Source organism: Ipomoea nil, unplaced genomic scaffold (genome assembly GCF_001879475.1).
Source record: "Ipomoea nil cultivar Tokyo-kokei standard unplaced genomic scaffold, Asagao_1.1 scaffold3238, whole genome shotgun sequence".
NCBI lineage: Eukaryota > Viridiplantae > Streptophyta > Magnoliopsida > Solanales > Convolvulaceae > Ipomoea > Ipomoea nil.
This window is the reverse complement of record NW_017619666.1, coordinates 945,145-1,017,233: the sequence shown is the minus strand read 5'-3', so window position 1 is coordinate 1,017,233 and position 72,089 is coordinate 945,145. Positions and strand designations below refer to the sequence as shown.

The 72,089-nt window shown below is 36.2% G+C and overlaps 3 protein-coding genes and 1 long non-coding RNA gene across 12 annotated transcripts; all 4 read right to left on the bottom strand.

Moving 5' to 3' along the window:
- Positions 1–2,409: 2,409 nt before the first annotated feature.
- On the bottom strand, positions 2,410–3,026 carry LOC109168963. Its single transcript, XR_002052145.1, has 3 exons — positions 2,997–3,026; positions 2,684–2,827; positions 2,410–2,585 (listed from the first exon to the last, which is right to left on the bottom strand). It is a non-coding gene; the product is annotated as an uncharacterized LOC109168963 (long non-coding RNA).
- A 12,011-nt stretch (positions 3,027–15,037) lies between these two features.
- Positions 15,038–15,844, bottom strand: LOC109168976 (BAG family molecular chaperone regulator 5, mitochondrial-like). The gene is made up of 2 exons (XM_019317856.1): positions 15,377–15,844; positions 15,038–15,319 (listed from the first exon to the last, which is right to left on the bottom strand). The coding sequence occupies exons 1-2, from the start codon at positions 15,842–15,844 to the stop codon at positions 15,038–15,040; spliced, it is 750 nt and encodes a 249-aa protein (XP_019173401.1).
- A 17,606-nt stretch (positions 15,845–33,450) lies between these two features.
- Positions 33,451–41,252, bottom strand: LOC109168956 (nuclear transcription factor Y subunit A-8-like). 9 transcript variants are annotated; one of them, XM_019317826.1, is made up of 6 exons: positions 41,092–41,252; positions 40,408–40,514; positions 40,163–40,240; positions 38,736–38,897; positions 37,921–38,093; positions 33,451–33,723 (listed from the first exon to the last, which is right to left on the bottom strand). In XM_019317826.1, exons 2-5 carry the CDS (start codon positions 40,471–40,473, stop codon positions 37,938–37,940), a joined length of 462 nt encoding a protein of 153 aa, XP_019173371.1. In that variant the 5' UTR covers positions 40,474–40,514; positions 41,092–41,252; the 3' UTR covers positions 33,451–33,723; positions 37,921–37,937. The 9 variants fall into 9 exon arrangements, with proteins under 9 accessions (XP_019173371.1, XP_019173369.1, XP_019173377.1 ...); XM_019317824.1 differs by having other exon boundaries at positions 40,408–40,492; XM_019317832.1 differs by having other exon boundaries at positions 40,169–40,240; positions 40,408–40,492.
- Positions 41,253–59,836: 18,584 nt separating this feature from the next.
- Positions 59,837–64,369, bottom strand: LOC109168993 ((-)-germacrene D synthase-like). Its single transcript, XM_019317871.1, has 7 exons — positions 64,116–64,369; positions 63,597–63,876; positions 62,710–63,088; positions 61,873–62,091; positions 61,611–61,749; positions 61,258–61,509; positions 59,837–60,302 (listed from the first exon to the last, which is right to left on the bottom strand). Exons 1-7 carry the CDS (start codon positions 64,251–64,253, stop codon positions 60,291–60,293), a joined length of 1,419 nt encoding a protein of 472 aa, XP_019173416.1. The 5' UTR covers positions 64,254–64,369; the 3' UTR covers positions 59,837–60,290.
- Between the last annotated feature and the right edge of the window lie 7,720 nt (positions 64,370–72,089).

The window sequence follows — 72,089 nt, the reverse complement described above, 5'->3', positions numbered from 1 at the left end:
GCATATTGGCGAGAACTCAAAGAAGCACATTAAAGGGTTAAGAAATCAAAAAGATTTCCTAGATATATTCAATTGCTTGTTGAAGTATACGGATACAGAGGCGGAGTTTGAATTTTACTGGACGAGGTACGTGTCTGATGTATGCTTCGTTATTTTGTTTTTTTTTTTGTTTGTTTTTATTATTAGTTTACACATGGATTATCATTGAATGAATAGTTGTAGATTATATTATACAGAATACAGAATTATTTTTCTGGATCAAGTTTATGTGTATCTGTTTGATAGTTTATGTGTATTCATGTATAAGATTATGTACATTAGTCTGTTCTGTATGTTATATACTGACATGCTTGTAGGTTTACTTTAATATATCTATGGCATGTTATTTCAGGATGGTTACAACATATAAATGTCACAATAATCACTGGATTGAAAAGTTGTATGGGTGTAGAGAAAAATGGTGTCCTGCTTTTAATAAAGAATATTTTTCGGGTGGGATTTTATCTTCTCAAAGGAGTGAGACCACCAATCACTCTATTTATAGAAGGTTGTCCAAGACATCTGGTTTGTGTGATTTTTATAACTCTTTTGTTGGGGTCATATCAGAGTGGAGAAGTAGAGAGAATGGGGAAGATGTTCGGTGTTCACAAGGTGTACCCACAATGGTGATGGATAATGTTAAGATTCTGTTGCATGCTAGGGAAATTTATACAATTGAGATATACTATTTGTTTGAAGAACAATTTTTGAAAGGTGGATCATGCTATCAAGAGTGTGTGATGTTGGAAGATGGTGTGTATAAGTATCATGTCTGGAGGCCTGATGTTGATATTATTAGGCATGAAGTGGTGTTTAACAGTAGACAAATGGACATTGGATGTAGTTGCAAGTTGTTTACTGAATTGGGGATTTTGTGTTGTCATTGTTTACGCATTCTAAATGTGCATTGTGTTTCTGAAGTCCCCGAGAAGTATATTTTGAAGAGGTGGACTAAAAAAGTTGTTGAAGTTGATAATGTTGATATAATGTCTAGAGTTGATAGTGGTAATGGTGCATCTTCTGTTTGGTTATTAGAAATCATTAGGAAATTTCAGAGGCTTGCTGTTTATAGTCAGGAAAATATCGAAGGACGGAAGATTTGTGAAGAAGCAATTGCAGATGCAAAGAGAAGACTTGAAGCTGAATGTGGTGGCAGTTTATTTGAAGATTGTGACATAGGATTGACAAGTGGTGTTATAAAGGATCCATCTACTAGGCGGATGAAAGGGTTGCGGAATAGGAGGGTGAGCAGTGTTATTTCAAAGAAATATAATAAAGCAAGGGGACGGAAGCATCTTGCAAATATGGTTGCTTCCAAAATAAAATCTGCTGTTCAGTCTCAAGTTGAGGGTGATATTTTAAATATTGCAGGCGATGGATATCTTGTGCACCCAAGTTCCGGAGGTTCTAGTTTTTGTCACGTTAGCACAATGTCAAGCATGGATGATAATTAAAGCACATGTTAGTGTTAATCATCGTAGTAATATGTATCACGTACAGAACGATGTTAAATCACATAACTCAGCAGTAATAAAATAGACTTTTATTATGATATGTGCTGTTTTAAAAGTTTATGTGTATTAATTATATACTTTATGTGTATTCCTTATATACTTTATGTGTATTACTTCATATGATTATGTACATTTTTATTTGTGTTAATTACTTTTATTTATTCATGTACATTTCTTTTTTAGATTTGCAGTTATCAGTATAGGGAAATGATATGCTTGGTCATATGTGTATTATGTACATGTTTACATTCAGTAGGATGTTTGATTATATATATTAGCAGAAACAAAATATTTGTTAGACTTTTTTTAGTAGTATGTGCACTGTTTGAAAGTTTATGTGTATTCATTATATGGGTTATGTGTATTACTTCATATGATTATGTATAATTTTTGATAGTTCACAGTTTTTGTAGTATATGCATTGATTATGCACAAAACCATATTGGGGAATATGAAAAATATAGAATACAAGTAAACATTAGATTGGATTACCAAAATGAGCATATACAAATTTTTGATAATTGTTTATCAACTGAAACTTCTAGAAATTGAACCAAAAATACAAGTAACCATGTGTTTGGATTAGCAGAACTGATTTTTACAGATTGTGGTTAGTAGTTTCACTTCTCTTTCTTGTAGTTGTCCCTTGCTGATTGCATGACTGTTTCCATGTATTCGTTTTTCTTCCACATGATGATGTTTGCTGCATATTTTGCTCTAAGCGATGTAATGAAAGCAGCCTACAGTAAACAAAAGATACATGTTAAAATTAGAAGAAACAAGAGATAACATGTGTAATGTAGAACAAAGTTGATTATTACTTACATCACTATCACCCCCTACGAAACCTGTTTCCCATTTGTCTACTGCAGTCCCTTTGTAAGTTTCCATGTGGCGCATGCAATACACACCACAATCTGTTGTGTTCTCTTCATCTTGCCATGGCATGTGAATGCACTCAGCTTCGATATTCTTCACTTTTCTTGCAAGGGTGTTTTTCTTCGATTGGAGGTATTTGTAGAAAGCTGTTTTCTGCACATTATAGTAATTGCAGTGTTTAATTAATTTAAGTAATGTAAATATTAAACTATAGTGTATAGATATTTAATAGGAGTATTAGTTTATCTTACCAACTTAGCCGGGCAGTTCTCATATCTGTTCGTATTTGGTATTCCCTTGGGCATTAGCTTGTTATCAATGATCTGAAGTTTTGACTTGGGGATGTTAAAGCACATCAAGTAGTAGTGATTGTGCCTCAAGATTGTAAAGAAAACCTGAAATGAATAATTAAAAGGTATTTAACAAATTGTGTCAAATACATACATAAATTCAATAATCTTAGAATTCATATATATATATATATATATATATATATATATATATATATATATATATATATATATATATATATATTTTTTTTTTTTTTTTTTTTTTTTTACTTACAAGACTTGCATCTGTGATATCAATTGCAGTTCCCCTCAACTGGTACTCAATATTTGCACAGAAGTCACCTATATCCATATTCCTTGCTTTTATTTCAACATTTTCAAGCGTCATCTGCAAAGAAGAGGTTGTGTGTCATATAGTACATTGTTTTAAAAAATGCGTTAGTTGTAGATGTGTACTTACGTAAGCAGCTTCCGAGAAGAAGATCCTTTTTGGTTGATCAATTGATCTTTTCATATCAAGCACCGTCAATCTGTGTGCCCAGATTTGCAGGATATTTGTAGCTAGTTGTCCATTTGCCAATGTTGCAATGTCCTCCCTCGTTGCAAACAGATCATGGGCAGAAAACAACATTTCACTGGAAACAAACGAAAACAAGTTGATATTACAAAATAAACATTTCATAATTTAAAGTAATATAATGTCATGAAGTAATACACGTAACATATAACCAGGACACCAATGTACATAATATCATGAATGAATACACATAACATATACCATGAATACACATAACATATATCAGGAATACACATAATGTGGTATATCAACTGAGAACACCAATGTACATAATATCATGAATGAATACACACAACATATACCATGAATACACATAACATATATCAGGAATACACATAATGTGGTATATCAATTGAGAACACCAATGTACATAATATTATGAATGAATACACATAACATATATCATGAATACACATAACAAATATCATGAATACACATAATGTGGTATATCAACTGAAAGCATCTGTTATAACAAGTTATAAATGAAATACATACTAATACGGGTACTCAGTTTCATCTGATGGCAGGAATGCATAGTCTGAGATCAGTTTTTCCCTGGCGGAAACATTCTTGAGCTTTGAAATGTTGCTTGTCCAGTACGGGGATCGACAAGCCAGAGGGAGGTTTTTGAACTTTCGCTGTGGCCTCTTCCGGACATTGACATCTTCAACATCATCTTCAGATTCAGCAATGATGCTTTGTAGAGACAGAAAAGTAATTAGGAACATGTTTTAATGTGTTAAGCAGTAGGCATAACAACATGATTAAATAATTAACAAGGATAAATGCACATAAGGATACTGTTAAGTGATATGTGAGTTTTACCTATCAAATTCAATTTGTTCTGAAGTTTTCTGTTCAGTTGATGGTAGTGATTGGGGTGAACCATCAGCTATGTCATCAATGATATTCTCCAAGAGTGTTGCAATTGAGGTAAGTGCTGCTGCTGCTGTGTTTCCTTTGGTTGTTTGTGGTGGTGGTGTGGTGGGTGATGCTGATAGAGTTGCTGCTCGGGGTTCAGATGTGGGTTTGGGCGGAGGTGGTGTTGTTTCAGGTGGAGTTGCATTTCTTGGGGCCTCTTTGGGAGTAGCGTCATGGCTAGTTGGCGTCAGGAGATTAAAAGTTGGTGCGGGTATGTCAGTAGTTGTCATGTTCTTCAATGTTGCCAGGAATGCCGCTTCAAGTTCAGCAACCGCATCCAAGAAACTAGGTTGGTTGTAGATATCATCATCTCGCAGTAAGTTTTCCGGTGGGGTTGGATTCGGGCTTGGGGTGAGGTTGGCAGTGGCGGATAAGTTGCTGAACACATTTTTTATAATCTCAACAACAGAGGTGTTTGCCCCAACATCTGCCATGACCTCACCGAACTCCATAATGCTCGTGGTCATCTTTTTCAATGCGGTGGTGACCTTTTCAACTTCCTGACCTTGTGGCAGTTCACGGGGTGGTGGCAGTTGAGGAGGTGGTGGCTGATGTGCATCTGGGATATATTCAACGACTTTGCCCTTTCCAAAGCCGCCTATGTCTCTTTCAACCTTGACCCTTGCCCTCAAATCATTTGAAGTCCATGAAGTGATGGTGGGAATTCTCTTTCTGACTATTTCTCCTCTAACCTGCACTTTGTCTAGGTATGCCAACTTCAAATAGAGAAACAAAAAGAAGAAGATAAACCATTCAAAATCAGTATCAGTTTATGTTTAGGTTGGTAGAGTAGGATACACATAAAGTTATTAAAAGATGTACATAATTATAGTCTACAGTGTACATAATGTATATCATGAATACACATAAGGTTATAGGTCAATATACAGAGTGCATACCATCAGGAAAGTTGCAGGACCAGTGAAGGCTGCATCACGTTTGCCCCTCCATGTTGTGGTGGTGTCAACAAGAGATCGTATCGTGTAAGCACACCAGTTGAAGTCTTGGATCTTGCTGACATCTTGCAGTGAATACAGGAGCCTGTAGTTGCAGAACATGTTCTTGAAGCCTCTTATCAATGTGGAAACAACATAGATTATGAAGTCACGTTTGAACATGTCTCCATGATCACGCCTCTCAATAATGCCATTCAGCATCTGGCTTGTAGTTGGTGTGCCTGTCTTCACTCCCCACCGCTGTCTCCAAAGTGCAACCAAGCCAGTGAACTGTGGGTCTTTGCTTGTTATTTCAGCCTCCACAACAGTCTGTTGGCCTCTGGGGATGCCAAGTGTTTTCTGTACATCATCATCTCCTAGAAGGAGCTCCTCCTCTTCCAGATGTATTGAGCATCTACCAACATCAAAGCGCTCAAGAAGGTATCTCAGAAGTTCACAATCATACAAGGACAGTGTTGCATTTAAAAGTGATCCAAATCCCATATCTCGAACAGCTTGGTGCTGTTCTGGGCTCAGACTACTGATGAGTGCACAGAGCTGCTTTGGGGAGGTCCGTACAGATAAATAATCATTGTTTCTTGGTTTTCTCCTCTTCTGTTTTTCATTACTTCTTATGCTCTTTGGGGCTTCGGCAGGTTCAGCAGCTGCACTGGCATGGGTTTTCTTTTGTTTTTTGGCAGGTTCAGCAGCTGCACTGGCATGGGTTTTCTTTTGTTTTTTGGCAGCAGGCTGTTTGGGGGCATCACCGGCATTTGTACTGGTTTCAACATTTGGTGATTCAGAACATGTTTCAGCACCCTTTGACGAAGCAGCGGTATTTTTCTTTCGTTTACCCTCTCTGGCAATTTGTAGTAGTGTAGGATCAGACGTGGTTGTAGGTGTTGATGTAGGTGCAACATTCTTTTTTCTGGGAGATCTCCGGGGATTAGTGGGTGTAGGGGTTGACATATCTGTAACAACACAATACACATAAATACAAATATAAGGAATACGTAACACTAATATTAACACCAAATAGGCAGTAGATTGGGATTGAGAATTTTACAGGGGTGCAAATATACAATGTACATAATCTAATGAATGAATACACATAATATATAACTAGGATACACATAATGTTGAATATAAGAAAAATGGTTATCTATGATGAGGTATAGGAACTGAGAACATTAATGTACTTAATATTATATCAGAATAAACACAAGTATAAGTAATATGTAACCCTAGTTGACATAATAACATAATACACATAATAACAGTTTTACGTATTAGGTAACACTAATATTAACACCAGACAGACAATATACTGGGATTGAGAAGTTTGCAGGGATGCAAATGTGTAATGTACATAATGCTATGAAGAAATACACATAACATATAACCAGGATACACATAATTTTGGAATAGAAGAATAATGACTATCTATGATGAGGTATAGCAACTGAGAACACTAATGTACATAATATAATGAATGATACACATAACATATACCATGAATACACATAACATATATCAGGAATACACATAATGTGGAGTATAAAAATAGCGGTTATCAATGATAAGGCATAGGACCTGAAAACAGTAATGTACATAATCTTATACCAGAATATACACAAGTCCAAGTAATATGTAACCCTTGGTATCGTTGCTGTATTAACACAATGAAGTAATAGCATGAATGTTTGGAATGAGAAGTAATAGTAGTTATGCTTACTTGTATCTTTGCGATGTTGTATGCCCTTTTGCTGAAGAATGTGGTGAAGTTTTTGCGGTTTTTGGCGTAGTTCGCGAAAAAAAATGTGATCGTTTTTGAATTGCAGGGAGTGGTAATTGAAGGCTTCGTGAAGAAGAAAGGTTTGATATATATATATATATATATATATATATATATATATATATATATATATATATATATATATATATATATATATATATTTAAATGTGATTGGACGGACGGAGAGGCGCCTGTCCCGTCAAATATCCACTAACGGAGTAATATTAAAACGCCACCGTTTTGCACGTAGGCGCATAGACCTACGTGCAACGTGGTGTATGGTATAACGATTGACCACTTAATAAGCCTAGTCAACTTGCACCACTTAATTAAGACCCTAATATATAATATATAATATATATTATTGGAATAAGGGTCAAATTGGCCACTGAACTGCACACCAAAGTGCAATTAGACCATCGAACTCAAAAACAATGCAATTGGGTCCCTGAACTACACAAAATCATGCAATTAGGTTCAAAATGACTTGTTTACCTGAAATGCAGGTTACCAATTTTAAAAATAATTTATAAATATATTTTAAAATAAAATAATTAATTAAAATTATATAATTAAAAAAAAAAAAAACTAAAACTGCCGGAGACGATTCGTCTCCGGCAGTCTTTCGTCTCCATGGCCGGAGACGAAAGCTTCGTCTCCGGCCATGGAGACGAAGGTTCGTCTCCCTGGCCATGGACCATGGCCGGAGACGAAGAGCTTCGTCTCCGGCCATGGAGACGAAGCCTGCCGGAGATGATAAGTCTCCGGCAGTTCTAGTTTTTTTTTTTTTTAAAATTTAATTAATTATTTTATTTAAAATTATATTAAAAATTTATTTTTAAAATTGGTAACCGCCACGTCAGCACAATTTCAGGTCAACAGGTCATTTTAGACCTAATTGCATGATTTTGTGTAGTTTATGGACCCAATTGTATTATTTTTGAGTTTGATGGCCTAATTGCACTTTGGTGTGCAGTTCAGTGGCCTATTTGACCCTTATTCCTATATTATTAGGGAAAATCTTACATTCTCCCACTTGGTGCAAGTACTAGCACAACCTTCATCAAAGAACAAAACACACGAATCATAGTGATATGTCCTCTATTTAATCAGAGTAGTATCCATTATGGTCACATGCATTTTAATTCTCCAACTTAGGTCCTTAATGAACAAACCCTATGTTTATTCTCGGTACCTTAAGGGATGTTTCTCGAAATACATTATGTGCACAACTGAAGGAGAAAACGCATCCAAATTGTACAAAAGAGTACACTGTATGATCTCTAAAACTTTATAAGCATGCCTTAAGTAGAGATCTCTTAATGTTAGCATAATGCTAACTATATTCCATGACTTCTTTATAAGTTAACTTTAAGTACTATCTCTAACGCCTAAGAGCTTGGAGTTGACACGTCTGTCACTCCCACTCATAAAAAAAAAGCCAAAAGATAGTCAAGTCACAGAAACATTCCAATAACTTAGACAATAAACCAAAGGTCTAAGTCCATAAATTTGGAATCTTAATCATACACCATAACTTCCCAAATAACTTCAATGTCCACTTTAAATGAACTGAACATAATGAGTCTTACTTACATGTCTCACAAAATTGTTTTGAGCCTTACAAACTAAAATGGCCCAGGATCAATTTTGAAGAAACTAAAGACTCTATTAATCACTGAAGAATTTATTAAATGACAGTGCCCCACAAGTTAAATGCTTTTGTTCTAATAAATTCCTTAATATTGTTGCAACATTTTCATAAATATGTTGCACAACCAAATGTTCAATAATTTGAACTTATGAATTTATATGAACAAATACAAGATTAATACTTGTGGAATCTTTTGGACTTATTGTTTGACATACAATCAAATTTAGGACGTATGAAGCCATTTAAATCCATAAACTTTAGTGGAGTATCTTAATGATCTTTTTTTTTTTTCTAAATGATCACTCCCACTGATTAAAATATTCTTCAGCTAAATTAATAAAATAAACTTAATAATATACATACTCATAATTGATTTATTGACCAACTAACAAATGAAGACATAATTTCCCACCATTAGTTGGACATACTAAATAATCAATTTTTGGTTCCAATTAAAGTCCAACTAAATAATGAAGATATAATTCCCCACCATAGTTGGACATACTAAAATAAAAATACACCTTCCAAAACCAAGTTAGAATTTGGATCAAAAGATACATTAATTTTTATTAATATTGGAATCCAAAAGATGTATGTCAAATCACGTAACTTACTACAGTTAGTCCGAAGAACAGAGCAAGATTCGTGGAGCAATTAATAGAAGTGGCTAAATTTTGAGAAGTGACTGAAAAACATGTTTTGCCAATGCAAACCATGAAACTTAGAATTATAATTGAACTAAATTTATAAATTCTAAGAATTGTGATAAAATTATTATCTAATGGGTTGAGGGATTTATTGACATAAAACTTGCCTGTGGGCTAAAGTTTTAATTCTATTAAATCCAATTAAGAAACCCTTATGATAATATTTTTCACAATTGCTAAAGAGCCAGAAGAATCTAGTGACATAAAACTTGTCTGTGGGCTAAAGTTTTACTCAATTAGATCCAACTGAAAAATTTTATTTATGATGAAACAATTTATCAAATGAGTTGAAAAATCAAATGATATAAAACTTGCCTGTAGGCTAAAGTTTTATTCAATAAGATTCATTGCTATCATTATGATAAAAAACTTAAGAAATCATGTTCCTTTTCTTAATCCCTGTGGACAAATTAAGAAATATGATCTAAAATTTACATCATAAAATTAAACTTCATGATAGAATTGAAAATTATTTATTTCTATCATATAAAACTACTAAACTACATTTTGATACATAATTGCCTGTGGGCTAAATTTCATCATATTACATACAATTAATCACAAATGATATGTCCAAAACTTTATGTGATCAAAATAAACCGCTTAATATATAATTTTAACAGATTAAGGATGCTGTGGCTACTCCCAAACCAAATTAAAATTATAAGATCACTAGACAATTATCAAATTCTTGCCTAAACTTTATGTGATTAAAACTTAATAATCTTAGGTAGCTGAATATGCTGTAGCATTTCCTTAATTAACCAAGATTGAAAACTCAAGATATTTCAGTAAATTAAAGATGCTTTGGTTATTCTTTAATGAACCAAAATAAAATCACATTGGCAAAGAGTACTTAAAATTTTGACAAACATATTATACCAGATTGTGATGGGAAAAACTGAATATACTCCGAGGAAAGGTGGTTAGAGACTAAGTCTCACTGAAAATCAATTCCTTAAATAGAGTATCAATTTAAGGAGACTAGTGGCACAAGATGTTCTTAAGTCATGGCCATTAAAACTAATATGTCTCCCCGATTCATATATACTTAATGTATAACTGTTTGGGGGTACGAACCTAAAACTGTAGGGTATATACCAGAAAACTGTAGGGTTCACCTATGATTAAAGATTAAATGGTGAACTAAAAATAGCGGACTAAACGTGCTTAAATTCAGGCACTACCGCGACTAAAGTTTATGCATAAGTCCAACTTAATAAGGAACTACTATAATTCCATCCCAAAGTATGCATTATTAAAGGCATAATACAATTGCATAATTTAAAAAACAGAATATTATGCATAGGACAAATATGCATAAATTAAACATTTAAACTCATATATTCCAAATAAACTGCATAACTTAAAGAAATATACAATATGAGATTTTAAAGTATAAACTTAATATTCAAACACCAATGAGTCCAAACGAAAAGAGACCCAACATTTTGAATAATAATGTACTGAATATATACTTTAAAATTTTGTTAAACTGTAAGCCCATGGAAAAATGTTTTAATGCATAAAGATCAAATTTATGAGAAATAACTGAATTTACAAATTCAAACAATATCAAACCAAAAGGATATGCTATCATTTGTAAATTAAAATCTCATAAACCCTAATTGCATAATTAAACTTAATATTATGCACTTAATGTGATCGAATGCATAAAACAATCTAATGAGTATGAACCAACTAAAGAATATGAATTGACACTAAATATTCATCTATTCATACTTAACCAAATATGGGCAATCATAATTCAAAGAACTAAATGAATTATGGAATTAATGGCAAAAGTCAATTGCCTGGAAAATATGTTTGTCCAAAAATACTAAATTGATTCAAAATCACTCTCCATAACCCAGTTGATAATATTATTATTATTAATGACAAAATTGCAAACAATCAAAATAGCAATAAATAGCCATAATAATATTATCACATTAAGTAGGAGACTAAATATGGAAAAACAATGGTTAAAACCGCTGACATTTATAACTGTTTTTGGATAAAATTTTGAAAACTTAATAAAATTTGAAGTCCGAAAAGTATTAATGTCCAGAAAATTATTTTCTGAACTGGAGTATTGTCACATAAATTTATTTGGAAACAGTTCAAGGTACACATCTGAATACCATAAAAATACTAATATCATCATTAATCATTAATTATTAATAGTAATAAGTAACATTATAATCACTATTAATATCAATAATAACGACAAATCAAAGTATGGTGATGCACCTTTTAAATGTTTCCATTTTTCTAAAGATAAAATATGTGACTAGTCCAAATTAGCGGTTAACTGTAACTGTAGCACTAATTATCAATAACAACCATAAAAGATAATTAATGGCTAGCCTTAATGATGCAAACCGCATCTGCCCATTGCGCTAACAACGATGACGATCCACAAGAGAAGAAAAGACTCCAGAGTTCTCCCAATCTTCACTATCGGTGTCAATAAACTCGATGCAGCATCTAATGGTACATTTAAAAAATTCATTGGTAGGACTTAATTACCAACATTAATAGTCATGTAAAACGAAGTGGTAATCATACCAATGTACCAAATATAGTAGATTACCATGAAATAATAATTATTATGAAGAGGTAATAAACGGGATTAGCCCCTAAACTTAATAACAGTAATTAATAATGCCGAATTTAACTTAATAAGTGGCAAAACTGTAATTAAGGGATGACAAATACTAATCTCAATTTTACCACATAATAATTAATCATGACTATTATTATACTTAGGGAGACTGAAGTTAGGTAATAACCAAATTACCATTATTCGGACAATATACCAACTATATTGCTTTTGCCATAAATTAAAGACTTAATATTATTATTAAGGCCCTGCAAACTATTGATAGATTAAAAATTTAATCAACTTAAACAATAGTTATAGTTCTTAATGGCCAAAATAACAATTAAATCCTTAATGTCTCTAAACAGGCCAAGACAATAATTATAGCACTTAATCACTCAAATTAGGCTCATAAACCTCAATGGCCCAAATGGATTATAACATGAATGAAAAATGGTCTAATACTGAAACAGACCCAAAACTTATATATTATTACTAACGATGAATACCAAAACATCGTAGTTAGTAATAATTAAAACTGAATAAACATATTATAATCAAAAGGAGCTATAATTATTATTTAAATATCAATCAAAATGGTGGGATCCATACTTTAACAGTTTAATGACCCAAGATAGGTCCCAAATAGCTTGTTTAAAAAAATAGATTCTAAAGTCCCAAAGACACATAAAACTAGAATGTGCTCAAAATTAAGGGGAAACCAAACAAGCTCCTTTAGTAGGTCATAATACCTAAAATTGACCTAAGAGCATCCACATTAGTTGGGAAGAATATGGGGATAATGTAAGAGTGATTAGGAGAGAGAATGTGGGGAAGAGAGAAAAAAAAAAAACCAAAATTAAAAAACAAACGAAAAAAAAAAAAAAAACCTGTCAGGCGCGCCGTTCGGTGCGCCTGACGCGCCCGTGTGGGCGGGCTGCTGTGCGCGAAACGCGCACAGCAGCCCTTTTTTCTTTTCTTTCTCTTTCTTCTTTTTCTGCCATTCTCCCTTCATTTGCAGTATGAATATCTCCACCCCACCCCACATTTGTTATTATCCCCATTGAGAAGAATTAATACTGAAATCTCCCCATAATATGCACAAGTGTGGATGCTCTAAGGATCCAAAATTGAATGATATTTAAAAAAGAATTTATGAGTTAATAATATGCTAAATCCAACCTTAATGCATGCTATTATGAATGTATAACAATAACAATAATTTATGAATATACGTAGCATGCTTAAATTTGCATATTAATATATTATTAACCCATATATCTTAAATATAAATTGCAATACTTAAAGCAATTTAACATAAACCTCAACATTAAATTAAAATTCAAGTAGCAAATTAAAAACTTAATATTTGCCCAAAATTGAATGATAATTTAATAATAAATTAATGAGGAATTAAATTGAACAATTAAGCTAGAAGAAGTCTAAATATGATGATGGATCAACTAAAGCCAGCCCAAAACCAAAAACAGGCCCAAGGTTTTTTTGTTTTTTAATATTATTGGACCGGTCTGCCCCAATGGGCCTGACCCGGCCCAACCTTCATAATCCATCATCATCTTCTTCCTCTTTATGCCTAGCAGCCTGAACTACCTTAGCTGCCGTGAGAGACTGAAGCGACGACAGAGAACAGCAACATTCCGGAGCCGGTGCCGCCGCCGCCTGTAGAAGGGAGCAACGATGGCCGAAGCTGGCATCGCCTGAAGGGAGGGGGACAATAGCGGCGAGCCGGTAACTCAGCCAACCTCCACCGTCTCTCCTTGTCACGACACCAACGCCGGCGTCGTCTCTCCTGGTTGCAACGTCAGAACGCCGCCGTCATATCCTCCACCAACGCTGTCCACCGCCGTTAACAGAATCCGGCGACGCGTCAACAACAACCAAAAAGCACCGGCGACTCAATCCGATGATTTTTCCGGCAAACAAATAGCAAGGCAGTAGCCAGTGGGTTTATGCTTTATATTCGAAATTATCTCCTTAATATTTCGAAAAACACATATATGTATACATATATGAAACCGAATATATATATATACATATATGAAACCGAATATATATGTACATACAGACTGTAAAACGAAAGCACAAATATATGTATGCCTTTAATAGAATATTATATTCAGGTTGCATACATATTCAAATTAACCAAAAGCATTCATAATTCTGGCATAATCAGTAATTATTTCACCCCAAAACATACACGATAAATTACATAATTATATCTGTACTGAATAGATATATTTTTACGTGTATAGTTTAAAGAATTAAAATATATACGAAAGCTCAATGTATATGAAAAACCTAATGTTGATTCTAGGCAATACAATCAACCAGGCAGAGATTATAATGGCTCTGATACCAAATGTTAGATATACAATAGTCTAACTATATGAACCATAGTATACGAGAAACCTAACCTCGTATGATAGCGGAAGCCCGTCAGCCATGTTTTGCCTCAGACCTGACTCAAAACCCTAGATAGTGTATTAGTATCTACTGAGCAGTCTGAGTACCGTAACTGAATGTGCTATCTAATCCATAATCCTGTATCCCATCAATCCAGATTATATTAGGCATAAAATTTGGTTAACTAACAACTACTAGTTATTAAGTCCAACTAGACCACTTAATAAGCCTAGTCAACTTGCACCACTTAATTAAGGCCCTAATATATAATATATAATATATAATATATATTATTAGGAAAAATCTTACAAAACTATATCTTGTTGATGTGGAGTGGAAAGAACCAATGGCTTTCTTAATTGCTCCAACACGAGGATTTCAGACCAAAAATTGTGTATAAATGCAAAATGGATTGATACAAGGATTTCTTTCAGAACAAAAATTTCTGAATGAAGAAATCATCAAGAAGAGTGATTCATCATCATATAAAACATGACTGTATCTATAAGCATCGATCAAGGGGTATGCTTCTTCTTCTTCATCTTCTTCATCTTCTTCCTTCTTAGCCGCCTATCACAGACGATACATTTCTCCAAGTGCTCCACACGCTGCGTCAGCGCTTCCACCATTCTCGTCTGCGCTTCATTTCTCTCCGAAATCTGTACCATCAACCCCATCATCTTTCTATTCTCCTCCATCATCCTCTCCACCAATTCTCTGTTTCTGTTGTTTCATCTTCCCTGTTGCTACTCTCTTCAATCTCCAGCCTTCCATTCTTCTCCTCCATCAATTGTGTGTCATCGCGTTCATCATCTTCCAATTCGGATTTTTCAACGTTTTCAGGAGAATCGTTAGGTTCTTCAACACTATCGGTATCAATTTGAGCAGGATTATCAGATTGATAGGCTGTCCTTCCAGTTTCAAGTTCACTCTCAGACGAATCGCCGATACATGGTATTTGATCAACGGATTCAGATTGCTAAGAATCAGGAAAATCGCATACATTGGCAGCTTCACTGTCGCCATTATCCATTACAGTTTGTTGATGGGAGTTGTTAACAATTGCGTCAATTCTCTCTTGCAGAGCAATGGCCTTTCTGGTGACAGCCTTCCTGCAAACTCTAACTCCCGAATCAACCCCGCGAACCGAATCCAATTTGAAGAGCAGAGACATGAGCATCTCGTTCACGCGGATCCTCTCCCTCTCGTCTCTCCGCAACACCTCCACCGTTTCTCTCTGCGAAACTCTCCGCTCAATTTCATCCAACTCCCGCGCTACGGACATCACGCGATTCATGCTTTTCCTCACCAGAAAGCCGCGAAACACCTTCTGGATCTTCAACGCAGCAGCGGCTCGGGTAGGCTCCGGCCGTACGAAGTGGACCGGAATCTGAACGATCTTCGACTCCGGCGATTCATCAACCGGCTTATGTTGAAACGGATACACAGGACAACGGGGGCGAGAGGGTCGGGACCAGTAGCTTCCGTAAAATGGGTTCTCCATTGTTGTCGAATTTTCAGGCTTGGATTATCGTTTTTTTTTTTTAATTTAAATTTTTTGAAAACTGGATTATCGCTTTCAATTCTGGGAATTCAAATTGGTATATTTATTGATGGAGGGAAATTTCAGGAGATTTCCAGAAGGTACTGGAGATATTTTGCAACTTCAACCTTTCTAGAATCTTGTGGAGCATTCTGATACTACGGGAGTATTTTAGAGAAAGTTAAAGCCCATTTAGTGAAGTCTAGTTTCAGCATTTGGTCAATTAGAGATTTCGGGCTAAGATTTTTTTATTTTTTATTTTTGTCCTTTTGGGTAAAGTCCACTGTATCTTCAATTATTATTGTGTAGAACATATTTTGTATACTGTAAAATAATGTACATTTAATATAAAAATAATGTACTTTTAATATATTAAAAATGTACATTGTATTCAGGAATGTTAGCAATATTATTATTATGTGTTACATCTTTGACTAGTCTTTGTAATATGTTAGTTCTTTATGACTTTCCTGATAGATAGGATTAGTTTACGCTGTTGATTATAGTCTATGGTATTGTAATCTCTATTCTATTGGAATTGAAACAGTTAACGTTTATCTCATCTGGTATCGGATAGTCCAGGTCTTTTCTCTCTCCTCTCTCCCTACAACGATCGATTACGATCCTCCTCCCCTCTCCTAAATGTCGGTCGACCACCATGCCAATTCATCCGAACGGACTGTGACCGCCAGCGACGCATCTCCTCCAAACACCACCCCAAATCCCCTATCAAGTGCTCACCATTTCGTTTCGATAAAACTTACATATTGGAACTTTCTTTTTTGGCGAACACAGCTGGTGTCGTTCCTCCGTGGACAGGAGCTCCTCGGCTATGTTGAAGGCGAGACGCCATACCCACCGCCGACTGTCGCACCTGTTCCGGCCTCCGGCGACTCCGTCTCCGACGCAACCACCGCGGCGCCGACGCCAAATCCGGCGTACAGAGCCTGGATTAAGCAAGATCAATCCATACTATCTCTGCTCATATCGTCACTTTCCGATGAAGTGATGTATTTGGCCGTCGGGAGAACCACGTCGAGAGCGGTCTAGGAGTCCATCGGGGCAGCGCTCGGCAGTTCCTTGCGAGCTCGGTGCCTGAGTCTTCTCGGCCAATTCCATTTTCTCTGGTAGGGCAACAGCAGCGCGGTGGAATACTTGGGTCGTGCTCAATTGTTGGTGGAAGATCTTGCGCATGCCGGCCGCCCTATTTCGCTGGACGAACAGAATCTGTTCGTGTTCCATGGCTTGCGTCTAGAATATAGCGCTATGGCTTCTTCCCTCATAGCGACAGGTACACTCGTAACGATTCCTCAGATCTCTGATTACCTGCAAGCGTAGGAGTTTATTCACGCCGAGGACTTCCTGTCCGAATATGATGGTGGATTGGTGGCTGCTCCGTTGGCTCTGTTTGTTGGTCGAGGCCGTTGCAATGGTGGTCACGGCGGACGAGGTGGTTCGGGTGGCAATGGTCGCGGTAACCAAGGCCGTGGTAGGGGCGGTCAAGGTCGCGGGCGTGGAGGACGTGGTGGTGCACTGCGCTGCCAGATATTCCACTCGCAGGGACACACCGCGGTCTACTGCTACAAATGGTATGCACCGCAACCGCCGGCACAGGCGCACTTGGTGGTCTCCGGCGATGACTCGGCGGCAGCGAACTCAACGGCGGGATGGTTTCCAGACACCGGGGCGTCGGCCCATGCCACCCCGGACGCATCCATGATGTCACAATCGGATGAGTATACCGGTAGTGACGTCCTCCGTGTTGGTAATGACGCAAGTTTGATAATTTCGCGCGTTGGTCATGCCTCTATACCATCCGAGTCAAAATTGTTACATTTGTCCAATGTCCTATATGTCCCAAAGTTATCTGTTCCTTTATTGTCTGTTTACCGGCTTACGAACAAAAATAATGTGTTTTTTGAATTTCGCAAAGACTGTTTCATTGTGAAGGATTCAATCACCAGGGCGGTGTTGCTTAGAGGTTCCACATCGGGCGGCTTATACAGGCTCCCGGTCTCTCGGTCTCATTTTTCTTATCTCACTTCCCGTGCAACTCCCACGGTTTGGCACCGCAGGTTGGGCCATCCGAATGCCCATGTTCAAAACCGCGTCTTACAGTCGTGTCCGGTTGCACCAAATAAAGTCAAGTCGTTGGGGTCGTGCACTTCCTGTCATCTCGGCAAAGCTTCTAGATTCCCATTAGATAGGGTTTCCTATTCTAATAAAAATGTATTCGATTTATTATATACACACATCTGGGGCCCGGCTCCTGTAATCTCTGCTAGTGGATTTAGATACTTTTTGCTATTTGTAGATGATTACTCGCGTTTCTGCTGGTTTTATCTCTTACGGGTAAAATCTGACATCTATAAAACTTTTGAGTCGTTCCGTGTCATGGTAGAACGTCAATTTTCGCGTTCTATCAAGTCTATTCAATCCAATCTAGGCGGGGAATACCGCAAACTACATCACACCTTTACCAAACTTGGTATAACTCACCGTCAGTCATGTACGTACACACACGAACAAAATGGCAGAGTAGAGCGCAAAAACTGGCATATTGTTGAAACCGGGTTAGCCCTATTAGTCGAAGGTTCAGTCCCTCAACAATATTGGGAATTTGCCTTCGAAACGACTACCTGCCTAATCAACTATTTACCTACATCAATCTTGCAGTTTGAGAGCCCATACACATGCTTGTATAAAACTCCACCACCCTACACTTTTCTCCGAGTCTTCGGGTGCCGGTGTTACCCCTATCTACGGCCCTACAATCGCCATAAGACATAGTACCGCTCAGCACCCTGTGTCTTCTTAGGTTACCCTCCCAGCTTTAGGGGCTATAGATGCATGAACCTAACGAGTGGAAAAATCTATATCTGCCGCCATGTGCGCTTTGACGAGTTTATTTTTCCCTTTTCAAACTCAACTCTCTGCAACAGTTCGCAGCCTGTGCCAGCCACAATACCAAAACTATCTTTGAACACATCATCAAGAATTTTGTCGGCTACACTAGAAGATGAAATTAATTGGGATACACTCAAGAGCCGTACCATTGAACAGTTGTATGATTTTTCGGAGGTATTTTTCTATTGCTATAACTGTCATTTATTAATGATAACAGACATATAATAATTAATAATTTCCCAATTCCCTTATATACAGTAATATACTGTGACAAATGTGATAACTCATATCTAGATGGAAATTTTAGATATAAACTTACAATACGTGTTGTTGATGCCACTGGGAATGCACCTTTTCAATTGTGGGATCGGGAATGTAATGAATTGATTGGGAAGTCAGCTAAAGATTTAAAAACTTCGAGTCAAAAGGTAACAAGTAGTGTTCAGTACAAATGTACATAATTATGAAATAAATTACTTATATAATGTATAAAATTGATACGTTTATTATTTTACTTCCATTTATCATGATGGGTAATGCAAATGAACTTCCACTTGAGATGCAAATAATTGTGGATAAGGAAGTCCTATTTAAAGTGCAAGTGAAGCCTGAACAGCGGAATAATTATCGTGGCCCTTTCACAATAATGAAACTCAATTGTGATGCAACACTTATCTCAAAGTTCCGCGAGTCTTTGATGCGAGAGAATCAGGTTATTAATAACATTTAATTATTTACATATTTGAAACTCCAATTTCACTTAAAAAAAAGAAAAAAAAAAGAAATACACATTGAGAATTTTAATCATAATTAATTACACAGGAATATGATATTTGTTCAAAATTACACAACATGCAAGACAACCACATAGAGGTAATACTCCCCATGTTTAATTTAGTAATCACTATATTTATGTTTATTTCTTTAATTTGAATCATATTTAATTTTTGTTTGTTATTATTTTCAAGGATTTGTCTTCTGGAGATGAGGTCACTACACCCATAAAGGAAAAATCCAAGGATGACAGTGAATTGATATTGATGAAGTTGAACCACTCAAGCGTCCAGTGAAACGTTGTTTGAATGATCAGTATTCTACTAATGTTGTGGGAAAGAAGACAAAGGCGATTGTGAAAGAAGAGAAACTTTGATCACAAATAGTATAAACAATGCAACCTACTTCCTTAATTTCGTTGTAATTTCATTTCAGTATTGCTTACATTTTGTTTTCGAACAGACTTTTGAATCTGCTACTATGTTTCAACATTTCATTTCCTATTTTCGACTATACAAATAATTGGCTTCTTAAATTTCATTCTGGTTATGCAATATATGTTTCTGTGTAATTTTACAGTTTCAACTTAAATTTCATTTACCGAACAAAAATTAAATTTCATTCATTTCAAATTAGTTCATTTACTGAACAAAAATTACAGTAGCTTGCATTAAATATATATATATATATATATATATATATATATATATATATATATATATATATATATAATTTCCATTAATCAATTACGATTGATCATTTCCGGGCTCAAAAACACAATATTAATTACAAAAATATCTGGATCATATATACTAATTATTATCTATTCAAAGTATTTTACAGCAAACACTGTATACAAAGATATTTTCGAAAATTTGTAACACTTTATTATAATACTTAATAATGACTTCTTTCATACACTGCTACAATGATTTTCCATTTTTTAAATTTCTCCCTTAACTCATTATATCATAATCGTTGTCGTGCATCGCACGGGTAAGACACTAGTTATATATATTATATACAAAGTAATACATATGTCTATGTTGTGTGGCCATACATACACACATACATATATCGGGGACGGGGCAGGGCGGGGAGAGCACTCCCCATCCCTACCCAAGTCCCCGGCGGGAAATTCAAAATTGCCCCCATCCCCGATCCCCTATTTTTGTCCCATCCCGTTCCCCGTGGGCGAAAAACCGAGTTCCCCATCGTGTACGGGTACAATTGACATCCCTAAAAAAAACTGACAGCAAACTCTGAGCAATGTAGGCTAAGTACATAAGTGTTAGTGTCTAAAGATTGAACCAACACATACTGAAATATAGTTTCCGTTATCTAAAGAGTGAAATAATCTTGAACCCTAAGAACCGAGAATTGAACCATATGACATATACTTTACCTTAATCACCATGCAAGTTTTGCAATATAAGCATATGTTGATCAATATTCCTCAGGATGCTCAAGAGTGTTTTTAGAAAGACCGCCCATAGCCTTTTACGGAAGGTGATCAAACCTTCACACTCAAGTAGGTGTATCCATCAATCCGTCTCAATAGGATTCCCAAACTCGGGCTTATGGATTCATTAAGAATAAAATATTCAACCTCACTCAGTACACAAGTCATGGGAACGGGTAGTCGTGTACATATGTAAGTCTTTCCTTGGCTTCGTTTGACTACAAAGTCCTTGAGGACAACGGGTATCAACCTTGGATTCCTCACATACCGGGCCTTAAGCCCATTCCCCTTAACGATTCTAAGACTAACTTCCGATTTAGCCCTTTGGTTAGTGGATATGCTAAGTTTCTCTTGGATCTAATGTACTATAAAGCGAGTACTCCATTCATAAATCATAGTTAGTTTCCTAACAGATCCATGTCTAACTCGTATATGTCTCTTTTTCCCATTATATGCACTATTCTAAGCAACACATAATGTAGCTTGTGAATCACAATGTAGAGAAATAGGTGGGGCTGGATACCCCCACAAAGGAATATCAGCCAATAGGTTTCTCAACCACTCCGTGCCCAATTGAATCCAAAGCTATGAATTCTGAGTCCATAGTGGATCGGGCAATGCAAGTCTGCTTAGTAAACTTCCATGATATAGCAGCTCCACACATAGTGAACACATATCCACTAGTTGAATTTACTTCATCATTATCGGTTACCCAGTTGTCGTCACAATATCTCTCTAGAACTACATGATAACCAACATAATTCAATCCCCAGTCTATTTTACCTTTAAGGTACCTCAATAAACGTTTTAGAGCATTTCAATGCTCTGCGCTGGGATTATGGGTATACCGACTCAATCTGTTAACAGCATATGCTATAGCAGAGCGAGGGTAATTCATTAAGAACATTAAACTACCAATAATTTTAGCATACTCTTCTTGAGACAAAGCAGTCCCATTATTCTTTTTTAAATGTATGCTAAGATCATATGAAGTTCTTACTGTCAATGCTTCAATACTATCAAATTTTTTAAGGATTTTCTCTACATAGTGAAACTATGATAGAGAGAAGCCATTCTCATTATTTGTGATTTTAACACCTATGATCACATCAGTTTCTCCCAGATCTTTCATTTCAAACTGAGAAGTAAGAAATCTTTTAGTCTCTATAATAACATTTATATGTGTGCTAAGTATTAACATATCATCGACATATAAGCATATTATAACATATTCAGATCCAATCATTTTGGAATACACACATGCATCAGACTTGTTAACTACGAAACCAAAACCAAGAATTGTACCGTGGAATTTATCATACCACTATTTCGGAGTTTGTTTTAGTCCATTTAAGGATTATTATTTTTAACTTACACACCTTATCTTCTTGACCAGGAATTGCAAAACCCGGAGGTTGTTCCATGTAAATTTCTTCTTCTAGATTACCATTTAAAAATGTAGATTTTACATCCATTTGATGTATTAGGAGATTATTAACGCAATCAATACTCGTATAGTAGCAATCTTAGTGACAGGTGAGTAAGTATAAAAATAATCTAAGCCATATTTTTGTGTGAATCCTTTAGCTACAAGCCTTGCCTTAAACTTTTCTATAGATCCATCAGTTTTAAGTTTCCTTTTGAAGATCCATTTACAACTTATCGGTTTAAAACCTTTAGGCAAGTCCACTAATTCCCATGTTTTGTTGTAGTTAATGGATTCCAATTCACTATTTATTGCATCTTTCCCGTGTGAGTCATAATATTATTATTATTATTATTATTATTATTATTATTATTATTATTATTATTATTATTATTATTATTATTCTGTAATCTATAGTTTGTAATATGTGGCTTTAGAATAAGTCTTTAGTTTGTATCTTGATAGATAGGAGAGATTAAAGGTGTACTGAGATATACACTCGTGTAATCTCTCACAGTTACAACTGAATTGAAACTTTGAACTTCAATCTGGTATCAGCCTAAAATTTTTCGATCCTTTCTCACCTCAAAATCCTCCCCCCCCCCCCCCCCCGCCCCCCCCCCCCCCCCCCCCCCCCCCCCCCCCCCCCCCCCCCCCCCCCCCGTACCCAACCATGTCGACCGGTTCATCGGAGAGAACTCCTTCCGCCACCGGCGGCTCATCTTCGGCGACCCCAAACCCGTTAGCCGGTGCCCACCACTTCATCTCTATGAAGTTGAATTCACGCAACTACCTGTTTTGGAAGACCCAGTTGGTTCCGTTCCTCACTGGTCAGGACCTGATCGGGTATGTCGACGGCTCCACTCCCTGCCCGCAGGCGATGTTGAGCACTGGTGGTTCCGGCGACACTGGTTCTGGCGGCACGACGTCGGCAACAACTCCAAACCCGGCGTATAGGACATGGCTGCTTCAAGATCAATCCATATTGTCGCTGCTAATTTCCTCGATGTCGGACGAGGTCCTACATCTCGCGGTCGGCCGGACTACCGCCGCCGCCGTCTGGCAGTCGATCACCGCCGCCTTGGGCTCCAACACTCAGGCCCGGTGTTTGAGCTTGCTAGGCCAGTTTCAAGCCCTCCGGAAAGGCAGCGCGACTCCAGCAAAATATCTAGGCCGTGCGGAATTATTAGTCGAGGCGTTGGCACAGGCAGGTCCGCCACTATCGATGTCCGAGCAGAATCTCTACGTTCTGCGCGGGCTTCGGCCGGAATACCGGGCGTACGCCGCGTCGCTCACCGCACATGCTCCTGTCTCTCTTCCTCACCTTGCAGATCATCTCCAGGCGGCTGACTTTATACTGGCGGATGATTACCCAGGTGATGGTGGCAGCAGCAACACGCCCACGGTGCTATACGCGGGCCGCGGTAATTCTGGCCGGAACTCCGGCAATAACAGTGGTGGAGACGGCGGACGACGTGGAGGTCGTGGTGGCCGCAATAACCGTGGCGGAGGTAACAATCATGGTGTACCACGTTGTCAAATTTGCAGGTCTCAAGGCCACACAGCGGTTTACTGTTATAAATAGTACACCACGCAACCCCCTGCTCAGGCACATGTTGCGGTTTCCGGTGAGTCCCCGTGAACATCCACACCGCCGAATGACGCGTGGTACCTCGACACAGGTGCTACGGTGCATGCCACCCAGATGCTGGCATGATGGCCTCCTCTGAAGATTACACTGGCCCGAACACACTCAGGGTTGGCAATGGTACAGGTTTAGTTATCTCGCGAGTGGGCCATGCTTCGATCCTGTCAAAATCTAAACACTTGTTTCTATCTAATATCTTACATGTCCCAAAATTAACAGTTCCATTATTATCAGTTCAAAAATTCGCTAATGAAAATGGTGTTTTCTTTGAATTTCATGGTAATCATTTTCTTGTGAAGGATTCCACAACTCAGGCGGTGCTTCTTAAAGGCCCCACCTCCGGAGGACTATACAAGTTTCCCGTTTCCCGGAGTCAGTTCGCGTTCGTCAGTACACGTGCTACACCGTCAACTTGGCACCGTAGGCTTGGGCATCCACACAGTTTTGTCCAGAATAAAATCCTTCAACATTGTTCGGTCACCAAAAATAACATTAGTTTCGGGTCATGTACGGCTTGCCACCTTGGCAAGTCTTCTCGGTTTAAATTAGATAGGGTGCACAATTCTAGTGAAAATGTTCTAGACTTATTGTATACAGACATCTGGGGACTAGCTCCAGTACTCTCGTCTAGCGGTTTTCGCTATTTTCTTTTATTTGTTGACGATTACTCTCGTTATTGCTGGTTTTATCCATTAAGGGTAAAATCAGACATTTATAAAATATTTGAAATGTTTCGTGTGTTGGTAGAGCGGCATTTTTCGCGCTCTATCAAATTTATTCAGTCGGACTTAGGGGGTGAGTATCGAAAACTTCATACCACCTTTCAGTCCCTTGGAATTAATCATCGTCAATCTTGTGCTTACACGCACGAACAAAACGGAAGAGTCGAGCGCCATAACAGACATGTTGTTGAAACAGGCCTGGCTCTTATGGCCCAAGGGTCGGTCCCTCAGCAATATTTGGATCATGCATTCGAAACAGCAACATGTTTAATCAATTATCTCCCATCATCGGCTTTACGATTTGAAAGCCCATACTTCCGAGTCCACAAAAAGCTACCACCCTATCAATTCTTACGAGTCTTCGGGTGCTTATGTTACCCCTATCTAAGGCCGTACAATCGGCATAAGATAGAGTTTCGTTCCACTGCCTGTGTTTTCCTTGGCTACCCACCGTCTTTTCGAGGGTATAGGTGCATGGACCTAACTAGTGGAAAAACTTATATCTGTCGCCATGTGCAATTTGACGAGTCAATTTTCCCTTTTGCCGCAGGTACAACACCCCGGGTTTGTGAGCCACAACCCGCACCGTGGGCTTCTGGACCAATAATTCCAGTGCCCGCTATCTCATCTGTGCATACTCCTGCTGTTGTACCACATGACTCTGACCCTGTGCCGTTAGCTCAGGAGACCCCGCTTTTAGCCCATTGAGCCTACTACACTGGCAGCTCGAGGGCAAGGTCGGGGTCGGGGTCGGGGTCGAGGCCGAGCTAGGACTCAACCTCAGGAAAGGGACCACAACATGCGGCTTCGTCACATGACTCACGGCACTAATGAGGAGTTTCAGGCCTTAGTAACAGTAACAGCTGACCCACCGTGTTACTCTCAGGCGGTGGGCCACCCGCACTGGCGGGATGCTATGGATCAGGAGTTCAACGCTCTACTCCATAACAACACCTGGCGGCTTGTTCCACCTGAACCGAACATGAATATAATCGGGTGCAAGTGGGTGTTTCGCACGAAACGCACAGCTAATGGCATAGTAGAACGGCATAAGGCACGCCTTGTTGCTAAGGGTTTTAACCAGGTAGCAGGCGAAGACTTCTTCGACACTTTTAGCCCGGTGGTCAAGCCAACCACGGTTCGCATGTTACTATCGTTGGCTATCACCCATAAATGGACTCTACGGCAACTGGACATTCACAATGCCTTCCTGAATGGGCACTTAGCTGAAACAGTCTACATGAAGCAACCACCTGGGTATGAAGATCCAGCTCACCCAGATCACGTTTGTTTGCTCCAACGGTCCCTGTATGGTCTGAAACAGGCACCACGGGCCTAGTTCAAACGGCTGCATGATTTTTTACTCACTACAGGGTTCTGTGCGTCAAAGACAGATGTCTCCCTATTCTACTACATCGTGGATGGGTCTCACGTCTACCTCCTGGTCTATGTAGATGACACCATCATGATGGGCAGTAATTCCTCATTGGTTAACACATTACTAAACCGTCTAGCTGCAGCTTTCAAAATCAGGGATCTCGGCAAACCGGGCTTCTTTTTAGGCATTGAGACACTACACACAAGTGTCCGAATGGTTTTGTCCCAGCGGCGCTATATGAATGATTTATTGAACAGGGCCGGAATGACAGATTGCAAACCTCTAGCAACTCCAGCGTCCACTACGCAAGCGGTTACCCCGTCTGATGAGCCGTTTGATAATCCCACTCAGTACCGTCGCATAGTTGGTGCCCTGCAGTATCTCACTATCACTCGTCCAGACTTATCTTATGCCGTTAACCGCTTATGTCAATTCATGCACTCACCGACTATTGATCACTGGGGCATGGTCAAACGCGTGTTACGGTATATCAAGGGCACTATGGATTATGGGCTTCGACTATCTGCTTCCACTTCTACCTCGATTTAGGCATATTCTGACTCCGATTGGGCAGGCTGTCCGGTTGATAGGAAGAACACTAGTGGGTATGCAGTCTTTCTTGGGTCCAATCTCATCTCCTGGCTTTCCCGGAAGCAACGAACTGTGGCTCGCTCGTCGACTGAAGCAGAGTATAAAGCCTTAGCTGATGTGGCAGCTGAGGTTACGTGGGTTGTCTCCCTTCTCCGTGAATTGGGTCTACATACGGGTCAACCGTCCAATTTGTGGTGTGATAATTTAGGGGCAACGTATCTTTGTGCTAATCCGGTTTTCCACGCTAGGACGAAGCATGTTGAGATCGACTACCACTTTGTCCGTGATAAAGTAGCGATAGGGGAGTTTGTGGTTAATTTTGTTTCAACCAAAGACCAGCTTGCTGACATTCTCACCAAACCGCCCCCGGGAACGCGGTTCGTGGCTCTACGAGACAAGCTCAATGTGGTTCCTCACCAGCCTTGTGCTTGAGGGGGTGTGTGAGTCATAATATTATTATTATTATTATTATTATTATTATTATTATTATTATTATTATTATTATTATTATTATTATTATTATTATTATTATTATTATTATTATTATTATTATTATTATTATTATTATTATTATTATTATTCTGTAATCTATATAGCCAATAACATGCAATCCAACTATCAGCTTAAGCTTTTAGTTGAGATGGAACACATGCTTCAATTTCGTTTCCCGAAATTAGAATCAACTGATTTCATAGCTTCCTCTACAGATTTAGGGTCCTCTTCTACTAGGTGATGACAAACTACTAATTCATTGAGTTCATCAATGTCACCCAATTCTGTCAAAAAACCAATTACAAAATCGGGACCAAAAGTAATTTTTGTCTTACGTCTTTTGCTTTTCCTGGGTGGAATTACACCATCATTATTTGTTTTAGATGTTTGTTCAAACATAGGAGGTAACAAATCATGCACATTATCATGATAAGTAGTTGAGATTTTTAAAGGGAATATAGTTTCAAAGAAAATTGCATCTCGGGATTCACATAAAGAACGATCATTCAAAGACATGAACCTATAAGCTGCGCTATTTTAAGCATAACCAATAAACACCGCATCAAAAGTTTTAAACCCGATATTCTCACGTTTAAAGGCTGGTAACTCCACTTTAGCTAGGCACACCCACACTTTTCACGTATTTAAGGTTTGGAATATAACCTTTCCATAATTCAAAAGGGGTTTTGTCTAATTATTTGTGTGGTACTCTATTTAGTATATAATTAGCTGAAATCACGGCTTTACCCCACATATTTTCGGGCAATCCAGAGCCTAAAAGCATTGCATTCATCATATCTTTTAATGTTCTAGTTTTCCTTTCAACTACCCCATTCTGTTAAGGGGCATAAGGGGGAGTTACTTCATGAATTATACCCATTTGCTCAAAAATGTTTTTAAGGTAAGTCGTTCCATATTCACCACCCGTATCGGACCTAAGTATTTTAATCTTACGGTCCAATTCATTTTCTACATTAGCCTTATAAGCAAGAAATTTTCCCTCAGCCTCATCTTTAGTTCTTAATAGATAAATTTTAGAGTACATAGAGAAGTCATCAATCAAAGTAATATAATACCTAAAAGTCTGCTAAATCAGTGTGAATGAGCTCTAAAAGTTCTGTTTTTCTTTTTGTTACAAAATTAAAAGGGGTTTTTGAATGTTTAGCCTCAACACACCCTTCACATTTTTCAAATCCATTATCAATAGGATTAGGGAGTAAATTCATATTTTTCATGCGCTTTAATGAACTAACATTCACATGCCCTAATCTATCATGCCACAAGGTAATAAATTCAACAATGTAAGTAGAAGTAGAGCATCTATTATTATCATAATCAATAATAGTGTCCAAGACAAATAAACCCCCACATAAGTATCCCTTCCCTAGAATTCCTCATTACTGGTCAACACAAGCTTATTAGCTTCAAAAACTAACTTAATACCTACCTTATTAAGTAGGGCTCTTGAAATCAAGTTTCTATGAAGGGATGGAACATAAAGCGCGTTACTCAAAACAAGAGTTTTACTAGAATTTAATTTATGGATAGTTTTCCCTTTACCGATCACGGCTGAGCTACTAGAGTTTCCCATGTACACTTGCTCACGGTCTTTGCTATCTTCGTACTTCGTGAGCAAATCCTTGTTCGCACAAAAATGTCGAGAAACTCTAGTATCTATAATCCATTCTGCAACATTGGCTAGCAGGTTCACTTCTAAAACCAATGTTCTGTCAAATTTGCTTGATTCTTATCGCGTTCCTGATTGATGTGTTGGTTGCCTATTTGCCCATCTTTACGATGGTAGCATTGAAAGGCACGATGTCCTGTCTTGCAGCAAACAAAGCATGGTGCTTTGGATTTTTTCTGAATTTTTCCAAAGTTCCCAGAATTGTTGAACTTGCTACGCGTGTCTGATTGGGATTGACAAGCCATAGATGTTGTACACGTGGGTGGTCTGGGTTGAGCTATTGACAGTGTAAAAGGGGTGGGGGGTCTAGTCCGCATCAGACACACCTGTAGACACATATGCGCCTATGATCAAGGCATCTGGTCTCCTCCCTCCTATTGGCACACCCAGGATTGAATCATTTGTAATATATTTAGCTTTATTTATTTACTAGTCTCTTAGCTTGTTTAGTTATTATTTTGGGGCCGTCATTCTTTGGCGGTACTCTTGGGCTTTGCAGTAGCAGCAGCAGCAGTAGTAGTAGCAGTAGTAGTAGCAGTAGTAGTAGCAGTAGTAGCAGTAGTAGTAGTAGTAGTAGTAGTAGTAGTAGTAGTAGTAGTAGTAGTAGTAGCAGTAGTAGCAGTAGCAGTAGCAGTAGTAGTAGTAGTAGTAGTAGTAGTAGTAGTAGCAGTAGCAGTAGCAGTAGCAGTAGCAGCAGCAGCAATAGTAGCAGTAGTAGTAGTAGCAACAACAGTAGTAGTAGTAGTAGTAGTAGTAGTAGTAGTAGTAGCAGTAGTAGTAGTAGTAGCAGTAGTAGTAGTAGGAGGAGTAGTAGTAGTAGTAGTAGTAGTAGTAGTAGTAGTAGCAGCAGTAGTAGAAGTAGTAGTAGCAGTAGTAGCAGTAGCAGTAGTAGCAGCAGTAGTAGCAGTAGTAGAAGTAGTAGCAGTAGCAGCAGTAGCAGTAGTAGCAGTAGCAGCAGTAGTAGCGTTAGCAGTAGTAGCTAGCAGTAGCAGTAGTAGCAGTAGTAGCAGTAGTAACAGTAGTAGTATTAGTAGTAGTAGTAGTAGTAGTAGTAGTAGTAGTAGTAGTAGTAGTAGTAGTAATGGCGGTGTTTCCAATTTTGGCATTTTAGGGGTGAGTAGCTGATGTGGTTACTTGGTTACCAATCACTTATTTGACTGATTAAACCAGTTGAAAATTAGTTGATGAACCAATTTCTAAACACTATCTAAGGGAGGTGTATTCAATCATGACTTTTATAAACTTTTAAAGACTTTTAAAATAATAGATTTTAATAAACTTTGATTGACTTTCATTGAGTCGTTCAAAACTTTTTAAAACTTTGTAAGACTTTATAAAAGTATATATAAAAACTATTCATAAACTTTTATCAACTTTTTTATTTTTAAAAGTCTACAAAAGTCATTGGCTTCCCACCAGCCTTCGTACAGCTGGTTATGGGCAATCTGGCAGCGACAAGGCCCTCGATTTTGGTCAATGGGGTAAGCTGCGGTTTTTTCCAACCAACTAGAGGGGTGAAGCAAGGCGACCCCCTTTCTTCGTTGCTTTTCATCCTGGTATCCGAAGCTCTATCGCGCTCTCTCATACAAAAAGTGGGAGTTGGTATGCTGTCGCCTTATACGTCGAAGAGGGATTGTCCGTTGGTCACTCATTTGGCCTTTGCGGACGATATTGTGATCTTTGTGAATGGAGCTGTGAACTCTCTCAAGGCACTGAAAGACGTCTTAAAGCTTTATCAAAAAGGTTCGGGCCAGAAAATCAACCTCGGAAAAAGCTTCTTTGTTACTTCCAAAAATTGTTCAAGACGAAGGCTATCTATTATGACACAAACTTTGGGCATGCAAAGTTCGAGACTGCCTTTCCGATACTTGGGTGTGAATCTTTTTAAAGGCCGAAACAGACCAATATATCACCAACATCTTATCGAGAAAGTAGATAACAAGCTACAAATATGGAACAGGAAGCTGTTGTCACCGGGAGGGAGATTAATCCTAATCAGACATGTGCTTTCCACGATTCCATTATACACTGCAAGCTCTATTCTTTTGCCTCGGCAAACAACAAAAGTTCTTGAGTCTAGGTTTTCAAACTTTTTGTGGGGAGAAAGTGATGGCAAGAACAAACGGCACTGGGCATCCTGGGATAAACTGTGTTTCCCCACCCAGGAAGGGGCATTGGGCATTAGATCCTTGACTTCTGTTCAGAAGGTCTATTCAGCAAAGTTACAATTTAATTTCTTGCAGGGAGATTCATTGTGGAGCAATTTTATGAATGCTAGCTATCCAAATGAAGGCACACAAGTGTCCACCAGGGCTACTTGGAGACGAATACATCAGCAAAGGGACTTTGTGATGACAATGTCCAAGAACAATCTGATGGGCTGATCTGGACTCTTTCTTCCTTTTGGGATTTTTCGATATCTTCTGCCTTCAATGCCCTACGACATAAGGCTGGTAGGACTCTATCGTCCACCCTCATATGGGACAAAGGAATTCCATCCAAAATTTTCTTCTTCATATGGAAACTGCTGCGAAAATATCTCCCCTTCCCAGATATAATACAGCGTTTTGGTATATGCTTGCCCTCCATTTGTCCATTTTGTCTTAATGCATCTGCGACCTTGGATCACTGCTTGCTCAATTGTGTCAAAGCACGCCAGGTTTGGGAACACTTTGATGGTCTGTTTGGAATTTCTGTTGCGGCCCATTCTATTAGGTCGAAATGCCATAGTTGGTGGCTCACTGCGGAGAGAGGCACAGCTGGAGGCTTTGTTGCACATCTTCTTTCTTGCCTTAATAATTGGATTTTGTGGTGTGCGTATAATCGGTGTCTTTTTTAGGATGTGGCCTTCTCTGTAGGCGACACCATCAACAGAATCAGAAAAGAAACTTTTCTTGTCTCCTATTCTCGGCCTAAGAGAAAGGGGCGAGACGATGACTTCCTTGTCGTTGCTGGTCTAGTGGCGCGCTTTGCTGATTAGCCGAGGAGGACCACCATCTGGATTAAATGGCTTGCGCCACCAAGTGGGAAGCTTAAACTGAACACTGACGCTGTCTACACGGCCACTGGAGCTGCCGGTGGCGCATGTCTGAGAGATTCGGAGGGATTTCTTGTCTCGGGTTTGAGTTACCCCGTGACTGCCGAGTCTGCTTTGGAGGCCGAAGCTCGCTACCTTCATTGCGCTCTTCAATGGTGCAGCGTTTTCAACTTGCGGCCGGCTGCAATTGAGGTGGATTCCCTCTCCCTAGCCAGCTTAGTTGCAGCTGGAGATGCTAGAGTGCCGTGGAAGTTGAAAACTGCGGTAGATTATGCTCGATCTTGCCTGCTTGGGTGGGGCTCTTCAATTCGTCATGTCTATCGAGAAGCTAATCGGGTAGCAGATGCTCTAGCAGAGGCTGGGATTGCTTATGATTCGCCAACTTTGTTTCGTTCCTTTAATAGCTTGCCCGTAAAAGTACAACAGGCTTTCTTGTATGACTTTTGAATGCATTAAAATATAATATTCATAATATATTAAAAAAATATACTTGATATATCGTTAGGCATCAAGCAAAGAGCTATTATGTGAAATAGCAATTTGGTACTGCGAACAACAACAAGGTGCTACTGTTTGGAACACCAAATTGTTGTTGCGAATAGTAGTTTGCTATTCTTAGTAACCTGTTGTTAAAAAAAATTACGAATATAAACATAAAAAGAATAAAAATAAAAATATATAAGTATTTATATGAATATTATGAAACATTTAGTAAAATTTGACGGTGATAGATGAAAAATTTGCTTTGTTCATGTATTTAGGGAGAATTAGAGAAAGTTTAGAAGTTACAGAGAAAAGTTCGTAGAGAAAGTTTAGAAGTTAGGGATAAAAATTTTGTAGAAAAGAAATAAAAAAAAATCAAAATAAACAAGCAATGATAAAGTAAAAATAATATTATTTCAAATTTTTAGAGGAAGATTGTAAAGTTTAGGAGAGAGAAAAAATTAGTAGAATTTAGGTATGAAGAAAATATAGGATAATGAAGAAAAAATAATTTATTGAATTTAGGTATAAGGTTTATAAATTTTAAATAAGGAGAAAAAATAGAGTTTAAATAGAGAGAGAAAACATTCAGAGTTGGTAGAACGCAAATTTTGAAATCTTTGGGATTGATGATTGGATTTCAACTATTTATATTTGAGAATGAAAACTCTACAAAAGTCCTAAAAATAAAAAGTCTACAAAAATTCATAACTTTTTAATACCGCATACCTTTTAAAGACTCTTTAAAATTCTTAATCGAATACCACCTGACTTTTAAAAACTCTTTAAAAATCTTGATTGAATACCGTCTGACTTTTAAAGACTCCCTACAAATTTAAATTGAATACCTTCAAACTTTTAAAGTTGATAAAAGTCTTTAAAAATCTATGAAAGTCATGATTAAATACACACCCTAAGAATTTGTGTAAACACACTTCAATGTAAAAACTTCCTCAAGTGTTACGTTGCACTGTACTCCCGGTAAAGTATTGCGTACACTATGCTTTCTTAAGAAGATACAATTATACTAAGCACTCCGGCCGTATAAAATTTCTAATTCTGAAGTATCATTCAGCACAAATTGCTTAACATGTTTTTTGTGAGAAATAAATGGCAGCATTACTAAGTAATGGAACTATACATGTGGTACACCATAAGCAGAAAAAAGCCAGGGATGAATTGCTGGGTAAGAGATTGCCAACTCCCATTGCATGTAAGGCTACCCCTCCATACCTTGCATGGAAATAGTGATGGGGGTAAGTCCAATAGAGAGACTTGGTCATTAGAATAAGATAGATCATACAGGAATTGCAGTGTCAGGTTTCGTTTTAACTAATGTTATAATAATATTATTATTATTATATTAAACCAAGTAAGATGAGTTAGTTGGTTAAAAATAATGGGAGTAATTATAGGTGCAGTACATGGCCATGATGTTAGCTTTACATGGAGCATTAATTCCTTAATTTTAGCATTTGAGTTATCTTATCTAGTATAAATAGTCTTTGTATTCAAGCTTTTATAATCAATCAAGTTATCTATTCCTCTCTCTCTCTTCTCAATTATATATATATATATATATATATATATATATATATATATATATATATATATTATATTATATTTAATATATCTAACATTTGGTATCAGAGCCAGTCAACCTTTCAACCTCGAGATATTTCCCGTAGTGAAATATGGCTGCAAATTTCAATATTGTATGGACGGGTCCCAAATTGGACGGGAAACTCGATTACAATTATTGGCAAATTATGATGTCCACACATTTGCAAGCTCAAAATCTTTGGAGCTTTGTTGATCCCGGTCTACCCGAAGGAGCTGAAGCAGCCGCTATACGGCGAGATAAATTGGCCTTGGGTCAGATTCACCAAGGTGTTCATTATTCCATTTTTGGGCAATTAGCTCGTGCTCAAACAGCAAAACAAGCTTGGGACATCTTAAAGGTGTCACACAAAGGAGTCGATCGGGCACAGAAGTCTAAGTTGCAGTCATTGAGAAGGTTGTACGATAATTGTGAGATGACCTCTACAGAAACAGTAGATGCGTATTTCACTCGTCTTATTGATATGGTGAATAAGATGAGGCTATATGGAGATACGATTGAAGATGGTGCAGTGGTTGAAAAAGTTCTTCGAACTATGCCGATGAAGTATGACCATGTGGTGGCTTCAATAACAGAGTCACACAAAACCGAGCTCTTATCAATTGCAGAGCTGAAAGGTATGGTAGAAAGTCATATTGACAGGATTGCATCAAAATCGGAACCACTAGCAGAAGAAGCTTTGAAGAGTCAAGTCACCCTTAATGTGACTGGCACTAATCAAAGAGGTGGAGGATCTGGTAGAGGTCGTGGAAGAGGAAGAGGAGGTTCTAGTGGAAGAGGTCGTGGTAGCTCCAACCAAGGAAGAGGTGGAGGTAATACCAAACAAGGTAAATTTCCATTTCATTGCTACAATTGTGGCAAGTATGGACACAAGATTGCAGATTGTTGGTATAATGAGGACAACAATCGCGGAAATCAAGCAAACATTGCTGAAAATACTACTGAAAAGTCTGGTGAGAGTTCTGAAACTTTACTTTTAGCCAGCGATAGTTTTTCTGCAGATAAAAACATATGGTTCTTGGATACTGGGTGTAGTAACCATATGTGTGGGAAGAAAGAATTGTTTTCTGAACTGGATGAATCAGTCCGGTCTGAAGTGACATTTGGCAATAAGTCAAAAGTGCCAATTTTGGGAAAAGGTAAAATCTCTATTCAGTTGAAGGATGGTACTCACAATTTTATATCCGATGTGTTCTATGTTCCTGAATTACACCAAAATTTGTTGAGTATGGGTCAGTTGTCAGAAAAAGGATATAAGATACATATTGCTCAGGGGTGTTGTACCATTGAAGATGCTAAAGGAGTTTTGATTGCAAAGGTAAATATGTCCCAAAATCGACTATTTCCTTTGAAAATTAAGCATACTCTCCTTGATTGCTTTAATTCTGAAGTTTGTGATGATAATTGGTTATGGCATATGCGGTTTGGGCATTTTCATTTCTCTGGGTTAAACTATCTTGCGAGAAAGGAACTTGTTTCTGATTTACCTGTTGTGAATGTCCCTGATCGTATATGTGAGATTTGTGTGATTGGGAAGAAGCATAGAGATCCCTTCCCTGTGGGCAAGTCAAGGAGAGCTACAAAACAGTTGGAGATTGTTCACTCAGACCTGTGTTCGTTGGAGGTTCCCTCACATGGAGGTTGTAAGTACTTTATTACTTTCATTGATGATTTCAGTAGAAAAACATGGGTTTACTTTCTGAAGCAAAAGTCTGAAGCATGTGATGTTTTCAAACAATTTAAGGATTTTGTTGAAAAGCAGAGTGGTTATGAAATTAAAATCTTGAGAACTGATAGAGGTACAGAATATATTGCCTGTGATGATTTTCTGAAGAAGAAGGGTATTCAACATCAGATGACAGCTAGATACACTCCACAACAAAATGGAGTGGCTGAGAGGAAGAATAGGTCTATCATGGATATGGTAAGGTGCATGTTGAAATCCAAGGATCTGCCTAAACCTTTTTGGGCAGAAGCTGTTGCTTGTGCTGTCTATGTGTTGAATAGGTGTCCAACTAAGAGTGTCCGGGATAAGACACCCGAAGAAGCTTGGAGTGGGAGAAAACCCTCTATCAAATATCTCAAGGTTTTTGGATGTTTGGCATATGCACATGTGCCGGATCCGTTGAGAAAGAAGTTGGATGATAAAGGTGAGAAGTGCATATTCATTGGTTATAGTGACGCTTCAAAGGCTTATAAACTATACAATCCTTAAACTAAAAAGGTTGTTATAAGTCGTGATGTCACTTTTGATGAATATGGTGCTTGGGATTGGTTAGCTAAAGATGAAAGTTCAGTTGTTATTCCTGATGTTGAAAATATTGTTGAAGAGCAACCGATTCCAGATAATGTCCAGTCTCCTTCTCAGCACGAGCGCCACTTACCAGCTCGCTTGCAAGATTATGTTTTGGGTCATGATAATGACTTGTCGGATGAAGAGATTATTCAATTTGCTCTTTTTGCAGATTGTGATCCTTTATCTTTTGAGGAGGCTGCTACAGAAACTCATTGGCTTAAGGCGATGGATGAGGAGATACGTGCCATTGAGAAGAATGGTACCTGGGAGTTAACAGATGTACCTCTTGGGAAGAAGCCAATTGGAGTAAAGTGGGTTTACAGAACGAAATACAAGTCCGTATATCCAACTTGAAGACGGAGACATTTCTTAAATTGAAGAAGGAGATATTGGGATGACCAATATATCCAACTTGGTTTAAAGGAGGCAATGTTATAATAATATTATTATTATTATATTAAACCAAGTAAGATGAGTTAGTTGGTTAAAAATAATGGGAGTAATTATAGGTGCAGTATATGGCCATGATGTTAGCTTTACATGGAGCATTAATTCCTTAATTTTAGCATTTGAGTTATCTTATCTAGTATAAATAGTCTTTGTATTCAAGCTTTTATAATCAATCAAGTTATCTATTCCTCTCTCTCTCTTCTCAATTATATATATATATATATATATATATATATATATATATATATATACATATATATATATATATATATATATATATATATATATATAATATTTATATATATATATATATATATATATATATATATATATATATATATATATTATAGATATATTATATTATATTTAATATATCTAACAACTAAGAACTTCAAGTAATTCGGGGACTACAAATTTATGACCTTTTAATTTGTACGAATCTAATCTAATTTGATATACAATTGAAAGACGTGTTTCATATGTGCTAGTCAGAGTTTCAATTTGATACCCTATAAAAAAATATACAATGATCCACCTGACACATGAAAAAGACAAGAGACTTTAACACAGTTTGAAGCAATCATTTGCTACTAGTTATGACCGTGTTTGGTAAATGAATATTAATTGTTAGCTGATTAGGTTAATTAGATGGTATAATTAGTTGATAACATAGCTGATTGTAGGAAGGTGTTTAGTAAATTGGCTGTTAGCTAATAGTTGTTTAGTATAATATCTTTTCTCGAAAAACTAATTGAAAAAGTTGCTTGGAGTAGCTTTTTGAATTTTAGCATTTTAGAATTACAAAAAATTAATGAATCAAACACTTATATTGATTTTTTAACCAAATTAAACTATTAATAGTGGTCAAATAAACCAAAATTGATTGATAGGTTAACTATTTACCAAACAGGGCCTATAACTTTTGGCGTGGAGGTAATCGTTTGATCTAACAAGTGGTATTAGAGCCGGTTACGTGTTTGATACCAACAATAACATTAAAGACTAGTAGGTAAAAGGCTTAAAAGGTCAAGTCCAGCATCGAGCTAAAAAAAAACAGTAATACCTGTGATTGGGTATGCCCTATGGAGCAGTGGCAGACATGGAAACGTCAACTGAGTTGGGTGATGATGATGGAGAGTGGTGGTGGTGCTGTGCTTTCTTTGAGCTGAGAAAACGCCCTCCGCTGCCCCTCACCCTGTTTACCGCGTGGAGATGGCGAGACCCGTGCATATATGGCTGCACTTCACTCGTATATATATAGAAACTTGAAAATCTAGCCAAGCATATATATAGGGAAAACAATGTATTTTTTTCTCTATATATTTATATAAAATAGTATTTTAGTATATAGTGGTTAAATTATTAACGTAATCATCACTATTGACCTTTCAAAAATTTTCAAGGTTTTAGTTTTGATTTCTTGTCAATGGTAATTTTTTATTTTTTATTTTAATAGTCAAACGTAAGTCACACTTGCGCTTGTTGTATACAAGAATACATACGAGAAACTCAAGTCATACTTGCATTTTTCGTATTTGTACTGACAAACGCTAATACGACTTCCATTTGTCGTATTTTAGACAAAAAAGGTAAATAATTTCAAAAAAGTGCCAAACTCGTTTGAGATTTGTATTTTTTTACCAGAAACTCGATCAAGTCCCAAACGAGTTTTTCTTAAATTTCTCCCAGTTATAAAATCATCCTATTTTTGTCACATTTCAGTTAAAAGCAGGTAAAATACCAGCCGATGTAATAATGCATTGTCATTGATTAATTATGTAACAAATAATTCTGTAATACAGTAATTAATTAATCATAATGTGTTATATCAGATGATGTTTTTAAAGTCAATAATAATAAAAGAAGGGATGCACACACCTTTCTAGTTTTGAGTAGTCTGTTTTGTGCCACAAGCTTTGCCCGCATCTGTCTCCTTCTTAGTATTCCATGATACTGCTTTGCATTCACAAAAATGAGTCCATCATCTGCAAGATCAAATGGCAGCGGTAGCCGAGCAGTTGAAAAACCAACTACATGAGGCTGAACCAAACACACACATAATCAGATTCAATTCGCCCATCACCCCACACAAAATAACTAATAAGAGCTGAGGTTGCAAAATATTTCTAACCGAGTGAGTCTCCTGTGAGACCCGGCTCCCTCACGAATTTTTATCTGTGAGATGAGTCGGGTAATGATGGTATGCTAGAAAATATAATAGTAATCAGAAATAAATTGTTTGTTACAAATGTAATATTTTGAAATCAACCTGTGATATTTAGAGTTGAATAGTTACTTTGAGAAAAAAAAATGTAAAATACTTGTCATGGATAAATGGTTTAATTGTTACTTATGAGAGAAAGTGTAATGCATAATGAGAAAAAATTTGATATATTTGATTAAAATGTACGAAGTAATATTTTTAGATCAAAATATACTATTAAGAGTTGAAGAATTGCTCATAATGAAAATTGTAATACTTAAAGAAAAACCCGACCTGTCTCACGGGTGAGGATCCATGAGAGTATGAGACGATGTCATAGAAGAATTTGTCTTTAATTTCTAACCACATAAAGAGAAAAATTGAAAGGAGGAAATTATTTTACTCTGTTATGTTTTTATTGTTGCAATTTACTCAGCTAACTTTTTAAATAAGTTTAATTAACCTCAAAACCTATACCAAGACTATGTGGTCTAATGGTACCCGGATTAGACTTCCATTTGGAAGGTTGTGAGTTCATGTCTCAGTGGTTCTTTGTGTTTCAGTAGGTTGAGAATGTATATGAACAAATACTACATTGTAATAGAGAAAACCTACAGAATTGTTAAACTTTATTAGATCAAATTTTACTTAATATATGGATATTTAATTTAGTATTTTCTTATGTTTCTTCTTTATTATAACCCTCTTCAATTTCAGTATTTTATCTGTAAAATAATTACCTTGATTTTAACAAGTTCATGCAGAGGACAAAATAAGTAGGATGCACCTCAATTGAATAGAGAAAATTTATGAAAATTGGTGTCAATTCAATTTTGCATATGAAATATCGAAATTGAAGAGGTTATAAAAAAAATAAATAAATAACTAAAATCTCATATATTAATTAAAACTCTAATAATGTCATTTAATAATTTTGTTGCTCCGATCCAAGGGTTGAAACAACAACTTATTTAAAAAGTTGGAAGAGTAAATTGCAACAAAAAAAAAAAATGTTAGGCAATAACACACGAACCTACTAGATTAAAGAAAAATTGAAGGACTAAAAATACAAATTTTCAAATCCAAAATAAAATAAGTATACATTTACTTGAGGTCCATAAGCGGTAAATAATCCATTGAAGTTAAGGTCGTCGTCGGAGCAATTGTAAGAAGAGTGAATCTGAGAAGAGAAGGAAAACCAAAGAATTGAAAGCATATATATATATATATATATATATATATATATATATATATATATATATATATATATATATCATGAGATTTATATTATAATCAAAAGCTCAATAATTAAGCTGAAGCCATCATCAATGGCAGGCAGGAACTTACAGTAGTGGCTTGGCCGGAGGAATGGGTTGAAACTTCCAAATTGTCAACGAAGAAAGTAGGCCTCATAACTCTTTTGAACGTACTAACAATTGGACATACATATATGATTATAATTATGGCAAAACAATAATTCATAAATTAAAGAAAAATATTAAATAAATACAGAACCCAAAAACAGAAAGTCAACCATCTCCCAAGAATCCAAGATCTATCTATCCCTGATCTTCCCCAATTAATCCCCAGCATCAACGACCCCATCAACTTCTACACATTTTCTATAATATTCATCATCAACTAACTATAACAACAAAGCATATATATCTATCCAATATTCCCCTATTCACACCAAATTTTAATTTGAACCAAAAAGAAGCAGCAAATTAAAAGCCAGCAACTTTATGTTCACAACCCATCATGCATTCAAGATTATATCAATAAAAATCAAAAGTACCCATGAAGCAACTTTATGTTCACAAAGCACACTACTCATCATAGATACACAGTATATATATATATATATATATATATATATATATATATATATATATATATATATATATATATATATATATATATATATATATATATTATGTATTCAATATTCAGTTATTCACATGCATGGAAAAGTGAAAATGGAATGGGACAGTGAGTGAGAAAGAGAGGAGAGAGAGAGGAGAGAGAGACCTTAGCTTTGGGATCTAAGAAGATTAGGAGAAAGAAACAAAAGTGGTGTTTGTTGGGATGAATGCATACCCCTCTCCTAACTTTCTCTCCCTTTTTTCTTCTCTCTTTAGTAAGAAAATATTTGTTGTTGCAGGAAACTTTGGTGCATCTTCTTCGTGAGCAAGCATGGTGTATGATTACAACATACAACTATATATATGCCCGGATTATGGACTAGGTCCACTTTGTATCATTGATCATAATTCATTATTATAATATTATAGATTCATATTAAAGTATCATTAACCATGAATCATTATTATAATATTATTACAGATTTATTATAACAATACTGTAAGTTCATTAAAATGACATAAATTTCCCTATTATCTTTACATATATTATTTTTTATTTTTGTATAAATAAAATTAATATAAAAAATATATTATTAAAAATAACCTATTGATATTTTTGGATGATATTTATATTAATATACTAGTTCTTTTACGCGCTTTGCGCGAATTAAATAATGCCCAATGATTATTTTTAAATAAATATTTCAAAGTATATATATCAATGCAATATTATATTGGAGATGTTCATGCATAGGTAAATAAATATTGACCTTTATTTATTTAAATCGGTAATTTAAAGTATATAAATGCAAGATAATATATGAGAGATTGATTATATTGTCAATAAAATAAATGTTTGCAACTTTGTAATATTGGAGATTGATTATATTGTCATTGTCTTCATCTTCAGTACATGTCCTTTTTTTTTTTTAATTAATTGGTAGTGCGTCATGTGCAATTGGGTTACTGGTGGTAGCATAGATGGATTCATCGTGCAATGAGATTATGGTGTAGGAAGCTTTAGATTTGCCTGATTGTGTATATGATGGGATCTTAGTTGTACTATTAACTCTTTATGACTTTATCTTACAAGCACCTATTGATATTTGGCAGTGGTAGTTTGTCCCCTACATGTCTCATGCGTTGTGAGATGTGTGTCGTAGGTTATTATGTGAAAGTATTGAACAAAATATTAATATTTATTATATTTGTATAAAATACTTGGTAAATAAATATATATAACATATTTTGTAGGGAAAATTGCTTCTTTGGTCCCTGAGTTATACCCAAGTTCCGACTCAGTCCCTGAGTTATAACTGTATCCATTTTTAGTCCCTCAGTTATGAACGAAGTGACGCATTTGGTCCCCGGCCGTTAAAACTGACGGCAAAATTAAAAAAATATTTAAAAATTTGAGAGGTAAAGTAGGAAATTCACATTTTATTCTCCTTATATCAAAATCACTTTCACAACATTATTTTTCACTTCTTAGCCTCTCATTTCAAGATTGTTCAATTGTAAAAACATTTCAATAACTTTAGTATGACTTGTTAGGAACTTGGTTCTCGTATAACAAACTTAAGACTTAGCACAAACACAGAAACACTTGACCATTGTCTTCATACGTGTGAAACACACTATCCTATCAATTTTCAATTTTCTTTACTAAGCAACAAAGGTAATCAAACCAGAACTTTTGAGATACAAAATGATATTAAATTTCTCAGGTTGCTTTTATGAAAAATTAACCAATGGAATAACTTGGAATTTTTAGTGTGTAAATTTTTTTCATATGCAGTAGTTTTGTCAATAATCGTTTTTAGAAGTTACAAAAGTTTTTAAAACTTTCATAACTGAGTCTTAGGTTCCTCATTCATTACTCTGATTTTTAAGAAGACGGGGAGGTGATGGATATATATATATATATATATATATATATATATATATATATATATATATATATATATATATATATATATAATCTTCATATATTGTCAGGATAAACGATTCCTGATTAAGTTACTGCATAGTTACAAAAGAATTTTACGTATAAAAATCTCAAGTTACTCCCTTGGTGAATTTGTCATAAAAGTAACCTGAGAAATTTGATATCTTCTTGTATTTCAAAAATTATGGTTTGATTACCATTATGTTTAGTAAGGGAAATTATAAACTTTTAGGATTGTGCGTTTTACATGCTTGAAGACAATAATCAAGTGTTCTCTTGTTTGTACTGAATCACATGTTCCTTATACGAGACTTAGGTTACTAACAAGTCATACGAAGATTATTGAATTCCTTTTGGGATTAAAGAACCTTGAAATAGAATGCTAGGAAGTTGAAATAATGTTGCAAAAGTGGTTTCAATATAAGAAAGTGAATAAATTGTGAATTTCTTACTTTACCCCTAAAATTTTAAATATTTTTTAATTTTTCCATCAGTTTTAACGATCGGGGACCAAATGCACCACTTCGCTCATAACTGAGGGACTAAAAATGGATACGATAATAACTCAGGGACTGAGTCGTCACTACCATTATACAAGATAATGTAAAAAGAAGACAATGGACAATGAGTGAATATACTAAGTTATAATAAATTTGAAGGTAATGAATCTTTGAATGGTAGAAAATAAAGATAATATAACTAATGAAATTATCTTTTTTAAAATTTTTATAATGAATAATTTTTTTAAATAAAATCATTATAGACATCCAATTCTAAATTAATTAAATGCATATGTATTATTTTTTGTTGTAGCTACTGATTTAATCTACTATATATATATATATATATATATATATATATATATATATATATATATATATATATATATATATATATATATATCTACTATACTAATAAGAGCCCAAGAGAGTTAGGCCTATAATGGGTAGAAAAAATGGCGGTCACAGATTTTAATCAAATGAATGGCTCAGATTGATTAAAAGATTGATCAGATTTAAATTTTACACTAAAATTTCCTAAAATACCCACCCACCGTTACTAATTCCGTTAAAATTTTAAGAATTGCCGTTAGTTCACCGTTAACTTACTCATTAAAAAAAAAGGTCTTAGATTCGAACCTCATCCCAATCAAAGTTGGCATAATTAATACTCTATTTTACTCTTATTAAATTATATAAATAATAATTTAGTAGTTACAATAAAAAATAATACATATGCATTTATTTAATTTAGAATTATGTGTTCACAAAGTCTTTATTCAAAAAAAAAAAATTATTCATTATTAATAAATTAAATAAGATAAATAATTTTATTAGTTATATTGTCTTTATTTTTCTTCAATATAAAAATTCTTTATATTCAAATTTATTAATTGATTATATTCACTACATTGTCCTTACAATGTCTTTATTCAGTGAAAAATAAATTATTAATTATCAATAAATTAATTAAAAGAAATATTTTCATTAGTTATATTGTCTTTATTTTTCTCAAATGTAAAAATTTTTACATTCAAATTCATCAATTGATTATATTCACTACATTATCTATTATCTTTTTTTGTGCACTATTTTTCTAATTAAATATCAAAGTTATAACATAAAATAATGCTATATATTTATTTACCAAGTATTTTATTAATCCCATGAAAAAATTTAAAAAATATAATTAATAAAGCCAACCATATTAACTACTTGAGAGATTTTGTGACAAAGAGAGTATTCAAATCACACAACAAATTGAAGTGAGAACTACCTCGCAATGTCCCTGTTTGACAATCAGCAGTTAGCGGTTAACGTTAGCGGATTATACAAGCGGATTTGACCAGCGAATTTATTTAATCATTAACATTGGGTAGAAAAAATGACCGCCAAATTATTAAATCAAATGAATGGTTCATATTGTTCAGGTTTTAATTTTTTTCTTTTTAGATTTTCTAATTTATCCTTAATTATATGATTATCCATTTAACTTTTCCGTTAATTCACCGTTAGTCTAATTCTTATATTAAAGTCTAATATAGAATTATAACTACACCATTAATCTAATTCTAATATTAAATTCTTAATAGAACTTAACCACAAATCCTAATGTCAGAATCTCCTCAAACAATATTAGTATATATTTCATATTTTATGCCCTAATTTTTTGTTCTCCCTTATGTCCCGTATTTGGTTTCAACCATACCTATACAATTATTTTATTGACAATTATAATCAATATTGACTATATTATCTTGCATTTGTAAACTTAGAATTACCTATTTAACCCGCACGGGCTTAGCTCAATGGTTTAGTGGGTAGTATTTGGGAGAAGAGACCAAGGTTTGAACCTCGGCGGCGGCAATGCGGGAATTATATCCAAAGTGGGCAGATTCCTTGTGCGTATCAGCATTTGGCTATGTCTACTGAACCATTGAGTCACTGTGATTTACAACTTTCCACAATGCTCTGTCGGGTCGGAGTGTGGGGGACCCCTTGGGGTTGGGGACTCAACCTTTGGGAGAAGAATTACCTATTTAAATACGCAAATTCAACCTCCAATTATCTATGCATGAACAATTTCAATATAATCTTGCCTTAATATACTTTAAAGTACTTATTTAAAAAAAAAAAAAAAAAAAAACATTGGACATTATCCCAATCGCGCAATGCGCGTAAAAAACTAGTATATACTAATAAGAGCCCAAGAGAGTTAGGCCTATAATGGGTAGAAAAAATGGCGATCACAGATTTTAATCAAATGAATGGCTCAGATTGATTAAAAGATTGATCAGATTTAAATTTTACACTAAAATTTCCTAGAATACCCACACAGCGTTACTAATTCCGTTAAAATTTTAAAAATTGTCGTTAGTTCACCGTTAACTTACTCATTGATTTCAATAAAAAAAAAGGTCTTAGGTTCGAACCTCATCCCAATCAAAGTTGGCATAATTAGTACTCTATTTTACTCTTATTAAATTATTATATAAAGGGAAAATGACACTTTTTACCCCTAAGTTATATACTTATAGCACTTTTTTCCCCTCAATTATTTAGATAAGCACATTAGCCCCCTCAATTATTCTAAAAGTGGTGCTTTTTTCCTATGATATATTAAATTGACATTTATACCCTTAAAGTAACATTTTATTTATTTTACTACTCCAACAAATTATTGCGTATACATAGGGATGACTACGGTTCGGTTTGAATTGAACCGGATACTAAAGCAATCGAATTAATAGTTTCCGGTTATAATTCAGATCTAGAATCCAATATTTAAATGTCAATTTATTAAAATTATGTATCAAAAAAATTGAATCTTGAACCGTGAACCGGCGGTTCCGGATCCGATTTGCGATTTTGAACCGTCTTTATTTTAAAATTTTATTTTTTATTTTAAAATAGTCTAAATTCAACAATAAATGTATTTTATTTTTTCAGTTCGAAACATGAACCGTCCGTTCCGGTTCACGATTTTAATAAACTCTAAATATCAAATTTCGATTCTAAATTGTAATTGGAATATTTCGGTTTGGTTGCTATAGTGTTTGTTTGGTTTGAACCAAATTATGGTCATAATTTGTTGGAGAAAAAAAATAAATTAAATATTTAGTTTAAGGGTAAATATGTCCATTTAACATTTCAGGGGCACATCCATGGGATCACCTAGCTCCTCCTCCCACTCCTCGGGCAGGCCCCATGCAACGGGGTCGAAGGACGCGTCTCTGGCACGAAGAACTGCATAGATCTTGCCCTGCATGGAAGACTCCCCCGCCTCGTACAACTCCATCCCGTGCCGACCCAAACACTCCTCCCCCGCGGGGAAGCTCGTGAGATGAGTCAGGGTCTCCTGGGGGTGCGCAGAGATGTAGGCCTGGATATCCTGGATGAAGGCCTGGGAGTCCTTGTAAGCTGAAACAGCCACCCTCGCAGCCTCCTTCAGGGCCACCTGATGTGCATTACGCTCCCGCGACCGGCTGTCAATCAACGCGGCGTGCTGATCCTCGAGCGCGGCGAGTCTATCACTCACGACCTGGCGAGCCCGCGTCTCGGTCTCCAGCTGCTCGCGGACGCCCCCTATGGCTCTCTCCAGGGTCATGGCACGAACAACCGTCTGTACTAGGGCAAACATGAGTAGAAGACAAGATAACAAAACAAGGAAACATAAGCGTCATACAACAAAAGGGGAGAACATACCTCAAACAAAGGGCGGATGATGTCGTGGTCCTCGTGCAGGGCCATATCACGCGGCTAGACGAGACTGCGCATAAAGGCCTCCGGGGGGACATCCCCGCCGAGCAGCGAGGCTGCGGGCGGGAAGTGAACGAACCAGTCAGTCGGGACGTCCTGATGAGGCGCCGCGGGCATCGGAGCTCGAAGGGTGGAGTCGGACGGGGGACCGTCCAGCACGCGGTCTGCGTCAGAGGCGGACCGCGCCTCGCGGCGGCGTGATACCCGTGGGAGGGCCCGGACGTCTGAGGTAGCATGGCTGGTCTCGCCGGTCTTGCGGCGCTTCGGGTCCTCGCCACCACGGTTCCTCAAACTCTCCATGAGTGACGCAAGGGCAGCGCGGCGGGGATCCATACCTAAACACCAAGACAAGCCAATGAGCACTTTAAACAAGAAAGCATAAGCAAGCGAGCAGGTCGACGAGGTGACAGACCAGAACTGGCGGGAGGAGGTGTCGAAGGGTCGACCCGTATCTCTATAACGTCGTCCCCCAAATCGTCACTAGTAGACTCCTCCTCGGTCTCCCCCGCAGAGTCAAGAGGAGAGGCAGGAGTGCCATGAGGAGGCAAAGGAGGGGGGTCGCGAGAAAAACCCGCCCTGACCAAGGACGCGTGGTCAACAAGAGCCTCGGAGTCTAGCATGTCAGCCGTACCGCCCAAGAAATCCCGGATCAGAACCTCGAGCGCCGGGGTGCACCGCGGGCTATGACACTTGCGGAAATAGCCGCTCCACGGCACCGCAAAGGGGAGCGCCGCACCAGTAGAGACAAACACGAACTTGGGCTTCCACCCCTTGTTGAAGTCCCGCACACGATCCATGATCCTCGTCCCCGGTCGAGCCGCGAACGCCATGAACCCCTTGCTCTCCTTAGACGAAGAACCGGTCGCAGTGAAGAATGAGTGGAAAAGCTCTAGGGTGGGGTGAATATCCACCTCGACGCATCGGACGATAAAAACCGCCACCGCCCGGTGGGAGTTGGGGACCAGCTGACCCACAGACACGCGATGGTAGTTCAAGAGCTTGACGAGGAAGGGGTGAAGTGGGAAGGCTAGGCCCATAAGGAGGGATGTAACATGGACCCCGAAGAAGTTGGGGCCAGGGGGCTCTAGTATGGTTGTCCCGGGAGGCGGAACATGGAGCTCGGCCGACGGGCCAACTAAGGCCGTCGCCACGGCAATATCGTGAGGCGTCAAAGACGACCCAAACCCCCGAGGGATGGCAGAATCTAGTACGGTGTATTGGGTCAAAGGAAAGGGGTTCGGGAGTGGCGTGGGAGTCAACATGTAGGGAGGATGTGTAGCTAGCGGATCTATGTACGGGTACTCGAGATAAAAATGGTCGATCTCCCCCTCAAAAGAAGGGAACTGGTCTAAATCAATAGACTCGTCGTCGCTAGGCGGGAGGTCCGCGTAGTCAACAGTGTCTAAGACGGACCAATAATGGATGACCAAAGGTAGGTCTACCGGGTGCGTAGCCTCGACAAAAGGCACTATGCTCATAAAAGATAGCTACGAAACTCTAAAAAGGGGGTTTGCACGAGACTCACCCGACTCAAGCAAGGAAGGGGTGACGAAGGAGGCGCGGGGCTCGGGGTCGGCGTCGGGCGGCGGGGTCGGCCGGCGAGGGCTCGGGGTCGACGAGGGGGGGGGGGGGGGTCGGCCTCGGCAGGGGCTGGGGTCGGCCGAGAAGCTGGTCGGGGCAGGCGGCGGACGGCGGTCTGCGGCGGTCGGCGGTGGTCGGCGGCAGGGCTGGCCGGAAAGAGGGGGGAGGAGAAGGGGAGGAATTTTTCAGATTTGGGAGGCTTTGTGTGTGTGGGGGGGGGGGGGGGGGGAGAAGAGGGAAGCTACTTTATATAGGAGAGAGAAGAAGAAAAAGGGGGGGGGGGGGGGGGGGGGGGGAAAGAGGAGGTATTTTTGGGAAAAGGGGGGGAAACTTTGGGGAGAGGGGAAAGTGAATGTGGGGAAGGTGAGGGGGTGGGAGGGATATTTAAAGGAGAAGTGGAAGAGTTGTGGTAGAATGAGGACTCATAACTGATAAAAATTCATGCAGGCTTGAATTTTTATCCGGTTGAGAGTCCTATCGCGTCAAGAGTTCTGCGAGAGGAAGGGGTGAATTTTTGGACGTGATTCAGGGGGCCCGTAATTATTAAATTTATTTTTACTCTCTCGCGCTGACGACTCCTCGCAGCCCCGAGAGTGGGGGACTGATGATGGAATAATCACGGAGCCGGAGCGGAGCAACGTAGAACAAGCCGGGTCAGACCCGGAGCAAGGCGGGCCACCCCGGGGTCGGCCAGCCACCCCAGGGTCGGCCCAGTGGGGGGTCGGCCTGGGCCGACCCCCAGAGCTCGGCCGAGCCCCTTGGGCTCGGCCATATGGGCTCGGGCTCGGCCGAGCCCCTTGGGCTCGGCCATATGGGCTCGGGCTCGGCCGAGCCCATGCTCGGCCCATTGGCCGAGCTCCGTGCTCGGCCAATGGCTGGGTCCTCGCGTGGAGCGAGTCCCGCGGCGCGGGCCGCGGCTCCTCCCATGGGCCCGGGGCCCGTAGCGGTCAGGGGTATATAAACACCCCTCGGTGTCCTAAGGAGACATCTCATACTTTTCCTACAACACTTATAACGTTATTACACGTCCCGAACCTCTGTAATAGCATTTTATGTCCAATTAATACAATATTTACCGCTTTATTATTCGTTCTTCATATTCAATCTTATATACGGGTTGTATAATCCGGACCCCCGGGTTCATATAATCCATCAGTGAAAATGAACCCACAATGTTTCATTAAATAGATCTATTTGAGATCCACCATATATGGCACCATTATACATAGAGTAGTTGCATTGTAATTGTAAAAATGAACAATACAGTATTTTGGAAATAAATGTTTACTATATATAATGAAAATGAACCTAACATATTGACTTAATATAATTGGTACGTTAATTTAAAACAGGGAAAATGACACTTTTTTCCCCTGAGTTATATACTTATAGCACTTTTCCTTCCTCAATTATTCAAGTGGCTGTTTTTCCCCCTAAAATGTTAAATGAACATATTTACCCTTAAAATTAAATATTTTATTTATTTTTCTTCTTCAACAAATTATGACCATAATTTGGTTCAAACCAAATAAACACTATAGCAACCAAACCAAAATATTCCAATTACAATTTAGAATCGAAACTCGATATTTAGAGTTTATTAAAATCCCGAAACGGATGGTTCATGTTCCGAACTGAAAAAATAAAATACATTTATTGTTGAATTTAGACTATTTTTAAAATAAAAATAAAATTTTAAAATAAAAACGGTTCAAAATCACAAATCGGGTCCGGAACCGCCGGTTCACGGTTTAGGATCCAATTTTTTTGATTCATAATTTTAATAAATTGAAATGCAAATATTGGGTTCTAGATCTGAATCATAACTGGAAACTTTTAATTCGATTGCTATAGTGTCCGATTCAGTTCGAACCGAATCGTGATCATCCCTACGTATACGCAATAATTTGTTGGAGAAGTAAGATAAATAAAATGTTTATTTTAAGGGTATAAATGTCAATTTAATATATTAGGGGGAAAAATCACCACTTTTAGAATAATTGAAGGGGCTAATGTGCTAACCTAAATAATTGAGGGGGAAAAAGTGCTATAAGTATATAACTCAGGGGGAAAAAGTGTCATTTTCCCTTTAAAACATTAAAATAGAAACACCAATATGGGTGTCATTTGAAATATCTTAATTAGAACTTTTTAATGATATAGTTTTTATATATATTAATTTTATCGTGAAAATTTCACTTTTAGTCAACAACTATTGTGGCATTGCCGCATTTAGTCATATTTTTTTAATTTTGTCACATTACACCATTGACTTTCATTTCGTTACCACATTTAGACCTCATTTTATAATTTTGTTATTCCACCATTTAATAATTAATATATGCCTAATATGAAATTCTATAATTCAATCATAAGAGTTTACAAGAGAGTGAGTGAAATTACATGTTGGAGCAAGAGACTTGATTGATAAAATTACATGTTTGGCCTCTTTATTAAATGACAAAATGACAATTTTAAAAGGAGACTAAATGTGGCAATCAAATTAAAGTCAAGGATGTAATATTGTAAAATTAAAAGAATGAGATTAAATGCGACAATGCCATGATTTTTGAAGACTAAAAGTGAAATTTGCTCTAATTTTATTTCTACAAAAAAAAAAAAAAAAAATACTTAACTTGGTTCATCTTGCAAGGTGGGCCATGATCCATGCAAAACAATCATCCAACCAAGATAATTGAAATTAACCGGCATGGGTATCTCAGTTGGTTCGTGGGTGGTAGATTGTGGGAAAGGACATAGTACAGGATCAAGCCTAGCTTGACAGTCGCAATGTGAGAGTTTCACCCTCTTATAAGGTGGCTCCTTGTAAGCACTAGATACTAACTCTCCCACCTAATGAATCATTGAGTCACTATGATTTATCCATTTACAATCTTCTGGCGTAAGAGTATGGGGACCTTTTGGGGCAAGGTGAGGAAAATATATAACTAAAATTAACAAGGAAATGGTATTTGTTTGACAACTTTTCTTTATAAAAAATATACATATTAATTATTCTTGAACTAATTGGCTGTAATATTGATAAAAATAAGAAATATAATTATAATAAAATTAATACGGAGTATTTTTATATAAAAAAAATATAGATAATATTTGTACAATAGATTAAGCACCTATCAACAGTACACTAAAATAATGACACATTAAATTATATTAATTTGTTAAGTTTGACTATTCTGGAGTTTTGTTTTCTAGCTCTTAACTTCTCCTTCAATTATATTTCTTGTCATGGGGCCAACAAATGCTCCTTCCAAGGAAAGAGGACCATCATCTTACGCAAATTATGCTGTGCAACCGAATGCACCTTGCAAGGTGTATACGGTTGCAAAACGGCACCGTTTTGGTTAAAAAAATGCGCGTCCCACTTAAAGAAGAAATCAGGTTCGATTCCCAGCAATAGCATTTTTATATATCTAGAAATTCATAACTATATAACCACAATATCATAACTATATATCCACAATTTCATAACTATATATCCACAGTGAATGAATAAAGTAAAAATCCACAATGAATGAATGAATGAAGTAAAAATCCACAATATATGATTGAACTAAATATCCACAATGAATGAACTAAATATCCATAAATTCATAACTATATAACCACAATTTCATAACTATATATCCACAATTTCATAACTATATATCCACAGTGAATGAATGAAGTAAAAATCCACAATGAATGAATGAATGAAGTAAAAATCCACAATGAATGAACTAAATATCCACAATATATGATTGAACTAAATATCCACAATGAATGAACTAAATATCCATAAATTCATAACTATATAACCACAATTTTATAACTATATATCCACAATTTCATAATTATATATCCACAATAATACTATTGCTGAGAGTCGAACCTGATTTTTTTTTTTTAAAGTGGGACGTGCTTTTTTAATCAAAACGATGTCGTTTTGAACCGTATGCACCATGCGCATGGTACATTCGGTTGCACAGCATAACTATTGATCATCTTATTCACCTAACTCTCTTCAAAGCCTTCGTTGGCAAATTCATGCTATTAAGTTTGGGGTTAAAATAGGAACAATTATAGTTTGGGTTTGTAAATTTGTTTTTCTCGAAAAAAGATATTTTTAAAAATATAAATTATTGTTTATACAATGTAATTGCAATGTGCAAAAAAAAAAAAAAAAATCATTAAATTTGAGTGTATAGAATAAAATTAAACTGTTATTGTGAGAAGTGAGATCTAGCATGTCTATCTCTGTCAAACATAAGGTCAAATTTGGCAGAATAAAATTGGGTAACACCAAGTGTCAGTACACTCTGCTGTTGAGGTAGAATGGCCCCGATACTAAAGTTCTTAGCCGCCGTTCACTGTTTCAACAGTACACGCGCACAAACCCCAAGTGGAAATACGTTAGCCTACGTGGCGTGATGTAGGGTGCTACGACCTTGGGCGTGACAGTGTGGAAATACCCAAGAAAAGTAGTTGCCTAGTTGGCAACTATAGGGAAAGAAACTAGGGAAAATGACAAATTATATCGTGCACCGGAGTGCATAATCGATTATGCACGGCGTATTAAAACGACGTCATTTTGTTTAATGAAAAGAAACGGCATTCGTTTTGCGTCGTTCGGCATCCTTTCGCAAAAGGTAACTCTGTTATTCAGTTTCATTTTGTATATACTGCAGTTTCAGTTCAACACAACTACAATTTCATTTCAATATAACTACAGTTTCATTCGATATTTATAGACTCAAATATGTGAAATGTTATTTAATTTTATTTTATATACATTATAGTTTTATTAAAACACAACTACATGATCATTTTGATATAATTACAGCTTCATTGTACAATATACACTCAAATATATGAAAGGTTATTCAGTTTCATTTCACCACAACTACAGTATCATTTTGATATAACTGCAATTTCATTTGATAATATAAAAATAATACGTGAGGCAGTGTCGGTTTAGATACACTGTAGTGTTAGTTGGTAATTAACATACAAAAAAACGCGCGCTCCATTAACACTAGCGGCGCACCGTTTCCTTACTTAAAAAAATGACGCCGTTTTGTGCACCGCGGTCCACGATATAACGACCCAGAGAATAGAGACCCGAGATTTTTTTAAAAATATTTATGATAGTATCTGTTCTATACTTTCTCAAACATTTTCAGCCCAAAGAATCTAAGCTCGACATAGTTATTTATTTTTGGAGTTAATTTCATTTTTTTCACATAGATTTATAAGTGATAATTCAATTTCAATATTTTTTTAATATTTTTTTTATCCTTGTATTATTGTGACATGAGTATTTTTTATTCTCCATCAACAAAATAGTTATATATATATATAACTATCCTTGTAAGAGTGAATTCCATTTTTGGTCCTACTCTTATAGGGACGTTTCCAATTTCAGTCCACTTTAATTTTTTTTGCCACTTTACAACCACTGTTATTGAATGTGTTCCACTTTTAGTCCACCGTTAATATTTCCGTCAAGAGGCCGTATAATCAAAGGGTATTTTGGTCTTTTTATGTTTGTCTCTTCTCTTTTAATCCAGGCGCTTCGTCGTCCTCCTCCGACATTCGAAGATGGCTCTTCGAACAACGAGAATGGGAAGCCAAAGCTACATCGTTTCCTTCATTCCAACATGGGCCGGCGAGGTTTCTTAGGTTTTAGGTTTAATGTTCTCATTTCTTTAGTCAAACATAGTCTTGGATGAGAAGAAAGGTCAAAATACCCCTAGATTACACGGCCTCTTGATGGAAATACTAACGGTGGGACTAAAAGTGGAACACATTCAATAATAGTGGTTATAAAGTGGCAAAAAAAATTAAGGTGGACTAAAATTGGAAACGCCCCTATAACAGTAGGACCAAAAATGGAATTCACTCTATATATATAACTAGTCAACTCACAATGTATAAAAAGGACTGAAATGTTCTTATATTTAACGATATTTTAACAATTTTGTTGACCGATAACAAAAAATGTTCATACCACAATAATAGACTACCACCTATAAATCTAGAACAAAAAATGAAATTAACTTTTTATTTTTAATAAGAGTAATATTATGTAGTAGGTAATTTTTGCAAAAATTCCGTTTGTTAATTGGTATAATACAATCTATCCAACTAATAAAAACAAAATTCTACTTTTACAATTTTCCGTCCAAATTACCTTGAAGTTATTACTATATAAAATCTAATAATTATTATGATAATTAAGCTAATAATTACACAAATATTAGTATAATTGATTAATAATTATTATGATAAATAAGCTAATAATTAGACATATATTAATATAATTGACTAATAATTATTTTGATAATTAAGCTAATAATTTCCATAATAATAGTGTAACTACAATTAAATATAAGTCGTTGCCTTTTTTTTTTTATTTTATAATTACTACAATTAATATTTTGATAATATATATATAGGGAAAATTGTAATTTATGCCCCTCCATAATATGCTGATTATCAGTGTCATACTTGAATTATTAGTGGTGCAAATGTTGCCCATTACTTTTCAAAACGATAGATATAGTGGTCTCCCGTAGTGTAAATGTTGCCCCTCATTTTTTAAAATGATACATATATTGCCTCTCCTGTACGGTACGGGAGAGGCAATATATGTACTGTTTTGAAAAATGATGGGCAACATTTACACCACTAATAATTTAGGGGTAACATTGATAATTGACATATTATGGAGGGGCATAAATTACAATTTTCCACACACACACACGCACATATATATATATATATATATATATATATATATATATATATATATATATATATATATATATATATATATATATATCATGGACTCCCAAAACCTATTATTTTAGTCTTGTGTTTTTGTTGATTTTGATGTGTTGTTGGTGTTTTGATGCTTAGAAATGTTGAAGAATGCATGCTTATGTGTTTATTGTGAGTTAGTGTTGATATCTTATTGTTCATAATTGTTTGGAGAAGTGTTGAAAGTGTTTTGTGACCTAGAAGTGAGATTTTGCTCATTTGATGTAATCTCCCGAGCTCTCTGTTTTGACCTTTGGGAGCCTACCAACGGACCCCAGAGGGATCCGTTGGCAAGCCCCGTGGCCTAGCGGACCCGAGTGGCGAACCACGAACGGATCCGCCACTCAGGGCCGAGACTTGGCGGAGCCAAGTGGCGGGGCTCCTCAAGCTCCGCCACCTAGCCCCGCCAAGTTAGTCTGGAGAGGGCCGGGCCCTTGAGGCTCAGCCCACTTTGTTGTTTCGGATCGAGAATCGTGGGCCTTTGAGGCTCGGAGGCTCGGGCTCGTAACGACACGCTAGTATGAAATGTGCCTATTTGATTTGTGAGTAAAATTCACTTTTCCAAATCAAGGATGACTTATGATTTTTCCTAAGTGTTTATTGAGCACCTTTGAGCATGAAAGTTGAGTACCATGATTTGGATTTGGGTTATAAGATGAGTTGATTAAATGCTCCATTTGCATTCTCTAAGTTCATGAGTAGTGATATTGAAATGATCATGTGGTTTCATTTGCATGAGTTACTATTTCATAACCTTTTGTACATAAAATCTATGTTTTCATATTGAAAGCGTTTGCATACTTTAGATGGCCTATATTATGGCCTTAGGTTATTTTCAAAATCCGTATATGTATTTTGGAAACCTATATTTATATTCTTTTGAAAAGCTCGCATATCATTTAGATTTCCATCATGAAAAGAGAAGTTGCATGAGATATATGTGCTATCTATATGAAGTGAGGAAAACCTATATATATATATATATATATATATATATATATATATATATATATATATATATATATATATATTGGGTAGGGTTCTAGTAAGAACATGTGCTTAGGTGAGAACATGAGAACACATCATGTGCATCCATTTAATATTTTTTTAATGGTATAGATTAGATAAAGTGTGTGCGAACGCGCATTAAATGTGTGCAAACACACTTAATCGCGTTTGCACACATTTAATGCGCGTTCGCACACACTTAATCTAATCTAGACCATTGAAAAAGTATCATATGGATGCACACGATTTGTTCTCACGTTCTCATATATATATATATATATATATATATATATATATATATATATATATATATATATATATATATATAAAAGTAGGTATACTCATCAACAAATGCAATATCAACATACTTCTAAGATAAACAATATGCAAGAGATTCAAGTATCAAGCAAGAACATACTATCTTACTAGTGCTCACAACAATATAACATACTTTAGTTATCATGTACTCATGACAAGGCATATAACATAGCATATACCTTGTGATGAGTACATGATAACTAAAGTATGTTATATTGTTGTGAGCACTAGTATGATAGTATGTTTTTGCTTGATACTTGAATCTCTCGCATATTGTTTATCTTAGAAATATGTTGATATTGCATTTGTTAATGAGTATACCTGCTTTTATATATATATATATATATATATATATATATATATATATATAGATATAGTATCCATACTTAGGATTTATTGTTGGATTGTCTTATCGCCTACATGTATACTCGTATTTGAATGTCAACCGTTTACCAAAATCTATATCTATAGTTATGTTACATGGTTGAGTGACTTTATACTTAGCATTTTTATGCTAACGGGATTATTTTCATATGTGTTTTTATAACCCCTTTCAGGTGGACTTAATGCATGACGAGAGCATGCATTATAGTGTGGTCATTGTGGTGTGTAGCTCTAGGGCTTAGTAGATGCTAGCCTTAGTTATCCTTCCTTTCTTTTGGTGATTGATGTTAGATATTGATGTAGCTAGACTACCATCTTTTGGTTGGTGCGTAGACACCGAGGTTCGTATACCCCTTGATGATGATGTTTCGAGCCGTGACTCTTTTATGATTGTAGACTTAGCCTGTGCAATTACTCGAGGGTGAGTAACTGTCGCGATAACACTCTCTAGTTTGTTGACTTTGGGATTTTTTTTTATATATATCATAGTTTATCATTATTTTCCTTGTTTTTTTCTTTTTAGACTGCTTAAATCTAGGCTTTAAAGTTTAGAAAAAGGGGTTGTTACATTAAGTCTCGTTGGTAACATGATTAACTATGTTTTATTTTATTAAGTTCCTTAGTTTATTTATTTATTCTCTGGGCCGCCATTCTTGGGCTGGTCTCTTGGGCTTTTTATTTATTTTATTGGGCCTCACGCCCTTGACAATAAGATTATTATTTTCCTACCCCCAATTTTGTACCTTGATACCCAGTTTATGGTGGACCCGGTTCCAACAAAACCATCATCGGCTCCGTCCGTGGGGAACGCTATGAAAAGCCTGTGTTCCTAGTTTCTACTTGTTTTACCCTCTCTTATGGCCTCGGGCTCCTTGCACTGGACCCCTCCTTGGTGGTGAGCTCATTCCAACTCGTGGAGTGCTGAGCGAGGTAAGGCTAGGGGATGATTTGCTTGAGTGTTCGGGTTAGTGGCCGGCTACGAAAATCGTTTGGGTTCCGCCGATGGTAATGCTTGCTCCGACGGCTATAGTGTTAGTTGGACCTCTCATGTCCCCTGGGTGGAGAACTGACCCTCGCGAACCGGATCTACACTCGCCTTTCCTGCTAAGGCATTCTTGTAAGTTCCAGGAATTCTTGTTTTGTGACTCGGTCATTTGGGCGTATCTCGGGTTTGATTGCGTAAAGGGAAAGGGTAAAACAGGTTGAAACTAGGAACGCATGATTTTTAACATCATATGAAAGTCAAACTCATTTCAGGTGAAGATCAAGCGGCACTTCAACTAGCCTGCATGATCAACACCCTACTTCTTAAAACACTCTCAGGTCGAATGGTGAAATCGAGGTTTACTTAAAAATCATCTTCCTAGCCAGAATATTCAAGAATGATGACTCTTCCATGTGACCAAAAACGGGTAGAAACTGGGAACGCATGTTTTTCGTTGCCTTCCCCACAGACGACGCCAATGATGGTTTTATTGGAACCGGGTTCACCATAAACCAAGTATATTGGTATAGAACGAGGGTAGGAAAATAGTAATATTATTACCTACGGCGCTAGACCCAAAAGAATACGTACAAAGCCCGAGACACCGACGCAAAACGATGGCCCAAATAATAAATAAATAATACAAGCTATAACAAAAATAATTAAATAAAAATAGCAATGTTACCGCTAGGAATCAAACCCTGGTATGCCAGCCGGAGGTAGAAGACTCAAACCAATGAACCCGAAGGGGTTTAGTGCCAAGAAATGCCTTTTAAAGGGAGGGAATGATGCCTATTTATATTGTTGAAGGACTCACAGATGATTGACAAATGGACGACATCGGGCAACCTTCATTATTATTGGCCACACACGTGTTCCCCCACTACTTTGCTTCCAGCGCACTCCCATGCATGAGTGGAGCTTCCTACCCTTTAATACACAGGATCTTGAGTGGCTTGGTGGTTTGGAACTTATGTTGTTATGCTTGAGATTGTGAGTTTGATACCCTTTAGTAACAATTCATATAATATTTTGCTCCAAGCTTCCTTCTTTCCTTAGTCCAATAGATTTTCATTATTCGGCCAACACCTCACCCATAAAGATCAATCATTATTGTGTGGACTATATTTTGTATGTTATAAAATGATGTATATTTAGTACAAAAGTAATGTACACTTAGTATATTAATAATGTACATTGTATTTATGAAAAGTACATTATTTGAGTACTAAAAGTACATTATTTTGTATAATGTACATTCTATACACAAATAATGTACATTTAATATATTAATAATGTACTTTTTGTTATGATCCACACAACACTGTGTAGACCATGGTCCACACAATAATTTGCCCATAATAAAGATAGACACCTCGCTTGATTAGTCAGCAGTTATACTTTGTCCAAAATACACAATTACATGCTGAATGTTCACAATGTAAATTGTGGACATTCAATATGTAAATTGTGAACATTCAATATGTAAAATTGTGTAATTTTGGATTCGGGTCCACCTTGGTCCACAAAATAATTTGCCTTGATTAGTTTATTTTTGCAATTTTTCTATAAGATGTCAAGTAAACAAATTAATAACACAAAACTAAAAAAAATGATTACAAGACACTCTTTATTTTGAATCACAACTTAAAGCAAAACACATGAAAACTAATAAAACACTACAGTCTACAGGTCACTCTTTATTCGAACTACTAGATTAAAAAGAACATTAAAGAAACACCATCATCCGGATCAAGTAAATTCTTTTCTTTTCTTTTGCAAGTTCACATTGGATTAACCAGCATGGAGGTAATGAAGTCCTTCATCATGGCATTGGAATGTGTATATGAATCTCTATCATCATATATATAGTCTAAAGCTCTTGTAAGGTTGAGAATTCGGGTGAGTATAGGCATAGGACAAATGATAGGCTTAAGACATTCTTGATTAATATCTTTCCATGCATTAGTGACTTGTTCTAGCAACTCCTTGATGGTCTCTTCTTTCGATTTCCCATACTCTTTCATATAGATTTCCACTGCAGAATCTATGTGCTCTCTTTATTGTTCAAACTACAAAATAGTACAAAAGAGGAAATTTCAATTTTGGTCATATGACTATATGGGTCATGTTAATTTTAGTCCTTGACTTTCAAAAGTGTCAATTTAGTACTTTAACTATGTAATTTTTGTCAATTTTGATCACTCCGACCAAATTGCCGGCCAAATTTTGCCGGAAAATTTTAATAGTTAAAATAATGAGGGTATTTTGGTCGTTTCACACCTCTTTTCTTCTTCTCCGGCGAGTCCATCCCTTTCTCTCCCGTTTCCGGCGTTCTTTCTCCCTGTAAACCCTATCTTTAATATCATCAAGCCTCCTTTCCCCATCATCTTAGTTCATTGCATTCGCCGAAAACGGGAGAGGAAGGGATGGACTCGCCTAGGAACACTACTGGAAATTATGAAATTTCCGACCACCTGAAAATTATCTTAAATCAAGTCGAAAGCCTTGTTCCGACCACTTTTGGTATCCGGAAAAACCTTTGTTGCTATTTCCGACCACTTTTTGGTATCAACTTGATTTAAGATCATTTTCAGGTGGTCGAAAATTCCATAATTTCCAGTAGTGGAAGAAGAAAAGAGACGTGAAATGACCAAAATACCCTCATTATTTTAACAATTAAAATTTTCCGACAAAATTTGACCGGAGTGACCAAAATTGACAAAAATTGCATAGTTAAGATACTAAATTGACACTTTTAAAAGTCAGGGACTAAAATTAACAAGACTCCTATAGTCATAGAACCAAAATTGAAATTTTCTCTAGTACAAAATCAGTAATAGTCAATATCTTATTAGGTGTAATTAACTAGTGAATAAATGAGTTGTGATATATTATATTGAATGTCACTATATAGACTAAAAATATAGATAATCAATTTTTGAATAGATAACCAATTGAAAATCTTAATTGAAGCCAATATGAAATTGTTAGTATTTTCAAAGAATGGAAAATCAAAATTAATACCTCGTGTCCAGTTGTGTCATTCAACAATCTGGCCATGAGTGAAGAAGCTTGAACAATTAAAGGCTCGCTACTCATCCAATCCAAAACCTCTTTGGTTACAAAATCTTCTTGCATGCCTACTAAGGAAGTTGTTGCTAACATCTGATAACCGCCAGATAAGCATGCAAGCTTAATGTATTCCTCAAATGTTGGATTATGACCATCATGGTACCACGTTCTTTCGAGCAAATATGCTCCCACTAATTTTTTCATCTGAACTCATATGGGAAATCAAAACCTTAATTAAGATTTAATGTTATATATCCTCGAAAGTTTGTCTAGTTTTTCTTAAATTGTTATAATTAGTACTATACCTCAATTCTAGCATAATTGACACGGTATGATTCACCTTTATCAGCTAATTCTTTCTCGATTTCAGCATAAGCATCAAGAAGATAAATGTAGCAAAACCTCATATATTCTGGTAATTCATTTACTACACTAGCATCCCATCTGCATGCATAGCAAAAAAGTACATATTTGTATGTGTTTTATGAACCCTAGTTTTTCAACCATTATCATATAAAAATAAAATGAAAGTTTCAAATAATCAAGACTGATAATATAAATTTGAACCTTTGGACTGCATCTTTGAAAATCTTGAGCTCATCAAGGGTTCCATAAACATCATAAATATCATCAATAATTGAAGCGATACAAAGAACTTTAGAAAGAAATTTCCTTGCAAGATAATATTTTGATTCAAAATACACTCCCAATGCCCAAAAGTAACATTCCACCAATCTGTCTCTTGCAAAAGGAAATTTATTTGGGACATCTAATCCTTTCCACCACCTGCATGACAATAAATATACAAATTATTTTACCATGATTAATTTACATCCTCCCAAATGCTCTGTCGGGTCGGGGTGTGGGGGACCCTTAAGGTTGGGGTTAAGCCTTTTGGAAGAATAAATATACAAATTATTGTTACGTCATTTCCGAAAAGAATTATCCTCTCCGATCCCATTTAATTTTATGTATAATTGACACACAGTTTATATATATATATATATATATATATATATATATATATATACCACTGTTCAAGTGAGTCTACCCCTTTCCATGAGTCCATGTGTGGACAGATTTGGCCCATTAAAATCTAGAAATCAATGGTCAGATTTAGTCCATTATCAACTGTAAAACTGTGCTACTGTGCAAGTGTAGTTACACAGTTGTACAGTTGATAATGACTATCTCTAGCCTTTAATGTACCAGATTTGTCCACACGAACTCATGGGGAGAGGTGGACTCATTTGATCATGAGTATATATATATATATATATATAATTAAGCTAATGGAGTAAGTATTTTTGTCTTTGCACGCACACGTGAATGCATAGACACACAGACATGTATACATGACATGCATGCTCAAACTAGCACATTCATATATCTCAAAAACTTTACCTTGTAAGATTGCCAAGCTCCCATTGATGTTCCTTCTGCAACAAATTGAAGTCCAATTTTGCAAATTTCAGCAATAAAGCATCTTGTGTTCCATTTGGCTCAAAATTTGATATGAATCTTTGTGCGTCTAGCCTTATTAATCTCTTGCGAATCGGCTGCTTTAGTGCTTCACTAACTTGTGATCTAAGAGGATTGGTCATGTTTGGTAGCATGGATTTTAGGTGAAAAGTGGTAAATGTTAGTGCTTCCTCTAAAATCTGCTCCCCATGCACTCTAAGATGTGATGCTTCATACAAGCTCAACATTGCTTGAACATTGTTTATGTCGACCAATGATTCCTTGAACTTTCCATTGCTATTTTTGAACTTTTGAAACACATCTGTTGAAACATTGAATGAAAAATGTATTAATTAAAACTCTAGAGCATGATCGTAATCTCACCAATTTATTCAACATATTTAATTCATATACTTAAGGGAAAATTGTAAAAAAATGTCACTCTATAATATGTCAATTATCAATGTCACCCTTGAATTATGAGTGGTGTAAATGTTGCCCCTCAATTATCAAAACGGTGCACATATAGCCCCTCCCGTAACGGACCTGTGGTTCCCCGCCGCTGTCCATCGCTGGTACTTCGGATCGAGGGAGGGAAAAAACAACTAAATTACATATTTACTCCGACTTAACGGTGTCGTACACTAATGGGGAACCACATGTCCGTTACGGGAAGGGATATATGTGCACCGTTTTGATAATTGAGGGACAACATTTACACCACTCATAATTCAGGGGTGACATTGATAATTAATTGGCATATTATAGGGAGCATTTTTTTCAATTTTTCCTATACTTAATTCGTTAGGAGTATTTCATTTCACACTCACTAGCTGATACGTGGTACCCTTCTTGTCTTAGTAGTCGAAAGCGCAAAGATACAATCAAAAGATCATTCTCATCTTCATTAGTGTTGATCTCATCATAGGCCATGAATATGTGTTCCAATGAAGTTCCAATCTCCTTTTCAAATTGATAACACACTCCTAAGCGATGAATCTTGTTAATCAAGTGCAATTTATGGGAAGAAATGTGTGTGGCTTCCACAAGCATGTTCTTCAGCTTTTCTTTTAGTTGTTGATGCTCTAGCCATTCTTGTGTATCCACTTCCTGCATATGTATATGTATACAACACTTTATTTTTCTAAACCAATAATGTATTACTGTACTGATAAAAAAAAAAAAAAAAAAGTTAGGTTAGGCAACTAACACTAAGGTGGAGATAGGTGAACTATATCTAGTTAGTGTTTACTTGTATACTTCACCAATTTGAAAATTAAATAGATTTAGCGGATAATGAAAAATTGGAAAAATGAAAAATTGGTGGGTTCAAAAGATTTGTAGGTTACCTTGGGTCGAGAAGAATAAGTCAGGAAATAGTCTCCCCAAACACTTGGATGAAAATCAGCAGAGCGACGGATAACTTGATTCAATTGAGTTTGGTTTGATAATGGAAGAGTTAATAAGGGTCGATTAATGCCAGCCATTTTTGGTAAGAAGTAGAGAGAGGTGAACAACTTAAGTAAATAGGAAACAAATCAAGACCAAAGGAGAAGGTTTTTCATGTATATATATTTTTGGAGGTTCCTCCCTATTTATAACATACTTTGCTTGCTTGACCCTTACATTGTTGTGTAAGAAACCTTAGCTATTGGATGAATTGCGAAGCTAACTTTTTCTTCTTTAGAAAATAAAGTTGTAAGAAAATGGCAATTGCTTTTATTTAAATAAATGGCAACTGCACAAACTATTTGTGACAATTATGATATATATATATATATATATATATATATATATATATATATATATATATATATATATATATATATATATATATATATATATATACATAAAAAAGAGCCAAGAGAGTTATGTCTATATTGGGTAGAAAAAATGACGGTCAAATTTTTTAATCAAATGAATGGCTCAGATTGATCAGATTTTAATTTTTCCTTGAGATTATCTGTTAATTTATCCTTAATGAATATGATTATTTGTTAATTTTTCCGTTAAATATTATTATCTTTTCCGTTAATTTCTGTTAGTTCACCGTAAACTTACTCATTGATTTCAATATGAAAGGTTTTAGGTTCGAACCACATCCCAATCAAAGTTGGCATAATTAGTAGTTTAGTACTTTATTTTACTCTTATTAAATTAAAATAATAATTTAGTAAACAAAAAATAATACATATGCATTTCTTTATTTTAGAATTATGTGTCTACAATGCCTTTATTTTTTTTTTTAAATATTCATTATCAATAAATTAAATAAGAGAAATAATTTCATTAGTTATATTGTCTTTATTTTTCTCCAATATAAAAATTCTTTACATTCAAAATTCAAATTCAGCAATTGATTATATTTGCTACATTGTCCCTACAATGTCTTTATTAAAAAAAAATCATTATCAATAAATTAATTAAGAGAAATAATTTCATTAGTTACATTGTCTTTATTTTTTTCCAATGTAAAAATTCTTTACATTCAAATTCATCAATTGATTATATTCACTACATTGTCTATTATCTTTTTTGTGCACTATTTTTTAATTAAATATCAAAGTTATAATACAAAATAATGTTATATATTTATTTACCAAGTATTCTATTAATACCATGAAAAATTTTAAAAATTTTAAATTAATAAAGCAAATTATATTAACTACTTGAGAGATTTGTTGACAAAGAGAGTATTCAAATCACACAACAAATTGAAGTGAGAAACTACCCCGCAATGTCCTTGTTTGACAATCCGCAGTTAGCGGTTAGCGTTAGCGGATTATATTAGCGAATTTGACCAGTGAATCATATCAACGGTTGGTAAAAAGATATTTGAAAAAATTAGCTATTTAAATTAACATTTAAAATGACCTAAGGGTATAATAATAACAACAACAACAACAACAACAACAACAACAACAACAATAATAATAATAATAATAATAATAATAATAATAATAATAATAATAATAATAATAATAATAATAATAATAATAATAATTGTTTTAATAATAATTTTTTTTTAAAAAAAATATAGATGTGTTTTGGGGAAATCATTCTCAAAAACGTTATGAAAATATTGTAAATTGCAATGTTTGTATTTTCAGTGGTTTGGAAGCAATTGTTGCTTCAAACGGTTGAATAACCAAAACACTTTAGCATTTTGATATTTGGGTTACATCACATTTACCAATAGTCCAATATCTTTGGGTTACATTATAATTAAAATTTTAAATTTTTACTACACCTAAATTCCTTAAATTAGGAATTTCTTTATCCATAATAATTTATTCAACAATAATGGTTGAACTAAATGAACACTGAGCAAAACATCTAAAGGACTGGTACCGTTGATTCATTCATTGATCTTGTATATATGTGCATTCATTAAATATATTAGAACCCATTGCAACAAAAATACTTGGTTACTATTTAAAAAAAGTTTAGTAACAATTATAATGAATCTCCTATATTACATTGTATTCATATACTATGAATTACATATTTAAATAAACAAATTAGACATTAAATTACTTATGTTGAACTTCTCATATATAATCTTGCATTTCTATACTTTCAAATATTTATTTAATTATAAATATTGGATAGAAAAAAATGACCGTCAAATTATTAAATCAAATGAATAGTTTATATTGTTCAGATTTTAATTTTTCCTTCAGATTTCCTAATTTATCCAATCCGTTAACTTTTCCTTTAAGTACCGTTAATTCACTGTTAGTCTAATTATAATATTAAAGTCTAATATAGAATTATAACTACAACATTAATCTAATTCAAATATTAAAGTCTTAATAGAACTCTAACCACAAATCCTATTGCCGGAATCTCCTCAAACAATATTAGTATATATTTAATATTTTATGTTTTAATTTTTATTTGCTCTCCCTCATGTCCCGTATTTGGTTTCAACCATACCCATACAATTATTTTATTGACAATTATAATCAATCTTGACTATATTATCTTGCATTTGTAAACTTAGAATTACCAATTTAAATACACAAATTCAACATTCAATTACCTATGCATGAACAATTCTAATAGAATCTTGCCTTGATATACTTTAAAATACTTATTTAAGAAAAACATTGGGCATTATCCCAATCGCGCAATGCGCGTAAAAACTAGTATATATATATATATATATATATATATATATATATATATATATATATATATATATATATATATATATATATATATATATATATATATATATATATATATATATATATATATATATATATATATATATATATATATAGGGTTGAGTTCAAATGAGGACAACAATATATAGAGGACTGTGAGGACAAATAATGGGCACACAACAAATTAATACCAGGCACACAACTTAATACATAATGGCACAGAAGAATAAACTATATATATATATATATATATATATATATATATATATATATATATATATATATATATAAACTATTAAGTGAATGTGTCTAATGCTCTTAATTAATGATTTATACTCCATACTATTAGGACTCAATCTATGTATTTGAGTCTACTTATGATTCCCAATCCTAGTCTCCCTCTGTCTCCTCTTTTATATATACTTAGATCTTGTACTCTTGTAATAAATCACTTTTAATACAATCAATTATAGTTTTCATATGGTATCAGCTAGCTAGGATTTCTATCTAATGGCCGACGGATATGCCAATTCTTCTAAACGGACCGTTTCTGATGCTCCTCTCTCAGGTTGTTTCAACCGTAACCACCCTCTCCACGGCTCATCGGAACTTCTTATTTTGGAGGGCTCAAGTTGTTCCTTTTCTCAACGGACATGACCTAATGGGTTTCATTGATGGATCAAATCCCTGCCCACCGGCCATGATCTCGTCCGGCGAAGAGGGGGCACCGCCTCTGCCGAATCCCGCCTATGATCTGTGGGTTCGTCAAGATCATGCGATTCTCCCTATGCTCATGTCATCGTTGTCTGATGAAGTTATGTCATTGGCTATCGGACATCACACCCGCCGTGCAGTGTAGACTGTCGTTACCTCTGCACTTGCCTCTTCGTCTCGGTCTCGCTCGTTGAACCTCCTCGAGAAACTTCAGATGTTGCAGCAGGGTGATGCCTCCGTCACTGATTATATCGGTCGGGCATAGGTTCTCATTGAAGACCTAACTCTTGCCGGCCGGCACCCTCCACTTGAAGAACAAAACCTATACGTATTCAGGGGTTTACGACCTGAATTTCGGGGTCTTGTCTCTTCTCTCAATGTCCAAGGAAAACTGGTAACACATCATGAACTCACGGATCTCTTTGGGGCCGAGGAGTTCGTCGCCGACAGTGGAGGCCCGTTGCCGGCAGCCTTTTTCGTTTAGAAATTCGGGCAGCAGCAGCGCGGCAGGGGTAGCCAGTCGCGTGGCGGAGGTGGCCGTGGTTATGGCCGTGGCAGTAGGAACGATAATCACCAACCTAAGTGATGCATACCCCTAAATCGGACACCCGGCCGAGAAGATGAGGCCAGGCGGTCAAGTGCGGGCACGATGCAATACTTAGCAAATGGGCAACACTCGCAATTCTAGGAAGAGCAGTCGGAGATCATAGCCAGCTAAGTCCTAATGACCAACCACCAAGGAGAGCGGCTGCCCGCCCAAGTAGAGGTCAGTCAGCTCGAGTAAAGCGATTAGCCTCGATAGCTGGTGTGTCCCTAACTGAATGCCTTAGGAAATTCGGATAGGCGACCAGGATTTGTAGGCAGCGTGTCCATGACCGGATACCACTCAAGAGATCAATCGGGTGACCAGGCTCCACGCTCGGGGTGTCCTCGTGATATGATCTTAGTCCAAGGTTCAAATAAGATGGAATATTGTCCCAAGAATGCTCTCAAAGTAAAGATAGAGATGGATCAAAATACCTTAAACCTTACGAGAAACCCTTTGTCTCGAATCCTCAAAGACTTGGAAGAATCCCATTTAGCTTCAAGTACCTCGATGTTGCAATCTTCAATCAACTAGAGTCGGATCTAGTTTCCTTCGATTCAAGAACGAGTCCACGAACCTAAATCTAAGGTCGAAGAAAGTAAGATTGATTCGAGTCCACGAATCAATTTGCTAGTCGAGTCCACGACTAGCCACTAATTGAGTCCACAATTAGCCATAAGGTTTCTTACACAAGTGTAAAGAAAAACTTAAGAATTTTATTGAATTAAAGCCTGTCTAAAACTGATATGGATGTGCCCTATTTATAGGTATAGGGCAGCATTGTAATCTAAATACAATGGGAAAAAGAGTCCTAAACCTAATCTAGAAAACAAGTAAATAGAGTTTTATTTAGAATAGGATTTAAGGAATCCTTTCTAAATACAACTAGTGTTTTCTCTTTTATGCCAAACAATTTAAATTAATGATGACCAAAAATAATAGGGCTGATTTGGGCCTAATTTAATCACCAAAATCAGCACTTAAACAATTATAAAAAAGCCTTGAGTTATTCTTCATATTTTGCAAATGGGCTTGACTTGGATTTCCACCATCTTTGAACATCACTAATGAAGAGTTGCCTTAATTGTTTGGACTTGGGCCTTGTGATTGGCTCAATTAGTATTCTTAATGGATCTTCATATGTTGGGCCGCATCATCCTCCCCTTCTTGAAAATGATTCGACCTCGAATCTTGTAAGCATTGTCTTCGATCCATGATATCACTTGAAATTGGCCACTATAATATTTTCCTCTATCGAATGGACTTATTATTGGTCTTTGTTGTTTCTTCCACCAATGATGTTTTAAGGTCGTCGTTATGGGCCTTGTGATGAGCCCACTATTTACCCTTTCTGGATTCCATGTGTACTGGTTCCTATTATTCTCCCATTCTTGAAAAGGATTCGTCCTCGAATCCAAATCTTCAGTGAAAGACAAAATAGCAAGCTCACTTTCTGTTTTATCACGCTCATGGAACTTTTTCTTGGGATGCTTGACATGAGTCGCTCCAATCATCATCCTACAATCAACAAGTAAGGCAATTAAGTCTAATGACACATCAGGGAATTTAAACATTCTGGATGGTAATAATTCAACAAAATGAGACATATTAAATTTATGCATCTTGTTTGAATTGTCAATAAGCACAAAATCTTTCCGCCTAGAGCTTAAGGCTAAACCAAACACAAAATCCATGAAAATATCAAGTAATGATTTAGATGCATTGTGGTGGTAAGTAGCACAATTATGAACATAAGATTCTACATCTTTTTTCTTCTTTGGCCAATGAAAATATCCATGCAAAACATCATCACTCTTTGGAAAATCAAATTGTCCCTTATGTGAATCAATAATTAAATCATTGCTCAAATCCAAGCAAAAAGTGCCAATCCTATTGACTTTGAACGAAAACCCCTTGAGCGAGTAGTATTTCACATAAGAAGTTTTCAAATGTGCCTTATAACTTCCCAGTGATTCCTTATCTCTATCAAATAAAGTTTTAGTAAAATCAAAATTAAGGAATCTCGGATGTATGGGTGCAAACAAATTTCTAACACATCTAGCAAGGAGCTCATTAATAGAAACATGACAAACAAATCTAGAGAATTTTAATGCATGCTTTTGAAATAAAAATGAGTAAATAGTTATTCCCCTTCTTTTCTCTTGCTTAATATCCTTTGTAGTTACCAAGAGAGGTTGCACTTTGACACCTTGGGCTGGTCCTTTCCACTGTATCACTGATTGTGGACCCTTTGTTTGGCTACAAACCAAAATAGAAGATTGGAGTGGTGATTGCAATTCCAAACATGGAGGTTCCACTTTTCTCTCTTTGATTTCTTTCTTTGATGCTGGTTTGAGAGCTTGCATCAATGTCAATTGAATTTCTTCTACTTGTTTAAGATACAAACGAGGCAAGACATATGTAACTCCATTCATGTGAAACACATAAGTGTTCCTCATTCCATCATAACTTATTTTTCTGTCAAATTGCCATGGTCGACCTAACAAGATATGAGCATCCTGCATTGGGATATTATCACACAAGATTTCATCAGAGTAACTGTTAATAGATAAAGGAATAAGAGCCTGTTTGGTTACTCTAGCTTCTCTTACATCAGTTAACCATTGCAAACAATAAGGATTTGGATGATTAAGCAAAGGTAACTGGGGAAATTTAACCATAGCTGCACTAGCCACATTTGTGCAACTTCTAGAATCTATTACCATAGCACAAGCATTCTCTTTAATTGACCCTTTAGTACAAAATATATTTTCTCTTTGAGACTCATCTTCTTTTAAAGGGTGAACATTCAAAACCTCCTTAACAACAACAGTATGACTAGACTCACTAGCAACATATTTAGAATCAGAATCTAAAGGTATGAATGGTTCTCCCTCAACATGTTCATTGAGAGTTTCAAATGGTCACATACCTCATCCTTAGACTTATATTCAAGACAAGAAGCAAAATTTTCAGATTGTTTTGTTATCTTAACTACCCTTTTGTTAGGGCAATCACGAGCTATGTGGCCTCTCCCATTACATCTATAACAAATCAATTCTCTATCATGTTGAGGCCTCACTACCTCACTTACCTTTTCCTTACCTTTTTCTTGTGAATCATCTCTTGGAGGGGGATGTTCATCACGCCTTTTAGGGGTGGAACTTGTGTTGTTCCATCTTGATGCACCATTGTTGGACTTGTACAATTTCATCTCTTTGATTTTTGCCTCAGATTCACGTGCAGCATACAAGGCATCATATAGGGTGTCATATCTCTGAATACTCATTCCACATCGAATTTCTAAGTTCAATCCATGTACGAAACGAGCAACAGTTTTTGTCTCTTCTTCATGTATGTCTCCCTGTTTAAGCAAAATATTTGTAGTTTGGTAGTACTCATCAACTGACTTTTTTCCTTGCACCGTTCCCTGCAATTTTCTTTCAAGATCATAGAAAAAAGATTTAGGACGAAAAGTTAGGCGCATATCTTCCCTCACTTGAACCCAAGATTCATAGGGAATAAAATTAGCAACACTTTCTATATTTCTTTTTCGCCACCAAGATAATGCATACCCCTTAAAAGATGTAGCAACTATCCTAATTTTTGTAAGATCAGAATATTGCTTTAAATAAAAAAGAGTTTCAATAGCATTCTCCCATTCTATGTATTCGGTAGGTCCTTTCTCACCGGTGAAGTTAGGAATTTCATGTTTAATGTTTCCCAACTCCGCATTACGCTGCTGGATCCTTTGACATATAGGATCCACTCTTCCTACTGGTGGCAGGTGTCGCTCATCATTGTGTGGTGGTTGCACTTGCTGTGAGCGTTGCTCCAAATTATTCATTCGT

Coding starts and splice junctions, on each gene's coding strand:
- LOC109168976 (XM_019317856.1), bottom strand. CDS start 15,844: ATGGAGAACCCATTTTACGGAAGCTACTGGTCCCGACCCTCTCGCCCC. Junction 15,320..15,376: donor ACAACTCCCATCAACAAACT/GTAATGGATAAT, acceptor CCTGATTCTTAG/CAATCTGAATCCGTTGATCA.
- LOC109168956 (XM_019317826.1), bottom strand. CDS start 40,473: ATGAGGCCTACTTTCTTCGTTGACAATTTGGAAGTTTCAACCCATTCC. Junction 40,241..40,407: donor CCTCCGGCCAAGCCACTACT/GTAAGTTCCTGC, acceptor TTCTCTTCTCAG/ATTCACTCTTCTTACAATTG. Junction 38,094..38,735: donor GACTACTCAAAACTAGAAAG/GTGTGTGCATCC, acceptor AGTGAAGTGCAG/CCATATATGCACGGGTCTCG.
- LOC109168993 (XM_019317871.1), bottom strand. CDS start 64,253: ATGGCTGGCATTAATCGACCCTTATTAACTCTTCCATTATCAAACCAA. Junction 63,877..64,115: donor CTTATTCTTCTCGACCCAAG/GTAACCTACAAA, acceptor ATACATATGCAG/GAAGTGGATACACAAGAATG. Junction 62,092..62,709: donor GAGCTTGGCAATCTTACAAG/GTAAAGTTTTTG, acceptor ATTGTCATGCAG/GTGGTGGAAAGGATTAGATG.